The 70,711-nt window shown below is 35.7% G+C and overlaps 7 protein-coding genes across 9 annotated transcripts; 3 read left to right on the forward strand and 4 right to left on the reverse strand.

Moving 5' to 3' along the window:
• Positions 1-4,593: 4,593 nt before the first annotated feature.
• Positions 4,594-12,571, reverse strand: LOC115971061 (carbon catabolite repressor protein 4 homolog 1-like). Of its 2 annotated transcripts, XM_031090738.1 has the most exons (11): positions 12,095-12,571; positions 10,365-11,046; positions 10,152-10,241; positions 8,050-8,139; positions 7,877-7,963; positions 7,694-7,774; positions 7,560-7,613; positions 6,781-6,872; positions 6,115-6,223; positions 5,731-5,869; positions 4,594-5,063 (listed from the first exon to the last, which is right to left on the reverse strand). In XM_031090738.1, the coding sequence occupies exons 1-11, from the start codon at positions 12,268-12,270 to the stop codon at positions 4,849-4,851; spliced, it is 1,815 nt and encodes a 604-aa protein (XP_030946598.1). In that variant the 5' UTR covers positions 12,271-12,571; the 3' UTR covers positions 4,594-4,848. The 2 variants fall into 2 exon arrangements, with proteins under 2 accessions (XP_030946598.1, XP_030946599.1); XM_031090739.1 differs by lacking the exon at positions 8,050-8,139.
• A 1,334-nt stretch (positions 12,572-13,905) lies between these two features.
• LOC115972552 lies at positions 13,906-14,761 on the forward strand. Its single transcript, XM_031092877.1, has 2 exons — positions 13,906-14,220; positions 14,305-14,761. Exons 1-2 carry the CDS (start codon positions 14,065-14,067, stop codon positions 14,464-14,466), a joined length of 318 nt encoding a protein of 105 aa, XP_030948737.1. The 5' UTR covers positions 13,906-14,064; the 3' UTR covers positions 14,467-14,761.
• A 3,235-nt stretch (positions 14,762-17,996) lies between these two features.
• Positions 17,997-27,454, reverse strand: LOC115971882 (synaptonemal complex protein 1-like). 2 transcript variants are annotated; one of them, XM_031091984.1, is made up of 19 exons: positions 27,190-27,454; positions 27,049-27,098; positions 26,664-26,871; positions 26,456-26,581; positions 26,187-26,285; positions 24,201-24,877; positions 23,869-24,117; positions 23,661-23,789; positions 23,509-23,577; positions 23,328-23,438; positions 22,301-22,408; positions 22,114-22,224; positions 21,943-22,029; positions 21,121-21,210; positions 20,907-21,014; positions 20,680-20,766; positions 20,469-20,531; positions 19,942-20,042; positions 17,997-18,271 (listed from the first exon to the last, which is right to left on the reverse strand). In XM_031091984.1, the coding sequence occupies exons 1-18, from the start codon at positions 27,344-27,346 to the stop codon at positions 19,944-19,946; spliced, it is 2,628 nt and encodes an 875-aa protein (XP_030947844.1). In that variant the 5' UTR covers positions 27,347-27,454; the 3' UTR covers positions 17,997-18,271; positions 19,942-19,943. The 2 variants fall into 2 exon arrangements, with proteins under 2 accessions (XP_030947844.1, XP_030947843.1); XM_031091983.1 differs by having other exon boundaries at positions 17,997-18,342.
• A 10,106-nt stretch (positions 27,455-37,560) lies between these two features.
• LOC115972158 (probable mitochondrial adenine nucleotide transporter BTL3) lies at positions 37,561-40,726 on the forward strand. The gene is made up of 4 exons (XM_031092338.1): positions 37,561-38,286; positions 38,838-39,141; positions 39,328-39,795; positions 40,368-40,726. Exons 1-4 carry the CDS (start codon positions 37,802-37,804, stop codon positions 40,434-40,436), a joined length of 1,326 nt encoding a protein of 441 aa, XP_030948198.1. The 5' UTR covers positions 37,561-37,801; the 3' UTR covers positions 40,437-40,726.
• A 7,760-nt stretch (positions 40,727-48,486) lies between these two features.
• LOC115972347 lies at positions 48,487-53,527 on the forward strand. The gene is made up of 8 exons (XM_031092611.1): positions 48,487-48,931; positions 49,037-49,177; positions 49,354-49,581; positions 50,227-50,434; positions 51,060-51,196; positions 52,257-52,337; positions 52,781-52,847; positions 52,924-53,527. Exons 1-8 carry the CDS (start codon positions 48,630-48,632, stop codon positions 53,233-53,235), a joined length of 1,476 nt encoding a protein of 491 aa, XP_030948471.1. The 5' UTR covers positions 48,487-48,629; the 3' UTR covers positions 53,236-53,527.
• A 1,089-nt stretch (positions 53,528-54,616) lies between these two features.
• LOC115971957 (multifunctional methyltransferase subunit TRM112 homolog A-like) lies at positions 54,617-55,223 on the reverse strand. The gene has a single exon (XM_031092082.1). The coding sequence runs from the start codon at positions 55,139-55,141 to the stop codon at positions 54,773-54,775; it is 369 nt and encodes a 122-aa protein (XP_030947942.1). The 5' UTR covers positions 55,142-55,223; the 3' UTR covers positions 54,617-54,772.
• Positions 55,224-58,162: 2,939 nt separating this feature from the next.
• LOC115970888 (signal peptidase complex-like protein DTM1) lies at positions 58,163-60,408 on the reverse strand. Its single transcript, XM_031090508.1, has 2 exons — positions 59,971-60,408; positions 58,163-58,462 (listed from the first exon to the last, which is right to left on the reverse strand). Exons 1-2 carry the CDS (start codon positions 60,213-60,215, stop codon positions 58,375-58,377), a joined length of 333 nt encoding a protein of 110 aa, XP_030946368.1. The 5' UTR covers positions 60,216-60,408; the 3' UTR covers positions 58,163-58,374.
• Between the last annotated feature and the right edge of the window lie 10,303 nt (positions 60,409-70,711).

Here is a 70,711-nt window from a genome sequence, read left to right on the forward strand (position 1 = left end):
ATATTTTTAAACTCTTGTTTTAATATAGCGCCAAAATTAATATGATGTTAATTTTTATTTCTAATACATGTTGTAAGGACTCAATTTGTGTCGATCCCAAACTCATATTGGGTTCTAACGCTAACGGTCCAAACAATAAATTTGTAGAGCGTAGATATAAAAGAACTAGATTAACTTCAAAAGAAAAACGATTAAACTTAACGTTTTTAGATGGATTAATACAGATATTACGATCAATTTATCCTTGAAACAAGCTAAGTTCTTATTTCGTAAGATTTTCTTCTAAGCATCAATTGTTTAGAAGTTCCGATCCTTTCTCTCAATACATTCTTCCATGTTATATACTGCCCTCTTAGTGTCATCTTCACCACACACGTGTAGGTTGGATTCGGGGGATCACTTCCTGTCCCATCTAACACTTCTTGGAACCTTTAACTAGCAGTTGTAAGGCTGCTTCATCACTATTCAGGCATCACCTCCACATTAATGCGGTCAGAGAGTTGGTTGAGAGGCAATTAATGCGGAGGCAGTAATTGTTAAAGATATTTGTTTATCTTTTCTTTCTTACCCTTGACCCCATGTCCCACCTTTAGTGGTAATGCAACTTCGAAGTGTGTTTGTGAAAATACGTCGTTCAGGTCGTCCTCGGACATATATTGTCGAGAAAGATTTTGTCCTCGGACGAATATTGGACCCATCTCATGTGATATCTACTCCTCTTTTCATTTGGTTCCCTTTATAACCTTATGTGGGCCTCCTCGGATAGTTTAACGTCCTCGGATGGGTCACAAGCCCAGTTAACACGGTTTTAATAATTATTGATTAACTGGCCCCCACACATGTATTATAGCACCAATGGATGAGAATGTAGTTGTAAGTGAGATTCACTACTTTACTCAAAAATTTGTTTTAACTTAAATGAACCCTTCAAGAAGGTATTATTATTTTATTTTATTTTATTTGTAAATTTACTTATCATTTATCATAGAATAAGATGTTTATATTTTAAACTCTTGTTTTAATATAACACCAATGGATGACAAAGTAGATGCAAGTGAGACTCGTCAATTTATTCCAATTAATTGTTTTGATTTAAATGAATTGTCTCAAGAAGGTATTATTATTTTCATTTTATTTGTAATATATAATTCATATATCATATAATATGATGTTGATTTTTTTTTTTTTTAATATAGCAGAAGTTGATGATGATTTGATTGCAAGTGAGGTTCATGGAAGTGTTTCAAAGAATTGTGTTGAATTAAATGAGCTTCTAAATGCTGGAAAAAATAATAATACTTGTGGAGATGAAATAATTGTTTGAAATGATTGTCCAATAGATGAAATGAGAGTTATTGAAGAACATGAAGGTATAAATTCAATAGAAAATGAGTTTGAACCTTTTGTTGGTCAATATTTTCCTAGTGAAGAAGAAGCTTTTATTTTCTATAGAAATTATGCAAATCAATATGGTTTTACAATTCAAAAAGGTTGTACTGAGAAAAAGAAAAGGAGAAATAGTAAGATGTGATTTCTTTTGTCATCGACGAGATAAACAACTACTAAAAATAGTGGATCCATCTAAGGAGAAACGATATAGGAAGTCTTTAAAATGTGAATGTAAAGTTCATCTAAGTATCATTTTGCAAAAGTCATTTGATATTTTTCCTCGAGAATGGCATGTCACTAAGTTTGTTGTTGACCACGATCATGATTTATTCTCCCCTTCAAAAGTGCGATTTATTCCAACTAATTGAGTTACCACTATAGATGATGAAAAGCACATTTTCTTATTGAAAGCTAGACTTTCAATTAGAGAGGTAATGCATGTTATGGAACTTGAGAGGTATTTGAAACACGGACAACTTCCATTTTTTCAAAGGGACATTTGTAATCTTTATGTGAAAATGAGGAAGAATGCAAAGTTGCTAAAGAAGAGAACTCTAGATTCCAATATGCATTTTATAACCGATGAAGAAAATAGATTGGAACATATTTTTTGGTCACCTACTCATTGTTTTGATTGGTACCAAAAATATAGAGATGTGGTTGTTTTTTATACTACTTATAAGGTGAATGCTTATTATGTACGCACCCCTAATTTCTTCCCATCCTCCTCTTAGAAGATGGTGGGTCCTTAGGTTTCGTCGCTCATTAGGTCCTTGGCAACATGACTCATGTGTGCTTATGTATCTAAGGTGGGGTATGTATATGTGAGTCTCTTTTTCTTATTTTTATTTTAGGAGTTGCCACCAACCATTAGTTTTATTAAAGGTTGTCAATGGGCCAAGTCGGGCTGACCCTGCCCATTTTTACTTGGCCCATGGGTACAATAGGCTGGGTATAATGGTCTATTAACTACTTAATGGGCTAGGCCGAGTTGGGCGAAAAGAAAAAACCTCAGCCCATGACTCTGCCCATGGGTAATGCCCATTTTGTCTTTAGTGAGTTGGGCTACCCATGGGTTTGTGTTAACATATTATTTTATTATTTTTATAAGGAAAGAATCAATTTTTTATAAGGGAATAATCAATCTATTTTTTTAAAAGAAAGAATTAAAGAATTTAATACTTAATTACAAATTTTTTTTACAGTCAAATCTATTTAATTTTTTGTTTGTTGATGGAAACCTATTTAAATTTTTTTATTTATTAAGGCTTTAAAGAGTTTTTTTTTTTTTAATAAAAAAAAATGTCAAATGGTTAATTCAAATTTGCTAGACTACTAGAAAAATATATATTTAGTAAACTAAGTTTAGCACAATTACTTTAAGTACCTTAGTGGTTAAGGGAGTTCTTTAAAGAATTTTTTCTATAATATTTCAAGATCAATCCTTCATACACCTCCTATATATTTTTGTTATAAATTATGAGTTATTGGGTTGGGCCAACGGGTTGGGCTACTGGGCTAGCCCACCAAGTACCCATGGGCATAAAAACCAAATTTTAAGGGGTTTATTAATTAAGGTAAACCAAAAGTCTTTGAACCAAAAATCTTGGACTCGGAAGTTTGGCTACATGTGGGGAAGGTGTTAAGTTCCCTACAACGCCTATCCAAAGATAGTACCTCATTTTAATTTATTCCAAACACTAACTTTTTATGAAGAAATAGAATACTTGGCATTTTGATTTTTTTTTTTTTTTTGAAAAGTTTTTTTGTAAACAATATACATATATATACATGTGAATAAATATTTATGTGTGAATAGTAACTCCAACTATATATACAATCAAAACATGTAATATACATATATAAGTAACATATGACAGGAAGAGCATATGAATACACTATACAATAGTATGTGAGTATCTATTTATTACATAATTAGCATGTGAATACTAAAACTATACAAAATGAATACAAAGAGGGGGGTTGGAAGAATAGAACCTTGTTGTCATCTACCATTTTCTCGTTTTTTATTCATACAAAAAGATGACAAAAAAAAACTTACTAGTGCAAAGAATTTTTAGGGACAATATAAGCCTATAGGATGTTCAAAGACTCAAGAAAATGAGCCCTGAACACAAATCCACAAATAACATCTATTCTAAGAAAAGCTTGAAGAGAAAAGTTACCAAATTCATGCACCCACCAGATCATAGCCCTCCGACCCTATTCAAGAGAAACTGCACCCTCTTGTTCGAGTTGGAAAACAAAGCCTAGTTTAGCTTAGGATTTGGCATCCGCTCCAAACTTATGTTACAACTACATATTTGTCTTTAAAAGCAAATTGAAGTATCTTGCTAGGCTTTAGTTTTTCCACCTCTAGGAAAACGAAATGACTGCTCCAAATGAGGAGAGACTAAGAGGGTATAACTAATATAAATAGTGCAAATATACCAAGTTTTTTTATCCTCCTAAATTTGTCTAGTGCACATATTAGCTAGGCACCTTGAGACTGTGCTTATGATGATATATGTATGTTAGTTGAATTAGTTCTGAAGAATAAGAATATACCCTCAACCTGCCTCAGACTCACATAAATGTTACAAAGACCACATGAAGTGTCATATCACATTTCTTATATAGATACCACATTGTATTCATATGATATGAAAAGTAGATGACTGAAATTTATACAGTCGCAGTAATAAATTATAGTGGATATCGGTATATGGTTACAGTTGTAGGTTGGTGAACAGTGTAGCTTGGATGCTTTCATTTAGGGATAGATGAAATTTTAATGGCAAGTCCATGAGTTATAATTATTAACGAGCAAGACTTAAGTATAGTATTTAAGTATTGTTTCTTAGGTTTTAAGATTCTACCATGTGGATTTTTCTCATGAATGGATGTGTTGCTCGAAAATTCTGCACCTACTTGAAAAATATAGTTGTGTAAATATTCCATCAAATGGGCATGCAATTTATGGATTAGAATAAATATTGTTATACATACCTTAATGCACACACTTTTACACAAATGAAAAATGTGTGCATTAAGATGTGTGTAATAAACACTACTCGATTAGTGTTATACTGTATTGTAAGGGTATGCTAGAGCTGAGGATATGCACCATTTGGTGTCCTAGGCAGAAATCACTAGTAATTGCATTAGTAAAAATGCCCATTATTTTATGTGCCCTATGTGACTAATACAAATATACAACAAAAAAATGTAAGGTATGCTAGAGTTGAGGATGTGTAATACAATTCACACGGAAGAAGGTACAAATTCAGCTCCTATAACAACCATCATGTGAACAACAAAGAGTGACAATATTACATCTAGGAACAGAGTTGCTAGGCATCACTATAACCACTATCATGACACCTATGATTTGAGGCAAAAATGCATGTATTGTATACAAACTACCAGACTCTAACTTTCCATCCTAATGTAAATTTCTTACAGAAGTAACCAGTGCTGCCTAAGTGCTGCCAAGTGCCATGGGTTTAGAGGAAAAGGTGGTGGGCTCGGTCTCCAGTGGGAAGGTGGCCGTAGTCTGAAGCTTGCCATCAGGGCAATATGGTCTGATGGCCAAGTAGGCGATGGAATACCAATATTACCAATGCTTTTAAGGTCAACAAGCTCCAACAAACTTTCAACAATCAAACTGTTATCTGATGGGAAGCATCATATGGTTAGTACGTAGCAAAATAAGCATGGAACAAAATTAAACATACTTACAAATAGTTCAAATTACAGTAATTAAGAGGCCCTTTTCAGTTTAGACACCTAAAGAAAGAAGGTACATGAACTGAAGGTCGAGGATATCTCCCACAAAGTAAAAGAAAAAATCATTGCAACCGTAAAAAAGAAAGAGAATTTAAGCTGGAATAAATTAAGTCTGTCTAGATGCCAAAATATATGATTTCAAGGTCAAGGCCCCTTGGGGTGCAGAGTAATCCGTCTGAGAATTTGCAGTGAACAGGATCAAACTAAAACAAATTTGAGAATATTTATGGGGTTTGGCTTTTGTGAGCTTTTTGGTTTCGTCCTATGTCATTCTCTAAGCCATCTTTTAGAAACCTTGCTTCTTGTAATTAGAGAGCACAAATTGCAAATGTTCTTTCATCAGTACAGTATGAGGCTTCCTAAATCCTAATTACTAGAGAAATATAAATGTTCAACGAGAAAGCAGTTGTCATCAATGCAAACCAGATTATATAAAAATATTGACATTCCAATGAGACGGAAATTGTCTTAAATGCAAACCAAATTATTAATAGGCTGGACTCTTAGTAGATACTAAATTTGATGTAAGGTAACAAATCACATCAAGAATACCTGTGTAGAATATGTAATCTAAGGTGTCGAAGAATTTATCGGTGAAGTTGGTAAATGCAGGCTCACTGGTTTGGCTATTCATCTTCCTCCGTTGTTCCTCAACCCCATCTGAATGTAAGAAAGATGAATATGCACTATCCTGGAATAGAAATTTTCATGGATTAATACTTAATCCAGTAATAACAATATACTGACAATAGTATGTAGTATTCACAGCATGCAGATAACAGCAATAAATAACATTGAAATGGCCAGACTACAAAAATACCAACAACCACACCATCCACCAGCATATAAATTGTCAAGAAACAATGAATATCATCCAAAAATAGCAAGGGCATTTATAATATCCCAAAAAAATCAAAAGTAAAACAATTGCCATACCAGGGACAGTGAATGATGGAGCTTGAGATACTGAAATATACCCAACGGATCATTTGCCTTCTCAGAAATACAATTAGCTCTGCCCTTGACTACAAAGTTATGAGGATCACTGCAATGTTGAATAAATTAATCAATTTCATCTTCTGCCCATGTCATTGATGTCAATCTTAGTGTATCTGTCTGTGATCTTGACACAACGTATTAGCTTAAGCTTTTGGGACTCTGAGTTTATATATTTTAGGGCTGGCTATGCCTACACCACCCCCCCCCCCCCCCCAAAAAAAAAAAAAAAAAAAAAAAAAATGTAGAATGTTATTATTAAAAAAAAAAAAAAGGATTCATTTGTTAGGCTGAAAAACTCCAAAGCAATCAAAGTAAATATGATTTCTTTTCATATATTTCCTTCATTGTTGTCATTTTTACCATTTATTAGAGTCATCAAATGAAGGAAAATCAATGTCCAAGGATACTAAATCATGATGGGCAAATCAAAGCAGATAATAATCTCTTGATCATTTAAAACAAAGACCAACAAAGTCTAAAAATAGAATAAGGTGAACACAAATTTTCTTCCATATTTAAAAATAATAATAAAAATAATGTTGCTCACAAGCAATTTCAAAGTATTTTCAGTGTGAGTCACTTTGCCAGTAACAAAAGACTTACCTTCTTGGACGAGAGTTGAAATCCCCACAAATTATTAGAGGAATTTGTTGTGACTGGACAATTTTCTCAAGTCCATTCACAAGGTGCACAACCTTATGTCATAAAAGAAGAAACAGTCAAATCAATATAGTTTTTCAAATCGAAATATATACAAGGAAGAGATTTACATATTTGTAGTGATTTGAGGTTAACGGAAGCATTTTCAAACAAAACAAAAACAAAACTCCCACGCAAGGTAACAATGTTTAAAATGGTTTGGTTAAGCCAATTGAAATTCACTTTCAAGTTTATGGATTACAACCACACTTAACCAAATCTCACAAACCAAACTCACACACCCACAAAAACATCACTCACAAACCTCAAAAACAAAAATAAAACCTCTCACAAATACAAACTAATTCACAAACCTCACACACAAACTCAATCCTGAAACTCCAATAACTCTCTCACACTAATAAAACAAACAAAATCTGAACACACATACATGGATATCATTCAACCCCAAAAATCTACCAAACTACTATTTAAAGAAACCCACTCATGTTCTTTAAAAATTCTTCTCCTCTCTCCATGTGGGATGACCCTGGGCAAAAGCCACCAAACTATCAAGACAATGCCTATTTATAAGGCGCCAATTCTAATTCTTGATCGAAATGGAAAACCCAATTAATTACTTCTTCAATAATAATTTTTTTTTCCTTTTTTTCCAGACCAATGAAGCCTATACCAATTTAAATTAGGAATTGGAGGCATAATCTAACAATATTAAATGGTACCTGAAACAATGTTACATCTTCATGACCTTTACTCCAATGTGTGTGGATGTTTGCCTGGTGATAAAAGGCTTGAGTGCGTCAGCATTCCCAGAATTAGCAAATCAAAGCTGTTGGAAATGAAAAACATACAGTACCACGCATATTCTAGATTGAAAGGCATCCCTGTTACTGCCATTTTGTAGAGACTCTAATACAACAACTAGTGCAACATTGTCCTGCAAAACCCAAAAAAAAAAGGTGACAAAAGGAACAGATTATGCAGAAACAAGAGATTTAGGAAGATAGAGCACAGTGAAGACTACATAAGAAATTAACACCTTTGATGTAAGGCGATGGCTGCCTTTGAATTTGATTTTAGGCTCCAAAGCGTCAACCACTGATGATGCCTCTTTATCAAACTCAAGCTACAATAAACAGTACAGAGTCATTAAGACCTTTCATAAATAGTTAAATACCATATTTTAATTCACACAGATTACAGTTTCTTCACCTCATATTTCATAATTTCTTTGAACAGCTTACTATGATAAAATGTTGCACACCCATGATTTGTTGATTTTTCAGACTCGCCTAAAAAAAGCTGCAAGATAAATCTAATAATTTGATTTTCCTGATACACTTGGAGAGATGTGAGGCTAAATGTAATGAAAAATAAGGAATTTTATCATCATTCAATTTGAGTGACGATATAAAAAAAACATTAATGAATTTTATATTCTGTGACTTGATCTACGAAACATTTATTATAGATATAGAGGAGATAATGCAAGCATGGATCGGTGTCAAAAATATTGAAACATATAAAAAGCCCAGGATGAGTTCCATCTCCAAATATTGCAACCATATAAGTAAATTTTATTTTTCAAATGATAAAAAAAAATGGTATACTGACATTTAAATATATGTAAACATAAAATCTTTATGTGGTTTTTTTTTTTGGGAGAGAGAGGGGGGGGGGGGGTAGCTAATTAGGCTGTTCAAAAATTATATTTAAAGAAAACAAACCAGAAATTTACATAAAATGCAACTATGCTACAATGTGCATCACCATACTTATTCTTTAGAAAACATACTGTTTGGGAAGTCAAATGTCCATCAAAGTGAAGCGTTCAGAATCTTTTTAGAGTTCAGCCTTGGAATTGATTAAGGATAGAATTTCTTGCCATTTCTCAGCAAGGGCTGAATTTCATTAAATTTCTTTCACCCATGATCATTTACTACTCACTCCATTCCAACCTCATGTGGTGCCTAAGGCAAGAGACAAATGCCCACACTTTTGAATCTTTGAGGATCAAGTTTTTTCACTGTAAAATTTCAAGCTATTGCTTTTGGACTAGATGGCTGCAACTGATTGCCTTGCTTTTACTTTGCTGCTTGATTTCTTAGATTTTCTATAAAAAAATTTCTAGTGTCTGTCTTGTATATATAGCTGGGTTTCCCCGCTTTCCGCACTTTTCAATGAATTTTTTTTTTTAATAAAAAAATCTCATGCTTCTATAATTCTAAATCCAAGAATTAATTGTCATACATGTACAGTTAAGCCACAGTTTGGATAAATGAAAGCAAGATCATAATTAACTGAAAGTAGCTAAACTTATGACTGGGTTAGGTCAAGATAGGGTAGATAGGGGTTTAACATTTCTTGTTAAATATGTTAAACTGTTGTTTAGTTAGGTTTGTCAAATAGCAATTTCCATGTGTTAAATATACCTAAGATCAGATCCTTACAAAGAACAAGTTACTAATGAAAATATCTGTAATAATATAAATTAAATATATCTGATATCAATTAGGGGTAAGACTTCTTATGGTGAGTTCTATTGATAAGAAAAAAGAAATGTCACCTTGAAAATTTTTCATGTAATTAACAATTTTATCAACAGGAAGAAAACACGATCTATAAGCATCAGTAACTATCAATCTACGAATCATGACAAGAAAATCATGCTGCTTCAACACTGGATATTGTTCAACAAAATTACAATGTGAAGCAAAGAAATCAATAGGGGTCAAGAAGCACTTCTCCTGGCAACTGTCCTCCAATCTTGCCCTAACAAGTTAAATTTTGTCAAACTTTCCAAATTTCAAAGCTTTACTTATAGCTCTTCTACAAATAATATATGTGTAAATATATATATAGATAGATAGATAGATACACACACATTTTTGTTGATGTTATGAATGTAATTGATGAGAATTGTATCTGCAAATTGTCTAACTTATGGTTACAGTTCTTCAATTTGTATCAGTGCATAAACAAGCTCCCTCATCAAGTAAAAAGAAACAGAGCTAGCCTTTGTTCTTTGTCTCTGACATATAGCTAATATATGGATGTTAAGAAAAAACCGGTTTTATGTGAAATGAACTAATGTTCTAGAAACGTGTATGGCACATATACAAGTACGTATGCTCCCAAATTTAGACAGTTAATTGGGTTGCTATTTCAAAGTTGCCACAAATAAATCATTTTAACAACACCCAAATAGACCCTTACTTCAGATTATAAATCATCCAACCTTCCAACAGATTTATGTTTAGTACATGTGTCCTACACAAATGAATGAATGTAATCGAGTCAGATTTCAACTATACCCCGTATCCAGTTCTTTGCTTGTACATAACTGAGTATCCAAGTTTTTTCAGCTCAGGCTCAAAGAAATTTTCAAAATGGTCACACTGTACCTGCACATAAACAAGGAACAATATATAAGGAAAAAAAGGCAGTATGCAACCAGCCTACCAGGCACACTAGATTCGTTTTTCATATTAAATATTCCAGAAAACATATGCATATCTAAACATTACCTCCTGAAGACAAAGTATATCTGCATCATATTTAATGATCTCATCGAGCAAATTCTCTTGACGGTATTCCCATGCAAGAGCCCAATTTGGGCAGTAACCAAGAGCATTAGTTGACAACGAATCAGCAAGAATATTATAGGTCAGCACACTAAAAACTACATCATTAGACGATTGAGCTTTAAGATTCCAGTTCAAAGTGTTCCGCAGACGGATCATTTTTCGAGGAGGATGAGAAGGTTTAATCACAGGATCAGTCACTACAATATTATCTTGTGACAAACGAGTACCCAGTGAAGGGTCTACAGCTGCAGAATGGAGCCTCAATCTAAAATCACAATCAGACAGTGTGGGTATATAAAAATTCGAGGAGCCCACCTTAATCCATATGTTATCTTCTTCCACCATTATTGCATTCTCATCAAGTACTGAGCCCTCAATTAAGTTTGGCCAAGAGCCAGAACTCCTGAGTTTCTTGACATCTTGCTGATTGTCGGTTGAATTCCTACTAACATCTTGAGCTGCCCGACGATGATATCTCTTATGTTTTTTCCATGCATCTGAGAAGCACTTTGAAGAGCAATGGTAGCTTTTCTCAATTGATGCATTCAATTTTACACAAGAGGTGCACTGAACAGTAGCCAATTTATTGCGGTGTACAGAACAAGGAATGTTTTGTCGATACCTATACATATGTAAGATTTTAAAAAGTTAAGTTTTGACACTCAGTAGTCACTGTAATTCAAAGACCACCATGTATCATTCAACTAATGAAATTAAAACCAATGCTACTGTACCATCTACCGTACAGCCTCTTTAACACAAAAACTTCAGTGTCAACACAAGCGTTTGAACACACACACAAAAAGCACTGCCTTCAATAGAACCTTTTGGTGCGAGGAAAAGTATGTTATTTAACACTGAAAAATGAAGCAATGATTAGTTGCAGTCTATGAAACTCATCACTGAATTTGTTACTCTTTTTTTTTTTTTTTTGGTCCATCCATACTAAAATCCAATTGATCCTGGCATTAACAAACACTATACCTCAATTCCAGAAATTAAAGATAGAAATGAGAGAGTGATGATAAAGAAAGTCCCTCTTTTCATACTTGATTTGAGGACCATATCCGTACAACAAAGCCCTTATATGGCTATGCTACCATGTTGTTTTGTTCTTCAAAACAAATGTCCATTTTTCTTGTACATTATGCTTCTTATAGCTTAATTTCAACATTAGATCATGAATTGGAATGAAAAAGAAAAGGAAAAAAGAAAAAGAAAAAAGAAACATGAAAGAAATCAAGTCTACCCACGTCAGCCCAAATTATTTTCCTAAAACCAGAAATCGGGACAGCCCAAATTTTCATTTTGGTTGTTTTCTCGATTACCAAACAAAACTCAATGTCTAAGAGATTGAACCATCTTACAGGCAATGGAACTAAACAAAACAAAACAAAAACTGACAAACAAACAAACAAGAAAACCAAAACAAACAAAAAGTGTTGATGGCCCATTTGGTTTCAAGAATCCACTCAAGTCTGTCTAATACCGCTTACTAGTCTTTCAATATATCACTTCCTTTTTCTTTTTCTTGTTTTTGTCTCCGCAACCAAACAGAGAGTTACGCATACAGGAACATGTAAATCATATAAGCACATGGTTTTTAATGAAACAAAGGAGTAAAAGATTGAAAGAAGAAGATAAAAGTGGAAAAAGAGAAGAGGAGGAACCAGGTGTAAACGAAAGAATGTGGTGGTGGTGGTGGACAGCCAATTGTATGATATGAATTGACGAGTTTGGTCTCGGTGATAAAGATTTTGGAGCCAATGACGGGTTGGTTGGTCGACAATGTCACTGACACTTCCCATTGCATAGTGTTGGAGTCTTGGTCCTTTTCGAGAGCCATTTTTATTTTGACTTTGAGCGCCAAAGAATTCAAGCTAACTAACAAGCTTTGTTAGTTATTACTACTACTTTGGCAAAAGAATGAGTGGGAGAGGGAGGATTGGATGGTTTCTTGGGAAGGAAGAAAGGCAGAGGAGTTTTTGGGTTTGGTGGGTTTGTGTTAAAAGGCGTTTTGTTTTGAGAGAGTTTGGAAGAGGGAAAGGCTTTTTGTTTTTGTGTAGTGTTAAGTGTATGAACAAACTATGAAGCAGAATTCAGTAGTTTCTATAATTATATACCCTTGGGGATTGATTGTTTTGTTATCTCGGACTCGTTTTTATTCTGCAAAGTGGTGGTGGTGGCAAAAATATCAAATTCACCAGGCACCCGCATTATTTTGCGTTGGCGGGCCTTTTCGGTCCAAATAGGACTTTGACCATAGATATAATGAATTTTTTTTTTTTTTTTTTTTGAGGAAGTAGATATAATGAAATTTAATAAATATTTCTAACTTTTTATCAATACATATAAAATAAAATATATTAGTTAAATATACATTTCTATTTTTTTTAAACATTAAATTTTAAAAGAATTGGAAACACTACTATGAGGACATAATTTGTAATGACCCGTAATAACGTTGGGTTCGCACGTAAAAATGTCCAAATAATATCATTTATAGAGAGTGGGTTTGAAATGCTAGGCCTTGGTCACAAGACAGTGGGTTTTTCGTGGTGTTCGTACATAGTTAAATCGTGTTCACCCAAGGAGTCCTTCTCCTGGAGGCGGGTTGGGAAAAATGGCTAAAAACCAGAGCCTTCCAGCCTGCCTCCAGGAGAAGGACTCCTTGGGCGAACACAATTTAACTATATACGAACACCACGAAAAACCCACTGTCTTGTGACCGAAGCCTAGCCTTTCAAACCCACGCTCTATAAATGATATTGTTTGGATCTTTTTACGTGCGAACCCAACGTTATTACGGGTCGTTACAAATCGTGTCCTCACAACTACCAATTCAATAAATTTACATGAAAATATTTTGACTAAATCACACTTAACCTTTTTTTTTTTCATTTTAATTCTTTAAGTTTAAGAATTTTCATTTTGATCTATTAAATTTTATTTTGTTTTAAAAAATTGTCATTCCATCTTCTCTATAATTGATTTGACCGCTAAATGCCTACAAAATATTTTGTTTGCTTTGGTTCTTTTCTCTCTCTTAACAATTGAAAACATGAACAAAATGATCTTTAAAAAAAAAAAACTCAGGAATCATGTTACAAAATTATATCTCATATTATTATTATTATTTTAATAATATTTAATAACATCAATCATGTAAACCAACTAAGTGTATGTATATATATTAATGTATGTACATCAGTACATAAAATTCAATTAGTTTAATTAGTAAAATTTATTATCATTAAATAAGAGATTTAAAGTTTGAATCCTGTATATACCATAAAAATCATAAAAATCAATTAGTATATTAGCTAATAAACAAAAAAAAAAAAAAACAATCGTAGTAGGGAGGACACTAATATATTAAAAATCTATCTTGTCTTAAAAAAAATTAAAATTGACCATATTATCGATCAACGAAGAAGATGGTCCAAACTCCAAAGATCCTATCTCATAAACCCGCCTTTTTGGGCCTTACCAATATTAATCAGTCTCTTCCTCTAGAACTGTAACTATAACCGCCTATAAAAAAAAGTTCAAAAGCCACACTTTTCCCTCGCTCGCTGTACCGAATCCGAGATCATAAAATTCAAAAACAAAACAGAGAGAGAGAGAGAGAGAGAGAGAGATGAGAATGGAGGAGGGATCACCAGAGAAGGCAGAGATGGAAAAGAAGGAGGAAGCTCTGAAATCGAGAGTCGCAGTTCGCTGTGCCAAAGCCGCGTTCCTACTTTCTTCGCTCAAACCGCTCCCAAATTCCACCGCCGACCACCACCACCACCAGGTCAACAATCTCTCCCTCTCTCTCTCTCTCTCTCTCTCTCTCTCTCAATTCGAGAGTGTTCTAAACTTCAATTGTGACTGACAGGAAAAGAAGATGCTGGAGATGAAGATGGAACTGGCGAGGGAGCGGCTCAAGAACAAGAGGATCAAGCAATGTGCTCTAATCGAGCTGGTTCTTGAGCTCGCTTTGGTTCTCTCTCTTTCCACTTTCTTCTTCATGCTCTTTCTCAATCTGATCGAGCTGTGATCGCCATCTGTGCGGTTCCTTGAGCTCAGGTTTGAAAATCTAAGTCGTCCTTCCGCTGTAAACAATCACCTACTACTATTCCATCTACTACTACTACATTTAGGTCAATTCACAATCCTAGAAATTTGATTTTCCAAGAGAGGGAGAAACTGTGTCTCATTGAGTCAATTTCAATGGAAGGAATATGAAAATGTGAATCGTGCTTTGTTTCGCTTTCTCATTGTGCTTATACTATAGAATTGTTCAGACATATATTCATATATTCTATCAATTTGATTGGCTAGACCTAGATCTAGATTAGCCATAATGTCTGTTTCTTATCTTGATCTACTTTCTAAAGATTGTTAGAGATGCTTTACGGTATATATTAATTTTCTTGCTTGTGATTGGAAGTGTTCATTGGCCTTTTAGAATCACAAGTCATCAGAGCTCATATCAAATTTTAGTATCTATATTATAATATATTAAGGGAGGTTTTGGACTTTTTTCACAGACTTGGAGTGTTCAAACTTCAAACTCTTTGTCTTACATTAATATATTTTTCCTTAATTACTCTTACTTCTAAGATTTTCTTATTTTTCTCCATAAATCTCTCAATTTCTCCTTTATTTTCCACTCATGACCAATTTGACCCTCTTTTTTTTTTTTTTTTTTTTTTTTTTTTTAAGTTTTTATATTTTCTTTACAAATCCATCAAACTGTTCTTTATTTTTTACTCAACAATTTTGAACTTTGGTTTATATTTTTTTTTCCTCCCTTATTTAGCCACTTCAACATATTTTTTTTTCCCTGAACAAAAAATCCATTAATTGCTTCTTTATTTTCTTTCCACACATGGTTGTGACTTGCGAGTTCTTTTTGGATTCTCCTGCTTAGTTTGGTTGTTAGAAATGGGACATATGGATCCAATCATTTCTTTATACTAACTGAAAAGGGAATAAAAATGTGATAGCAAAATATTTCCAATATATATATAAACACATCTAAAGAAGTAATTGAAACTTCTTCGTGCATCAAACAAGTCAATGACTAGATTTACTAATAACTAAAAGAGGTCAAAAGCTGTGAAGAAGTCCAGCTTCTCTAAGCCTCTAACCATGCTGTGGCAAGGTGATTCACCTTATCTATTCAATTCCTTTTTTGAAATCATTACTTACTTCCCAAACGTGCTTATGTAGACCTTTTATAGTGATCTTGTTTCTTCTTACTAGTACGTAAGGGGCATCTAAATGCGGCAATTGAGTTGTTTGTACTTTCCATCCCTAAGCTATTCATATGACATATATGGCTTGCCTTTACATTCATTTACCTCTAATTCAGTAATATCTAACTCTTCTTAACAGGTCACAATCATCATCTGTCTTACTTGCACGTGCATAATCCTGATCAGAGTAAATAAACTGTCCCTTTGGAGGGGGCCATTTTCTTTGTCAGGGTTTAATATTATAAAGGAATGCATTGATTTGCATGATAACACTTTTTTTTTACTTGTTTTCCAAGCTGAAGATTAATTTATCTTCTCTAGGTCTTAAGGATTAGTTGGGAACTTGGGAAGAGTAAGGTAGGTCATATTAAGATTGATAAGAGGAAATTGTTCATCAATAGTGCCATATATACTGACATAGAAAAAACCTAGAACACAAAGTTTAAGGTATTTTTGGCCCATTAGTCTGGTGGTTAGTTTCATGGGGGAGTGGATAATGCAAAATACTTGGCTTAATTTCAATGTTGTAAGGTGGGATCTTTCCTTATGGTTTACTTAGGGGTGATGTTAGGGACACTATATAAACCAACTACAATTTGGAATGTTGTATTGGGAAAACTAGAGAAATAGTTGGTTGGGTGGAAGAAGTTGTATATGTGCAAAGGTGGTCATCTTACCTACTTATTTCTTGTCTCTTTTTACCATTCCTTCTCATCATGACTAACATGATTGAGAGAATTGTACATAATTTCCTTTCAAAGGGGAGTGGGGGGGAAGATGGTGAGTTTAATTTAGTGAGCAGGGATAAGGTGTGCTATCCTATAAAGTATACGGGGTTAGGGGTTCGGAAAGTCACAGCTTTTAACCACAATATGTAGGGTTAGTGGTTATGGAGATCAGGAGCAAATTTGATGCAGAGTTATTATGGAAAAATATGGGGAAAATTGGGAAAACAAAACTACATTTGCAGTAAGTAGACCTCATGGATGTAGCTTGTGGAAAGAAATTCAAGCCAGTTGGGACAGATTCTATGTTTACTTGTCTTTTTTGGGTAGGGAATGGTAAGAGAATCAGGTTTTGGCATGAAGTTTGTTGTGGTGATCATTCATTAAAGGATTTGTTCCTGGAGTCATGTTTTATTGCTGTGGAGAAGGATGCTTATGTACACTTTCTTGTTACTTTTGGAAGGAATAACAGAAACTTGTGCTAGAACCTAAGATCCATCAAGGACTTTCATGATTGGTAAGCTAAAAGGGGCAAATGAATTAATGGATCTGATTCAACTTATTTTGGACTCTAGTTGGGAAAGGACAATTTAGCATATGATCCTATTACGAGTATCCGTGAAATGTGCTTACATGTACGTTCCCCTGGAAAGGTGTGTGGGCGTTGCAAGGTACCTCATAAGTATAACGTGGCTTTCTTTTGTTGATAGCAGCCTTGGATTCCATACTAACCTTGGATAATCTTATTAAGAGGAAGATGGTAATAGATGTATAATGTGCAAGTATAGTTGTGAAAATACAGCATTTGCGTCTTCATTGTCCTACATCTCAAGGGCTGTTCCTTTGCATTTACAGTTTTTGGAGTAATATGGGTTATCCCAAGGCGCGTGATAAACTTGTTTACAAGAGAGGAGCATTTGGTCGTCATCAAAACCATGTTGTCTGGCAGGCAACTCCTCATTATATAATCTGGACTATTTGGAAAGAGAGAGAGAAACCGTAGGACTTTTGAAACTGTGAACTTTGTTTGAATATTGCACTAGAATTTGGGGGGGGGGGGGGGGGTTCCTGTAGTTCTACAGTTGTTTTTTTGGATCATGTGGATGTTCGTTTGAAATTCTAAGGAATCTCGTTGTGTCCATTTGACATTCTTTAAGGAAGCTCACCATTTTAAACTCTCCTTTCTTATAACAAGATATCTTTTGAACAAATGGATCTTCAGCGCAATGAGCATATCCTAGCTTGTTTTTTCTACTTGTAGTGAATTGGTAATTTATAAAATGCTATGTTGCTACATTGCCCTACAGATGAACTATTTCACCCCGCATGGCCACTAGGTTTTTTTTTTTTGTTTTTTTTTTTTAATAAAAAAAAATCCTTTTTACTCCTTAATCACACGTATGTAATGAAATCTCAAGCCGCTAGACCGCATCCTACCATACAAACCCTTCACTATTATGTTATCCTGGCTTTGGCTACCAAACTTCTAGCCAAAATTTGGGGTTTGGGTGAAAAAGTGTAAAGCTCCCAGCAACCAAGAACAAAAACGTGAAGCAGTATTAATTAGTGTATAGATTGAAGATAGTTTGATGAGCCTTTTATGAAAATATCATCGGGGGAAGATACGCCCATATATTGATGGCTAACCAAATCATACAAATATGGAATACTAATTGCAGCCTTAAGTACATTCCACTTTTTTTACGAAATTTTGTAATGTCATTCTTCAAAAATCAAAGCATTCATTTACAAAGGATGAAGCGTTTAACGTCCATCAGTGACAAAGTGATCAAATCAGAACCAGCAAAGTGAAACAGCAGGCGTCCTTCGTATTTACAGTGTTAAGAGAAGAACCAGCATCTACCACAAATCCCTTCTGCAGGCCAACACAATGCCATTCTGCTATCAATGAAGCAGTTCAAAAGAATCCCAAAAAGAATTTCTGACCTGGAAGAGAAAATGAACAGTTCTAATGCTTCAATCTTATCCACATGGCAATCCTTAAGTATTCTATAATTATTTGCAGCAAGATAAAAATTCAATCAAAGAGATATAACCAAAGTGAGAATTATCTGGGTATGGCCAAACCAAGATCATATCAAACAAAACAATTATAAGCAATCCAGACTATCCAAGAAAGAGAGGCAATATGTTCTAGATATGATTTATCAGTTTCATGCAGGTTATCCCATAACCTTCTTAAAAGTAATGTAATTTTTCATCATAATTATAAAAAAAAAGCCGTTTGAGCTATATGTGTTGAAACATTTGAAAGGAAAAAACTAATATAACAAAGTCCAAACATGATTCTCTTCATTGGAGTGATCATTGTCGTATGCCTAAATGCAATGCTGAAACCTTTGAAAGAAAGAGGGTTCAATAACAAAATCCAAACAGGATTATCTTCATTGGAGTGTCATCATCATCAAAGGAGTGAAAAGGACACTAGGATTTGTTAAATAATCTTATTTATGAGAATGAAGAGATTCCACACTCATATTGGCTTAAGTGGTGACATTCGTTTCTCAAAAAAAAAAAAAAAAAAAAAAAGTGGTGACATTCCACCAAATTGTCCAAATTCTGAAATCCTGAAGCTGATAATGTACAATTTATTCTTATTTCTAGAAAATTTTCTCACCTACCAATTCTACCCAAAATGATATTTGAGAAATATATAATCCATCAAAAACATCAGTAGTGCAAAAGGATGACAGGGCCTGTGACTTAAAGCAAGAGATCTTTCGTTTGAGAGAAAAAAAGGGACACCTATGTGCAGTGTCAGAGCATTGACTAACCAAGCCATGCCAGATCTAATTGAGTAAAACATGATACATGCAGCGTCAGGGCCCTCATTAAGCCTGCCTTAAAAATTTAATTAGGGGACTGGATTTGCTCTTTCTCTATTCACTAGCTGCTCCCAAGGCACTAAACTCTAGCTAATAGGATAGGCTCCCAGCCATCACCTTCAGCTGCTAACAGTTTCAAAAAAATGCTTCATCTTCCCTTGGTGGAAAGTAATTTCAACTGAGCCATAATGCAAGTGATGGCAGAATCATGGAGATCTATCTTATTATGTCTTCTCATAGGAACAGGCAATGGAACACAAATACATAAGCACTTAATAAAACACTGCCAATATATATCAGGCTATTGACTAAGGTAAAAGAGTTTTAAGGAGTTGATTGTATAACCACATTAACTAGTGCCTGCAGAACTCTTTGGTGGAATTCGAATAGATTATGAATCTCAAGAATTTAGTTGCCTTAGCATGGCTTGGATGCAGAAAAATTAAATGTTATGATAAGAAAACATCTGGTTTGTTATAAAGATCAATGGCTAAAGGAAGTTCAAAGGCTAATTGTTTTCATTATGATTAAGAATGAGGAAGTAGCACTGAAAAGTGTTCACCATCATATTACTTTCTTTTTTTTTATATATAAGTAATGGAAAATAAATTGTATTACTTATTGAAAAAGAACGAGGGAGTCACAGCATTTTTTAAAAACAAAAATAAAAATTACCATTAGAATGAATAATTGCAAATACCTCTAATCAAATGCATAGGGATCATCTGCATAGGGATTTAGAGACCCTTCTGAAAACAAATCACCTATGTTCGAAGGACGTGGATGACCTCCTTTGACTCCCTGCATAAGCAATTGATATGTAAGAACTTCAAACATGCAGAACTGAAGTACATACAATCGCACAGTATTTAAACAATAAAGCATATTCTTGAAATGGTTTACTACCATCACATTTACTATATAGAAAGTGCTTGGAATACTCTCAAAAGCCATTCAAAAGAAATAAACAACTCAAGAATGAAAAATTGCAAACCTAATAGGGTGACCTAAGGTTCCCTTTCCAATGTCATTGGTAAGAAACTTCGGTAATGAAAAATGACTATGAGGAAGAAAATCTGGAAAAAAGTATATTATTTTCTTTATGGTCTACTGGTCTTGCTCTACCAAAAAATCAGTTTTCAAGCAGAAATGGTAAAATAAAATAAGTGCAAAACATATTTTGAAAGATGAGAAAGTTCAGAAATAATTAATTTAGATTCTAGCTACCTTGACAAAACTTCTGGGGGTATTCGCTTTTGGTGTATTCATCTTTTTATGTTTTTTTGGGTCCTGGCATAACAGAACAAGGAAATTCAGCATGAGGAAACTTATTTAAAAGGAATATGCAAGGCTAGAAGCCAATCTGTTTACAAACAAATGCATTCTGTTAAAAAATATTCTTAGGCTTGATGGTGCTGCCAGATGGGCCAGTACCTACCTCAAACATGACAGTACTTCTTGTTTTCCTTCGTTTTGTAATTGTTCTGCCATTAGAAGTTTCAACTTCATACTCATGGTGAGTTACCTGCCATCCATGAAGTATATATTTAGAGGTTAGAATAGGCACGAGTCCAACTAAAATATATTATAAATCTATATTAACATCTTGAACCATCAAATATTTATTATCTGTTTTCAGCCAACACAAATTTCTCTGTAACTAACCTTCTTATGATGCTTAGGAATACTCATTACACTTCCTGTGTTTACGGTCTCTACTTTCTTCAGCAACTTTGACACCGGTGTTTGTGTTGCTCCCAAGAGAGGAGATTCCTTATACACAAAATAAAAGACAGACAAAAAAGTGACTGTCATATCTCCTCTAAAGCATAAATTATTGTGAAAGCAGGCACAATGATCTGCCATTTCTTTGTGTCACCTTCTCTTCGCCCTCTGGTCTTTCCAGAGCATGCTGACTTCTTTTGCTGCCTGCAGAATTTCTCATCTTTATTGATGAAATGGAGTGCTCCTATCAAATTGATCATGTTGAAAATGGTTTGTTACCACACATTGCATATTCATTGTGATAAATTGTGACTTTAAAAATTTTACACTCCAAACCTACACAAAGCAAACTCTTTACAATATGTTCTGCCACCAGCTATACAGAATATTAGAGTTATGTTAACTAGATATTCCACTATTTGCAATTAGTTATAATACAAATCACTCTCTGTACACTCTACCTCCCTTAAAAAAAGAATATCTAAGAACTGAAATAAACTCATGGTAACATATTTGCAAAGATGATATTGCCATTTGCATAAAATTTTTGGCTCAAATGTTGCAGTAATTGCAGGACTTTCCAGCTTCTCTTGGTGCAACATAAGAAAATCCTTGGAAGTTGTAATAAGAAAAATAATTTCAAGAAACTGTTGTAAAAGTATTTATTACAAAATTTTGTATCACATAAAATGAAAATAAAAAAAACAATTTTGTTTTTTAAATGAAGCTTTTCTGAGTGCAGAATGTAAAGGCAGAAATTGAAATTTTTAATAAACTTTTAAGCATGTATAACTTTATTATTTCCCTCCAATGTGTTTTTACTTTAAATGATAAACTAGTGATTGTAACTATCTAAAAGCCACTAACAGATGTGACAGAGATAGTCAAATTAACTTACCTTACAAAAGATTAGTATTTTTTAATCAAAATAAATCTGCAAACATGAGTGTGGAATCTATTGATCATAGAAGCTAACCTTTTTTGAGTTCACTTCTTGGTCCTCTTTTGGCTTGTCACTCATCACTTTCCACTGCAATTGCAACAAAGCCCTCTGCCTGTCTTCCTGTAATATAATATATGCAAAACTTAAAATAAGGTGAACTGGTGGAGGTAATGCAATCAGATTAGCACTTCTGGTAATATATACTTTGGACTTCTGAAGATCCAACTCCTCTTGCAGCTTTCTGCACTCATCTTCATGCTCACATCTCAAAGCTCTCAACTGAGCTTCATGTTCATTCCTGAGCGACACTGTTTTCTGCACAAAACTCACATAGTATTAGCCATTGAAGCAAATTTGGGTGCTAAAGGTCAATAACTTGAAGCTAATGTACCTCTCTCAATTCATTTTCAGCTTCAAGTTCAGCACGTTTTAGCTCTTCAGTGTGGTGAGCTTTAAGTGCCAGTTCCTTTCTGTCATGTTCCTGTTGAATACGACTCACCTACAATGAACACAACCCAGGTCAATGTATTAATGAAGATTTTAAATTATATGTGTAGGCTTCTTCTGTAAAACTTGGAATAAACATTCATTAAAAAAAAAAAAAAACTCAGAATAAACATCAATGCATATAGCAGGATTTTTTTTTTTTTTTTGGCATAAGTCATATAGCAGATGTAGTAAGAAGATTGCAACACTTGTCCCTCAGAAGTTAGTACTTCCCCACCCCCCCCCCCCCCACACACACAAAAAAAGAAAAAGAAAAAGAAAACTACAATTCAAAGATAAGGATGCATTTTTAACTGAGAAAAATATATCAAAAGTTGCTCCTGCTATTCAACCTAGAGCCTTGAGCATTGTCCAAGGATATGCAGTAGGAGTAGCTCATTACCTTCTGGGTGGAATTGCCACAACATGGGTGTACTTCTTATCAAGAAGTATTGCAGCAGGATAATGACTAAGAGGATTTGAAAGGCATTATGGCACCATGATTTCCAAGGTTTGGCCAAGGCTTAGCTCAGGAAATTTTTATTAATTGAATTTTATGTTCACTGGTAAATTCCATATAAACTTATCTAATAGGTTGGCTGACAATCCATAAAGAATACAACTTATAAACTCAATTAAAATTTGATATAAAATATATTAATTAACTCAATTAAAAGGTTAGATGATACCAACTAGAAATCCTGTATCTTACAGGTAGGCTGTGAAGTTTTTTAGCACATAAGGAAGAATTACTCCCCAACATACAAAAATATTAATAATATCAGGGATTGCATAGGAAAATATAAGATATTTGAGATGAACAAATTCAAGTAATAAATTACAACAATAATCACATAAGATAGCAAATCCAATGTTATTGATGCAGCATATGCAGAAGCAGAATGATCAAAGACAATTTTTCTGATGCATACCAGAGCAGCATGTTCCTCCTGAACATGCATCAAGTATTGCCTTGATTCTTCTTTGCTCTCTGTGATTTTTTGGTCACATTTTCTTTCCATTTCTGAAACAATTTTGTCGGCCTGAAGGTTCAAATGGATGAGAATCATGATTCACAAAGCATATTGCAACAAATGATGCTAAGGAGCAAACCTTCTCTTTTTCCATATTAACAATTTCCAGCTTCTCCACGTCATACTTCCTCCTTATGTCATTGATTGCCTAATCAATTTCAGCTGAGTATCAGTGTAAAGGTACTTGCATAAACTTAGTATTTGCATGTGCTAAAGGGCTTAAAACAAAACCTGATCATTTCTCTGAGAAATCTCTTTCAAATGCCTTGACAACTCCAATTGTTTACTCTCTAGCATCTGATCATATTGCTTCTTAGCCTCTGCAAGTTTACTTTCAGCAGCAATCAACAATCCCTGATTCTGCAATAACAAACAGGATCTTAGTATTCAGAATTTCTCATAACTCTATTTATTTTAAAAATATAACTGCTTTTAAAACCTCTTTCACTTGATCTTCCAGCTTCTTCTCTTGCTCCTCACATTGCAAAATAAATTGTTCCTTTTCCTTTAAGAGATCATGCAGCTGACTGATTTGTTTCTCTTGCAAATCTACATGCTGCTTATGTTTCTCACTATCCTTTTGCAAAATATCTATTTCTTCTGCTTTTTTCTGTATCTCTGACTGTAATTTCTCTGAATTATCTTTATTCTCACTTACTAATGCTGAAATTTTCAGCAATAAATCTTGCTGCAATATATCATGAAACAAGCTCAGTAAAGCACTAAAGCATTCTAAAATGTGGCATAAATGAGTAAACAAAACTTACAGACCATTTTATTCTCAGATGTTCTTGAACTTTCTGACAGAGTATCAATTCTCTCCTCTAATTTGGACACCAACATTTCTGTTTCAATCTTCTTTGAGACCAGAGTTTCTGCTTCAGATTCCAATTTTTGAATTCTCTCCCCTGCTAAACGGCACTCCTCTGAAAGATGTTTCATAACAGACTCTTGGACTTTCTGAAGTTCGATGAGCTTATTGTTTAATTCCTGATTTACTAGTTGCAATGCATCTTTTTCTGATGTCATGCATAAGAACTTATCATGAAGTTGATCATATTGTTTTTTGGCATGCGTTGCAGCAAGGTCTTTCTCCTGCTGGACCAGCTTAAGGCAAGAGTCATAAAGAGAGTTCAGATGATCAAACTTGTCTGAAAAAGTTAAGCTTTGTTTGTCCAATTCAACCAACTGTGCAGCAAACTCATGGACCAAACCTTTGAGGCTTCTTATCTCCTTGAATGAAATATCTAATTTTTTAGCTAAGTCTTCACTGCACAATTGGAAATCACTCTTTTCTTTCTCCAAGTTTTGCTGAGTGATTATTAATTGTTTAATTTCATCTTCTTTCAGTTTCAACTCAAGGTGCACCTCTTCCAATTTAGAGTTCAAACTCTCTGTCGCCAATCTATTGGCAGCTACAGTTGCCTCAAACTTCTCAATCATCGCGTCTGTATGAAAAAAATCATGAAAGAACTTATTTATAAAGCAATCCATTGACTACAAATAGAAGTTGAAATTTCGTCAAAATCCAATCAAAATGAACAAAGGTGCAATCATGATTTGGTTGGCTCAACATGAGACAAAAACCTCACAGGTATGCCTTTAATGACAAGGTATTTCATTGTTCAGCTGGAAGCAAAGATATGAAGAACCTCTCAAGGAGACAATATCTCAGCTCCATTAAGAAAGAACCTACTGAGGTTACATATGAATGATAGAAATTGTCAAAGATTCAAGCAAATTAGCATTTCATTTCGCATGATTGGGAAGTTTTGGACAAAGCTAAGCATCTTAGAGTAAATGGTAGAAAATGATTGAGCAACTATGCTCCTTGCTATAAGTCAGAGGATATTGATGAGAAGAATCTTAAAGAAACTTGAACCACGGTCAAACATTGATAATAACACGGGTTTGATCCCCTTATGGCCTCAAGCATTGCTAAAGGTTTGCCTTATATTCAGGCGTAGTAATATCACAAATTTATATATTTGCAAACATAATCAATTAGGGAGGAAATTGATTAGTTCTCCGTCCATTAAAATAAGAAGCTTTAGGAGGACTCCTGAAAAAAGTTATATATAGGGGGAAACAATTCTGTAGAACAAAGCCTATCTTTATCTTTCTGCTAATGAACATATAAGAATAGCTTATGTACCAATCAGTTTGGTCAATTTTCTTATTTCTATTCTTCTTTTAATTAAACATTAAAACATGTTGTAGGGGAGCTACCAATGGTAAATTAATTTTTATGTTTAACTTTTAAACTAGTAATAGTACTTGGTACTAACAATAAAGTTGAAAATCCCTTCAATTTAACTCCAAAATAATGAATTAAGGAGACATGCTAATAGTGATAACAACCATAATAATAATGACTATGACAATATGAAAATATGATAGTATTACACCAATTCACATCATTTTAAAAATTTAATGATAAAATTGGATAATTCCTCAAACAGGAAAGAGTGAAATGCAGTGACTAGACTCTTTGAGCTGTGAAAGTGAACCTAGTATATGCAAATCTTAAGCTGTTTTGACACTAAAACTTCAAATATCTTCCAAAGTAATAAACAGATAATGGAATCAAAGCCTACTGAACTTCCTCTAGAATTGCTGTGAACTAAATTTGCTCAGTTATAATATTAATCTCATAATTTCAGTATGAACCAGCAGTCCAAAGAAGGAACAAGCTCTGAGTCTTTAGCAACATAAATGACAAATACCACCTAAAATCTCCGCCAAGAAAATAGTTACCTTTTTCCACTATGAGATTGGCAGTCCTACACATTTCATCTGTGTAAAGTTTATCTTTTTCCTCTTTCTCCATTTTGAGTTCCTCGAGTTCCTTTCCACCTGTAAGCAATATTCAATCACAATACCGAATGCCAGATCAACATGGTGCAAACAACCAAACACACTATCTTCAAAACAAATCTATATCTATAATTAACTAACTCGAATGATTATCATTTTAGAAACTGAATATATTTTACAGGAAATATATTTTGGATGAGAACACTCACGAATTCCAAGAGTTTCTTCTGTAGACTCTAACTTTAGGGACAGATCATGCATTTGTTGGTTCAAGTCATCAAGAGCGATTGAACTTGTGGATAGTTTTTCTTCAAAGAACTCCTTATCTTTCTCAGCTGTTAACAAAGGTAGACAACCATTACAACTGTGATCATTAAGCACAATGTTAAAGGTTCAAGAGCTTAAAGTAAAACCTACCATCGTGAACCTGACCAGCCAAGTGCTGTAAGGTCTCGGTGAGTTGATCACACAGAGTCTTAGTTGAAGAGAATTTAGACTCCAATCCTTTCCAGAGTTTCTCATCTTCTTTCTGCTTCACCTTGAGCTTAGCATTTTCATTGAAAGCATTCTGCAATTTTTCCTCTAATGCACGGATATGATCCATCGATTTCTTCAGCTTGTTGTTCTGAAATTATTAAATTTTTGAACCAAATTACTATTTGATTCAAAGTAATTACAAATATATAATAGAAAACTGTAATTATTGAACAATGATTTAGAAATTGAGGCACATGCAAAAACAAAAGTGCGCACACACAGACACAAAAACAAACTCGCGCGCTCAGAGAGAGAGAGATCATACCGCCATTTCCAGATCAGTCTTCACGGAAGCTTGCTCCTTCACCAACTTCTCTGCAAACAAACAAATCAACCACACAAGTCACAAAATGTGCTCAATTTTCCGAGAAAATAAACCAAACAACCAAAATTTTCTGATCAAAACCTGCTGTGAGCTTCAAATTCGTGAAACTTCCTGATGAGATTGAATCCGAAGCAGGACGCGAAGAGAATGAGAAGCTCTTCGCGGTTCCTGTGGCAGATCCTGCGAAGGATTTGAACTGATCCAAGCTCTTCATGCTTGAAAACCCTAGCTTCTGCATTTTCGAAATAGTAGATTAATTACAGCTATGAAACCCTAAAAATTCTCTATCTCTCTCTCTCTCTCTCTCGCTCTCGCTCGCTCTCTCTTGAACTCTTTTGAGTTCTGGTTTTTCAGAGTGTAGTTGAAATAATTTGGGCGCCAAGGCGATGCGTTTATATAGTAACCGGGTTGTACACGTGTACTATCACGTGAGGCATATTGACGGTTGATGGGTTTTAAATGTTTTATGGTGTGGATGACTCTACTTGATCAGCGTGGCAATCAATGCCGAAGTTTTAATTTTTTTTTAATTTTTTTATTTTAGATTAAATTTCATTACATAAATTCTACGCATTAATGCCTTATATATTATATTTATGTTATTGAGCTAATACCAATTCAATCATTGTTATTTTAGTTTACAAACCTTTTATAGTTAGTAAATTGGGCAGTAATTTTGTATTTTCTATCATAAAATAATTAATTTTGATATTTATTTATTATATTGTTGAAGAATCACATATATAATCACATTAATATGTAAATTTTTTAAAAATAAAATTGGTAATAATTTTAGCACTTTTCTTAAAGTAAAATATAGCAACCATGAACAAAATCCTATGGTACACACTTTTTTATGTACCATACTTATTTAATCTGAACTGTTAATATAAGATATTAATTTATTTAATATTATTTTAATAAATGATAGGTTATAATCCATTTTATAGAACGGTTACATCTGTCATGTGATGGAAGATGAACGGTGGGGAAATTTTAATTTTTTTATAATGATTGTGGGGAAATATTGAGCAAACAAGAAAAAATATTTTGAGGATATTAAGTTGATTTTTTTATTGTGGGCCTTTTTTAGTTGATTTTTGGGTCATAATTGCTTTGAGAATCTCTTTTATATACATATATAGCTACTATAGAATTTAAATTTATAGTTCTATTCCATAATAATTACTTCTTATCATTAGATAAAAAAAACCAATTTTTTTTTTTTTTTTTTTTGAGAAAGAAGACTACTAATATCATAAAAAACAGCCAGGTTCGGCAAAAAGTACATCAACTAAGTGTGGTGGAACATCCTCCACCCACACCGACAAACCTCTGACATTTCTTGCATGTCTAGCTAGGTTGTGGGCTATTCTATTACCACATCTACGTACATGGGAGAAGCTGATACCAGTCATTGGGCCGAGTAAAGATTTTGCTGACTCCAACAGGTGGCCAAAAGAAGAAAAAGAGATTTCGTTGCTACGTAGAGAGTTGATCACTACCTCAGAATCTCCTTCCAGAACAAATTCAGTTATCCCCAGTTCTTGTGCAAAGACCAACGCCCTTGCTGCTGCCATGGCTTCCACGATGTCCGATGAGAATGGCAGAGGAGCTTGTTCAGACAGTGAGGCAATCATACTTCCTTGACTATCATGCACGACCACACCCAGTCCAGCCTTATCCAGCTCCGGAAAAGAGGCTCCATCAAAATTCAATTTAAAGCAGTTCGGTGGAGGCGGGCACCACAGTGTGCGAGGCTGGGTTCGCTGAGTTGCTGAAGGTTGACTGAGGGACTGTTGGCTGTGTTGGAAAGTAGACAACGCCTGAGTAGCTTGTTGGATGACCTGTGATCGTGGAAAATCAATGGAGCTGACACGTAGCTGGTTGCGTCGATGCCAAATCGTCCACATGACCATGGTCATTAGTTCCACGTTTTTCCTTTTCTCATGAAACACGCTAATCAGGTCTTTGGTGCTTGAGATTGCATGTTGTCGCCGGCTTTCAAAACCTGGAACGGCCTCCCATATTACATCAAGCATAGCACATTCCCAAACAGCATGAAGTGCTGTCTCAGACTCCACACCACAGTGCTCGCATTTGTCTTCCATTAAGATCTTCCTCCTCATTAGATTGTGTTTTGCAGGTACAGCTTCCTTGCATACTCTCCACATGAAATGCCGCACCTTATTAGGAACATTAAGACCCCAAATCTGCTTCCAAAGACCACTTTGCCGCTGCTGGTTGGTTGTAGGAACCTGCACAGAATTGAGTTTAGTTAGAAATTTAGAACCCGAGTTTACAGTATACTTACCTGAGGAGGTAAAGGGCCAAATGATCTTATCCTCCACCGGAGTACGACTTAAAGGAATGCTAAGGACTAGAGCAGCTTCTTCTGGTGATAGTAGTCCATGGACTAAGTGTGAGTCCCATGTTCTTGTGAGTGGGTTGATGAGGTCAGAGACCCTCCCCTCTTCAAAGCCTGGAGTGATATCAGATAGGACTCTTGGATGCTCCACAGATGGTAACCATGCATCGTTCCATATGCTAACTGCCTCTCCACAACCAATCCTCCATCGTGCACCCTTAAGAAGCACATCTCTACCCTTTAAGATGCTATTCCAAGCATGTGAACCGGTATTAGATTCTTGTGCCTCCCAAATGCTGCAATTTGGAAAAAACTTCATTTTAAAGACTTTATAGAAGAGGGAGTCCTTATTATGAAGTAATCTCCAAGCTTGCTTAGCCAAGAGGGCATCGTTGAAATTAGCTAGATCCTTGAAGCCCATACCTCCTTCCATTTTTGGGAGGCAAAGAGTTTCCCATTTCACCCAGTGAATTTTCCTCCTATCACCTTTCTGGCCCCACCAAAATCTTCGTATCAGGCTCTCAATTTCTGAGCAAAGACCCAAAGGAAGTTTGAAGCAACTCATAGTGTAGGTAGGGATAGCTTGGACAACTGCTTTGATTAAGATTTCCCTTCCAGCCTGTGAGAGGAGTTTCTCCTTCCATCCTTGTAATTTTTTCCAGACACGCTCCTTTATATAGTTGAAGCTTGCTTTTTTGTTTCTGCCCACCAATGATGGTAATCCCAAGTATCTCTCATATTGAACAATTTCTGGAACCCCCAATGCCAACTTTATCTGGTTTCTGATGTCATCCCTCGTAGATTTACTGAAGAAGATTGTCGTCTTGCTTCGGTTAATCTGCTGGCCAGAACATCTCCCATAAACTTCCAATATGTCCAGAACTCTTTGGCACTCCTCTATGGTGGCCCTGCAAAATAACAAGCTATCATCTGTAAACAAAAGGTGAGTTAACCGAGGGCTATTTCTACAGAGAGAATAGCCTTTGATGTGACCCTGATGAGCGGCTTGGTTGATCAACCCATTTAATCCTTCGGTGCAAAGCAGGAAAAGGAAAGGTGAGAGTGGGTCTCCTTGTCTAATGCCCCTTGTTGGAATGATCATGCCTTTAGGTTCCCCATTAACCAATATGGAATATGTCACAGATTTAACACACAGCATCATAAGACGGATCCAATGTTCATTGAAACCCATCTTAACCATAACTGAAGACAGATAATCCCACTCCACTCTGTCATATGCTTTGCTCATGTCAAGCTTGATGGCCATATACCCTTCCTTTCCTGTGTGCTTCTGCATACTATGTAAAGATTCAAAAGCTACAAGAATATTGTCAGAAATAAGACGACTTTTGGTGAATGCACTCTGATTATCAGTTATAATATTTGGCAAAATTTTCTTAAGTCTATTTGCTAGCACTTTAGAGAAAATTTTATACAATACATTGCACAAACTGATCGGTCTAAATTCAGAGGCAAATTCAGGGTTTTTCTTTTTAGGAATAAGAGTGATAAAAGTGTGATTAAGGTGATCAGGTAAAGTAGCAGAATTAAGGTAATGTAACACAGAATTAGAGATATCATGACCAATTAAGTTCCAATAATGCTGATAAAAGAGAGGAGGCATACCATCCGGTCCGGGAGCCTTAAGTGGGGCCATTTGATTGATGGCTTGCTTTACCTCCAAGAGAGTGAATTCGGATGAGAGCATAGAATTCATGTCCTCAGTAATTACTTTTTGGATGGAATTCGTAGCTGCAGAGCAGAATTGCTGGTTGTGTGATTGAAGAAGATCTTGGTAGTAGTGCACCAGGCAATCAGCTATATCTTCATTGGTGTCCATCACTCGGCCATTTGGATCTTTCAGCTTTCTAATCAAATTTTTCCTCTTCCTCTGAGACGCATGGCTGTGAAAAAATTTAGAGTTTCTGTCCCCAAATTTAGCCCACGTGACCTTTGCTCTTTGGAACCACAGTCTATTTTCTTTATCAATCAACTCAGCTATCTCCTTTTGCAACACACGGACATGCATATTATTCCCAGTTCTCATGGCTATTGTTTCGGCCTCCTTTAGGTCCTTTCTCTTCCGACTCAGTATCAATTTGACATTCCCAAAGCAATCTCGCTCCCATTTGCGGAGTTCTCTACCACATCTTTCTATTTTGTGCATAACATGGTCATGGTTTTCCTCCTCTCTACCACATCTTTCTATTTTGTGCTTTAGGTTCAAATCAATCGCTTTAGGTTCAAATCAATCTTTTTTTCTCGCCCTAGCCGCTCTCTGAGTTGCCCTAGCCGCTCTTTGAGTTGTTAGATCGTAGAACCTTGTTATCTTCCTCGGAATGATAGCCTCTCCCCTCTGTTAACCATCCATAACAGTAGGGTCCTTCTTGACCTCCGTTTTCTCTTACGTGTGGTCTAACTCTTTCTATACTCTTTCACTCTAGCGTTACCCCATGGATGATATTCTCTTCGACTGGAAAAAACTCTCACTGACAGAGGAAGAAGATACTAAACTCAGTCTGTCTAAATCAAAAAATACATGCAGCAAGGAGTTTGTTTTGGCTGCAAAATTTCTCACTAAGAGAGCCCTTAATGTGGAAGCAGTAGGGCGTACTTTTAAGCCCTTATGGAGAGCCAAAAAGGAGTTTAAGGTGCGCGAAGTAGGAGATCACATCCTCCTTTTTGTTTTTGAACTTGAATCTGATGCAGAACGGGTCCTTGTCAATGAACCTTGGACCTTCGATAAGCATGTTGTCCTATTACAGAGATTTGATGGATCTATTCCAGCGAGGTTTTTGAGATTCACAAAGCTGAAAATTTGGGTGCAAATACACGGTTTGCCGATGCGAATGCTTGATCCAGAGATTGCAATTGAATTGGGCGAGACTCTCGGACAGGTAACTCCATGTGAGAACTCTAACGAACTAGTGGGGGGTGATTTCTTACGTGTTCACGTGGAGATAGATGTTTCAAAGCCTCTGTGTCGAGGTCGACGGATAGCGTTGGAAGATAATGAGGAGGTATGGGCTTCTTTCAAATATGAAAAACTTCCTAACTTTTGCTATTGGTGTGGTTTAATCTCACATGATGGGAAAGACTGTGAAATCTGGTTAGCAAAAAAGAATTCTGAAAAAACAGAGCCTCATGAATATGGACCGTGGCTGCGAGCTCTGCCATACAATCCTGGAAAAACTCCTTTCATTGTGGTTCCTGGTATAGGCGACGGCTTGGGGGGAGTTCAAAGTCATGCTCAACGGATGAAGAAGGCCGAGACAGCTGAGATGGCGGCCAAATCTACCAAGGAAAGGGCTGCCCGGTCTGTTTCTGATGAGAAGAATGACGCTGAACAGAGGACGGAGACAAATATGGAGTCACGTAATTTAGGGGAGCAGATCATGCAGACTGGCCGAGAGTTTTGCAACCAATTTTCTGAGGTAATAATTTCGAATTACAATTTAACTTCATTCCATACTAATGCTGCTGACTTTGAGACGCAGATACAGGACATTGACTCTGAAATTAGTAAGTTTGATAAATGTGAAACACACGTGGACAAAACTTCAGTTGGTGCATCACAGGCCCCACCAACCAGGGAAAAGTATCTAACTCCTTCCATGCAAACTCAAGTGTCTCTAGAGCAACATCATCAAGTAAAAGAAAATTCCCCACCATCCAATCAAGGGAGTAAAACTTTGCGCACATGGAAGAGATTGGCTAGGGAAAATCCTATGGAGACTGATTCACCATTGAGCCCTACGGCTAAAAAAAGAAACAGAGAACAAGAAGTGGAATATTTTCCTGAGTTACCTACCAAAAAATCACAGGTTTCAAAGGGAGAAAGTCAGAAAAATCCAATGGCGGAGGCTGCTCAGCAGTCCCGCCAAGCGCAATGAGTCTCATAGTTTGGAACTGTCGCGGGCTTGGGAACCTGCGTACAGGAAAGGAGCTCGAAGTAGTGGTTCGGGCAAAAGATCCCTCCGTTTTGTTTTTAGCCGAAACATGGGCGGATGAAGCTAGGCTAAAAGAAGTTCAAAGAAATATCAAGTTTGACAATATGTTCTATGTGGAAAGAAATCCTAGAGGTGGTGGGGGTTTGGCTCTATATTGGAAAAATTCCATTGATGTTAGTGTGGATTCTTTCTCCAAATACCACATTGATTCTATAATTAATAAAGGTAGTGATGAAGTTTGGAGATTTACAGGCTTCTATGGAGAACCGGCAACACATAAGAGAGTTGAAGCATGGAATAAGCTGAGGTCGCTCAACACCAGACATCATCTTCCTTGGCTTTGTGCCGGGGATTTCAATGAAATCACAAGAAGCTCAGAGAAATTGGGAGGAAATAATAGAAGTCAGGCTCAGATGCAACTTTTTCGGGATGTTATAGATGAATGCGGATTTCTTGATCTTGGCTATGTGGGAGACCAATTTACTTGGAGGAAACATTTTGCGGATGGACATTCACTGTGGGAAAGATTAGATCGGGGGTTAGCTAACCACGAGTGGTTCATGAAATTTACAGGCACAAAAATCCACCATCTGCACTCAGATTCTTCCGATCATTCCCCACTGTGGATCTCACTAGATGGTTTAGACATTCCACCTTTTGCTAAACCATTTAGGTTCGAAGAAATGTGGCTCTCTGATCGTGGGTGTTCAGATATTGTAAAAAAAACCAATTGATATTTAGTGTATGCAAGATTCAAACTCAAATCTCTTATTCAAGGACAAAAAAATTATATCAATTAAGTTAATCCAAAACTTGGAACCCACTCATGCATTTTTTTTTTTTTTGTAACATTTGTGTGCGTGTGTGTTTTTTTTTTTTTTTTTTTGAATTGTGCCATTTGATACATTAAGTGGTCTATTCTTTGAATTTGTTGGTTAATTGCTAAAAAATACTCTTTAATCTATCAAAATTTGCATTGTCATGATAGATTCCAATGTATTTCTGCATAATGGACTTATCTTATATTGTATCTCAGTTTATGATTAATGAAATTACAAGTTTGGCTAGGGCGGAAGAATCCATTGTAACAGAAAGGAACTCAAAGTGCATCTCTTTTGATATCTATCCTGAGTTTGATTCAAGCCATCAAGGCCATTCCTCTTCGTAATGCCTCCTCCAAGGAAGATATTATTTTCTAGGCTTCCTCCCCTTGTGGAGAATTTGATTCCAAAATGCTTACAATATTGCTAAAAATCTGGGTTCCCACCCCAACCAGTTTAATGGTAGCCGGATTTGGGAACATTCTTTCTAGTATTAAATTCTTTCTTTGGAAATGCTGGCTGAATTGCCTCCCTGTTAGCATGAACCTTGCTCATAGAGGCCTTAACATTGGTACTAGCTGCCATTTTTGTTCTTCCTTTGACGAATCTATCTTGCATGTCATCAGAGATTGCACGGTGGCTAGAAACTTTTGGCTGAAAAGTGGTCTCCCCGGAAGTTTACCAAATTTCTTTAGTGCTGATTTGCACTGCTAGCTTTTGGAAAACTGCCAGTCTAGATCTCTCGATCCTGGTGCCTCCTTCCAGTGGAAGGTGTTCTTTATGCATGGTATCTAGTTCTTTTGGCTTCAGAGAAACAAGGGGATTTTCAAGAACTCTAGACCCAATCCCTCCTTAATTTCTGAAGTTTACAACAGAACCATGGAGTTTTGCCTTATTATTTCTCCCAAGTTATCTCGGGGAGCAAATAGCATCAAGTGGATCAAATGGGAGAAACCTGATTTGAAATGGAACAATCTTAATATCGATGGTTCATCCATTGTTAATCCTAGCAAATCTGGAGGAGGTGGAATCATTAGAAACCGTCTTGGAGACTGGATTGGGGGTTTTGCCAGATCTATAGGAACAACCTCTAGTATTATTGCTGAACTTTGGGCTCTCAGAGACAGTCTTAATCTTTGCATCCAACTTCAGATTTCTCACCTTCTTATTGAAATTGATGCATCCTTCATTGTTGATATGTTAAACTGTGATAACAGATCTTCTAAGTACTTGTCTCCCCTGATTGATGACTGTAGGGTGCTTCTCGGTAAAATTCCACACCACAAGATCCAGCACTGTTTTAGAGAGGCTAATAGATGTGCTGATAATTCGGCCAAGAAGGGTGCTGATATGGAGCAAGATTTTATTTCTTTTGTTAATCCCCCGGATTGTATTATTGAACAGATTAGGCTTGATGCTTTGGGTACCGTTTATTGTAGGCACTGCCGTGGCAATGCCATAACTTTGTAGTTTTTCTTTCTGTGTTTATCTATCCGGTTAACCTAAAAAAAAGAAAGGAACTCAAAGTCAAAACCTCATTCCTTGTAAAGGGATTATACACTATTTTGATAATAACAGACAATGAGAACATGTCACAGAGTTCATTAATCATTATATATCTAATAACCTGATAGATGATTTCTATGCATAGCTTAATACTTTAACCAACGAAAAATATTCGGTTTCTTTTTAATTAAATAAAAAATTAAAATTTACAACATGTTTATACTTTATAGTAAGTTGAATCCATGTCTATCGATAATATATAGAGTTGGACTCAAATTACATTTAATGTAACTTTTGCTAATCAGTATCTTTTTATTTAATACGTATTTTGATAAATCTAATATTGGATTATGTATTCTATTGATACTTTCCATGCTTGCTTAAAGGATGCCATATGCAATAGCCTCTCTCCCTCTCACAGAGACACACACATTTTCTCTCTCCTTCATTATGTCATATTATTTTCATCAATGATTCACATAAACACTTATCCTCTCTCTCCTCATCTTGTTTGATTCATCATCGTTTTCATCACATCCCACTCCCTCATTAATTCAACCAGCCCTCAACTCAAAGATGTTCTTGTTGATTGGCCTGCATCATTTAAGTGTACATTGCACCAAGCATAAGAAATAGTCCTCAATGTGGCCAATTGACCACCCTTCCATGATGCTACTCAATGGTGTGTGTATGTTTATTTTTTTAATCCGCACAAAGCTCTTTTGAGGTACAAAACTCTTGACACTTAGACTCTATTTGTTTCGACAATAATCTTCTATTTAAAGACAATTTTATAAATTTTACAATATTTGATAACATAAAAAAATGTGAGTCAAAAGAAAACAAAAGTTGGTCAATAGTAAATCCTAATAAATTTTTGGTTTATTTCTGCATTTATTTTCCATAAAGCAATCTCCTTGTTATAGTTGCCCTAATATGTTTTTAATTATACAAAGAAGTTACTTTTTTTTTTTTTTGCACACCAAAAACTTTTTTCTAGCTCACATGAATAGTGGGTCACACAATGAATTTAATTAGTAGGACCCACCATCCATGTGAGAGGAGGGAGTAAGTATTTATGGTACTCCGGGAGTACACAATAATTTCCCCATTTAGAATGTCGCTGCAAAGCACAAAAATAGAAAAAGATAACTTTCCATGATATGTATATTTTTTAAATGACTCATTTTCTATAATAATAAAAAAAATGTTAATTTCCATACAAGCAGAACGGTAGGTACAATTCTTTAATATGGTATATTAGGTTTCCTATTTAATCAGAAAACATAACTTACATTTAATTTAACTTTTTTAAAATAAAGATAACACTATTTATATTAGTAATGCAACCATGTATTTAACAACTTTATTATATCTAGTATATGAATTCAAATTGGCTTAACTAGTAAATTTATTATCGTTAAATAAGAGATATGAGATTCAAATCATATCTATTTTAAAATTCATTAGTTTTTATGTGAAAAAAAAATCATTAGTTTTTTAAAAATTAGAGTGAATTATATAAGCTGAAATTATATCACATTTCCTTTTTTATTAAAAAAAAAATTACATTTTTTAAAAAGTACTAAGTATGCATTTGATATTAGTTTAAAAAATCAACTTTTTTAATGGGTCCCATTACACACTATTTATAGGTCCCATTACATTATTTAAGCTAACTTTTAGATTTATTTACCGATTTTTTAAATAAACCGTTATAAAGGAACACTGAAATTGCTAAAATGTGGGTGATTAGATAAAGAGATTTGAAAATTAACGATAATACTATAATCTATAAATAGAAAGAAATGAAGAAGTGAACGAGTTTTGAGTGAGTTGTGAGGAGGGAATTCCGAATGCTACAAAGCGCGGCGATGAAAGCGAAGCAGCCGAATCCACCATTTTCTATCTTCTCCAATGCTCCCCACTCCCAGTTTTATCCTCTTCTCTCGAATCTTCCAATAATATCACAACTCTCATAGTAGCACTAACAGAGCTTAAAAACCTCATGTCTCCCACGTTCAAACCCTAGATTTCCCACTCCCAAAATGGTAGGACTGGACCTCCGCTTCACCAACTCTCATCCACAAGAACAATCTCATATTTCTCATACTCCAAATCCCAATTTCAGTGCATTTGTTAGCGGCGGCTTGTTTCTCGAGCCCACAGTTCCTTCTTCGTTCGTTAACTTAGTTTCTTCATCCACAACTTCTTCAATTAGTTTATCAGTATCGGGTTCGGCCTCTTCTTGTACCTGTGGTAAAACACCGGTTTTTTTAGGGAGAGAGAAGAGGGCTCGAGTTGGGTTTTTGACAGTGAGCTTGAAGAGTGATGAATTTGTTCGGGAATCGAAGGTGTATTTGGTGCAAAACGGAGAGGAGGGGTCTGATAAGGCGGCTTCGGCGACGGCGACGGCGACGGCGACGACATGTGCTGAGCAAGGAAATAAACACAAGGTTAGGTTGCGGAGTGGCTATGCCATGAACACTACTAAGCATCTGTGGTCTGGTGCTATAGCCGCTATGGTCTCCAGGTCTGTGTTGGGTTTTACAAATTTTATTTTTTTTCCAATTTTAACGTATATGAATTTACTTTAATTGAGAAATGGAACAATGTGTCAGGCATGTAAACATGGTGTTATAAATTGCATAAACACTTGTCTTCATTAGAGCAGGGGAATTTTTGATTCGTAGATAATTTGGTTTGCAAATTGCTTGCGCGTGTGTATATATAATGTATGATACTAGTGCTGTATTTAGTTTAGTTGAAGATGCACACATTTTTATATAACATGGGCTATTGATTATGCAAAACACCAAATAGTGAGGTTGGAGATTTGAGCTTCTTCCACTTTTGGCTGTCTAGAGAGCCTTTATAATAGTAACTCATATAATTTGATGCTTGTTGATTTGGTAATTTGAATGAGACCTCTGCTTTGCATTCAAAGAAAATTTTATATTAAGGAACAGATCATTAGTTTTGGGGTCATTTTTAGTTGGTCTTGCTACCATTTACTAAGTGTGTTTTTTTTTTTAGTAGCTAATTTATCTGTAAATTAATTGGTGTTAATGCTGTTGATACCAGAACCTTTGTTGCCCCACTTGAGAGACTGAAGCTGGAATATATAGTTCGCGGTGAACAAAAGAATCTGTTTGAACTTGTCAAGACTATTGCAGTTTCTCAGGGTTTGAGAGGATTTTGGAGGGGGAACCTTGTCAACATTCTTCGTACAGCTCCATTTAAGGCAGTTAATTTTTGTGCTTATGATACATACAGAAAACAGTTGCTCAAACTGTCTGGAAATGAGGAAACTACAAATTCTGAGAGATTTATTGCTGGTGCTGCTGCTGGAATAACTGCTACTGTCCTCTGTTTACCACTTGATACTGTATGTAACATTTTGCAATAAACTCTTCTCTTGTAAATCTGATCAAATTATTGGCTGCCATTGGGCGTAGTTTTTTCTTTTAGAAGCTTTCATATGCAGTATACATTAGAATAAATTCTCCACTTGATTTCAGCCTATATATTCCTTTTAAATTCTAAATGCTACTATAAATGCCATACCTTTCAGATCCGGACCACAATGGTGGCAACTGGTGGGGAAGCCTTGGGTGGTGTTATTAATACTTTCAATCAGATGATCCGAACTGAAGGATTCTTTGCTCTTTACAAGGGTTTAGTACCCTCCATTATAAGTATGGCACCCTCAGGTGCAGTTTTCTATGGTGTGTATGATATACTGAAATCAGCATATCTGCATTCACCAGAGGGAAGGAAGAGAATACAGAATATGAATCAGCAGGGGCAGGAACTGAATGCTTTAGACCAGCTTGAGTTGGGACCATTTAGGACATTATTATATGGGGCTGTTGCTGGTGCTTGTGCAGAAGCAGCAACGTATCCATTTGAAGTTGTGAGAAGACAGCTTCAAATGCAAGTCCGGGCAACTAAATTGGGTGCATTGGCAACTTGTGTCAAGATAGTTGAGCAAGGAGGAATACCAGCTCTGTATGCAGGACTTATTCCGAGTTTGCTACAGGCACGTTATGCAAAAATCTTGATCTACTCTTGTTCCTCAATTGGTATTGCATGCTAGGTTTTTAAATTCATTAGGTACTCCTTGACATGCATACATGATCTTTGTTTACTGTTTTCAAAATTGCAAAACTATGATCAGTATATACCTTTGAAATCTTTTGGGGATAATGGCTCTGGAAGTTTTTGGTTTCAATCTTAGGTCTGTCAACTACATTATACCATTTCAACTTAGGTAACTATAAAACCATGGCTTTGCTCCTTTAGTTGGGTTCTCTTTCATGGGAGCATGTACCGTATTATATTTGAGGTTTTCTCTATGAAGATCTGTGGTTCTACAGTAGGCATTTTTTCTAATCTAGTTTTAATTATCTGCATGCAAAGCAACCAGCTTATGATGTATCATAGAGTTGACTATCACTAAGACTTCATGTGATATTTTGGCACCATTTTTGCTTTAATAATGATTTGTTGTCGCGAATTATTTTTTCTTTTCCCTTTTCAGTGATACATTTTCTTTCAACTTTAAAGTAACAATGTTCTGCTGTTTTTTCTTATAATGTTATGCACATTCAGGTACTTCCTTCGGCTTCAATAAGTTACTTTGTGTATGAATTCATGAAGATTGTCCTCAAAGTGGAATGAACAGAAACGACAGATCCCCTGGTAGAATTAGTTGGGAGTTTATACAATGTCTTGAAGATGAACACCAAATATAATTTTAGATTGGCAAGAATTATTGCTGCCATTGATGTTCACTTCAGTGAAGGCTATAGATTTTTTTGCTGTGTCCACACCACTCATCTACCGATGTTGTCTATATTTTTGAATTGCAAAATGAAAAATAAAGAACTCCCTCAACACCTCAGCCTTTCTCCCTATTTAAGACCTATGCTCATTAACTAATTGAATGCTTACATCACTATCCATTTTCGGTTCCTACCCTAAGAATTTTAATTTGATCGGCAATGTTCATTTTAGATTTGGACATGTTAGCAGATTTTCATGTTGGGGGCCACAGTTTGTGTGGGTGTGGTGTGTTTCAAAATGACTACAATTAAGATCTGATTTGCTTTGGTGGGTGGGTGATATGTGTCATTTAATAGGAACCAGGACCACCGAATCCATAAATGTACACCATTGAACGCATGTCAAATTGTTTTTGTTAACAATATGCATCCAGATTATTTCATTAAATGCAATTGTATTTGAATAAAATCAAACAAATATTTATGATTCTATACAAGCACATGTAAAAAAAAAAAAAGTGGCTATCTTGCTTGGTGAGATCTTCACCTGAGCATCAACTGCAGACGAGACTGGAGGTAACTCGATGCCCTATGGACTCTTGTAAGTTGTTTCTGCCACCGCAATCTGTTAGTTCATTTAGCAGTTCAGCGCATGAAGTAAATATGAAATATCATATAGCTAATGATTCTGTTGGAGTTGACAATGTCACCGAAATTTTCAATAGAAAGTTTGGCTAGAGGATATGGATTCATGGAAAACGTGATCTCAGGGACGGAGCCATTCTTTGGCTTTGGGGGCAGTGGCCCCCCCTAAGAAAACCAACGATAAGGAAGTTACAAAATTTAGCCTAATTTACAAATTTTACCAAAATAAAAAAATCCCAGCCCTTAAAAATTTCTGAAACAAAACTATTCTATGAATTTAAATTTTTGATCCTGCCATCAAATTCCAAAAAAAAAAAAAAAAAAAAAAAAAAAAAAAAAAAAACCTTAAATGAGAGAGACGCTGAACTGCAACACAATTTGGCTGCAGATTAAGCACACTTCTAGCACAACACATATGACAAAGCTACACTTCAGCCTCTAAATTTGGTATTTCTATCTCTCTCTCATTTGAGCAGGAGATCTTTATCTTTTTACTTTCTCAATTCCTTTATACTATCTGAAATAGAGAAGAGAGGGGCAGAGAGCTTAATGCCTCTTTCTCTCTTTATCTGTTTCAATAATGACTCGTGTGTTGTGTAGTGAGTCAGTACATTGAAAGATATTATCTCTACAATAAAAATAAAAAACTAGTGGATCAAATGGGTCCAAAATTACAGTTTGGATAAAAAATTTCACCTACATTCCTACAACTATTTAAGTATAGCAATAAATATATGAGGTGGGACTCAATTATGTTAGCGGGTGATTATTATTATTATTATTATAAATTGAATTTGTTTTAGCCACAAACGATACAAAATAGATAAATGGTATAGTTAATAGTTGTGTTTTTATCTTTGTTGACAGTTTGTTAATACTAATTGAATTTCACCTACGTTCCTGCAACTATTTAAGTATAGCAATAAATACATGAGGTGGGAGTCAATTATGTTACCGGGTGATTATTATTATTATTATTATTATAAATTGAATTTTTTTTAGCCACAAACGATACAAAATAGATAAATGGTATAGTTAATAGTTGTGTTTTTGTCTTTGTTGACAGTTTGTTAATACTAATTGAAATTTCATAACTTTTTCAATTTTTTTTTTCTCGAAATTTCATAATAATCTTCTTTTTATACTACAGCCCCCCAACTCGGGATCCTAACTCCGTCCTTGGTGATCTGGTTTTAACTTGGTTTAGTTAAATGTATTGTGTGGTAAATGATTTAAAGCTCATATGCCCAGTAATGATTCAGACTAATCATCTGGAGTTTGTTGTTTTACATTAGTATAAAGAGGTACGCTAACTAATTGAACTACGAAACTCTTGACACATGTTGGAATTGATGTAAAAAAAAAGTTTTAGTGGCTGCCTGAAAAAGTAACATTATTTCATCACAATTTAACGTGCCAGTATAAAAACTATTGTGAATTTATTTTTTAATCTGCATTCCTTCTAGCTAGCCGGTAACGTCCTCTTTCATATTTGTAGCACACAATAATTGCCTCTCCTCTTCAAATCATTTCAAGAGGAATTAATGAACCACCTCAACCTACATTTGTCTATAGCAGTGATAATAAATTTGCGTTGTCAACATAGCCGGTACCCTAGTTACTCCTCTGTAGTCCACAAACTTGACCACGCAATTTCCAACTACCAACAACTAACAACAAGCCAACTACCAGGAAGGCAGCTTTGGTGAACAGCTCTCGTAACTTCAATTCCCATTTATTAATATTGCCATGCTTGTTTTAAATATTTTCGAGCTTACCATTGAGATTGAACAGACTGAACATCGAGGTCTGTCTTGGCATTCCAAATAGAATAGAATGTGTCGTGACTTTCATCATTTTTTTTTTTTTTTTAAGAGTTTCAATTTATGGCGTATGCTTTATCATTAGATTAAGACATCAATCGGTTTTTAGTGTAAGTGGAGATTGAAATCCAGATCTCTTATTCAACAGTCAGAGACTTTACCAGTTGATTTAACTAGAACATACTTTTCATCATTTGATGCATTTAATTTGATGCTCCCTAACTTGTAGATTTTGTCTAAACAGAAATCTAGAATCACACAGAATCCCAAGGGATTGGCCTAATTTTCCTAGAGTCTCATTAGATCCACAATGTCAGCACCATTGGTTAGTATCTTGCGACCAACTCTAAAAGATTTGTCAAAGATCTTGTAGCTGAATTGACACCTCCCCATGTACAAAGTGCTTGGGGGCCTAAGAGGGAAATGGTTCGAACTGCGGGGTTAGCAGCATGTTGTAATTATTTCTAAAAAAAAAAAAAAAATTCTAAAAGATTCATCTCTGATATGTGTGAGATGATAAATTATATATACACCTAGTGAATAATCATACTTTAAAATAGATGACTACACACACTTAGGGAAATAATCGACTCTTAAAAAGTTATAGGGACGGAACCAGAACTTTGAGTTAAGGGGGCGGCTTTACTATTGGCTGTGTGCAGCAGTTTCAACCTCTGGCTTTGCTACTTAACTGTTGAGATTTTTTTTTTTTCTGTGTGGGTAAGAATAAAATTTTTTTGTTTAGAATTTTTTAAAGGGTAGAGTTATTTATTTTGGATACAATTAGTTAATTGAGCTTTTTTTTTTTTTTTACTAGTAATTTTGTTGTTGAGCTTTTTTGGGGGGGGGGGGGCTTGTATATTTTGTTTTAAATTTTAGATCTATAATTTTTTTTATGGTCACTAAAATGAGGAAAATGCTAGAGCTACAAGGTTTTTATAAATTACTAATGTGATAAGTGGTTATTGGTAAGTAAAAAATGATGTGAGTGGTGCCTATAAGCGAAACAATAAGAATTTGCTACCAAAACAGTTTGTAAAAATATTATAAAAAAATTTGTAAGTATAACATTACTCTTAAAAGAATCAATAATATTGTTAAAGGGAAACAAAATGTAATTTTATAGAATAAAATTGCTAAAATTAGTACACATATATATAATAATAATTTTTTTTTTTAAATTAGGGGGGGTCCAATGGTGGTTCTATTCACTTCTGGACACTCTCATTAGCAATTTATATATATACTCGCACTCTTACATTCCTCGTATACGTGTATAAATGAGGTAGGGTTGTGGTTGTATATTTCATTTGTGTTGTGATGGGACTTTAGCATTAGTTGTACAAACTCTCATGAACAATGCTCCAAGTTTTTCTACATTGGAAACCATGGTTTTCAAACCCGAACCATTCATTGAACTGTAAAAGAAAGAGGTTTAAGGTTTTTGAGGTCGAACCGAAGTTGGACCGAAGTCGAACCGAAGTCGAACCATGATAACGTCATAATTAATTTAATAATTATTTTAAATATAAATAAAAACATTAAATTAATAAAAATAGAACAATTAACTAAAATAGTCTAATTTAATGTAGAAATCTATCTTTCAAATATTTTTTATATCATAACTTTCACAAGATAAATAAGAAATGTCAAATCCTAAGCAAATATAAATAGATTATATCTTTATTTATTTACATGTTAATTAGTAAAACTTGTGATAATATTAATAATAATATAATTATTATTATACTATAAGAATGGGAAGGACACTTACCTCAAATAAAATAAAATATTTAAATTATCTAGTAATTTAAAAATTAAAATAATTATTTAATAATTTATAATTATAATTATAAGTATAAGTATATCTGTAAGGACCCGATTTGAGTTCCTAGCCCAACGTGTGGATGAACTTAGGCCCAAAAAGCCCAAAAACAATGAATTTGTAGAGAATGGGTTAGAAAACTGGATTTTAGTTAACCGAACAACGAGTTAGATAGGGTATTGATGACAAAAGAATGAAAATACACAAGTGTAAACTGAAGAAAAAGACGTCCTCGGCGGAATCCGAGGACACTGGTTCTTATATAAAGTTCTAAGGTAATGTTACAAATTTGATTGTAGACTGCTACGGTGTTTCTTTCCTGAATTTTCCGATCCCCTTATCTTACACTCTCCTCCATCTTTTATACTGTCTCTCCTTTTCATATTCACCCTCCACGTGCTTGCCAAACGGTTGGTGTGGATACTTGTCCCATCAACACTCCCTATAAGTCCTTATGTAGTAGCTGTAAAACTGAAATACAATGTTCAGGTATCACTTCTACATTAATGCGGCCAAGAAGTTAGTTGCAGTGCATTTAATGCAGAGGTAGCAGCTTTCTCTTTAGATATTTAAGACATCTCCCTATCCTGAGTTCTCGTAATGCTCATCCATATCATCCGGGTTTTTCTGTGACATTTTTCCAAACAACAAGCCACCTCTACTGACCTCGGCCTTGGTTAGCCGAGGAGGCTCTCATCCTCGGCACAACTCTCAAGGTAGTTATGATTTCCACTAACTTCTCCTTGTGCCAACATGGGCCCTTTTGACAGCGATTACCCCTTCTTGGACGCTATTAGTCCTCGGCTTGGGCTTTAGGCCCATCATATACCCAAATAACGGGCCCCAGAGCCCAAGGCCCCTACAATATCTATTTCCAAAAAAAAAAACTTTAAATATTATAGCAATACTAGTATTATAATATTTCACACAATTTTTGCTACAATTTGTTATATGATAAATTGTGAGTAGTGAAAAAAATTGTAGATGTATGTTGGTTCACATTTTCATTGCTCATAACTTATGACAAATATTGTTAAAAATATTGTAATATTAGTATTATTCTAAATATAAATTTATTGCAATACAGTGGCAATCTGGCAATACACGTACATTATGTCACATCACATTGGGCTCAAAGGCCAAAGCTAAAAAGAAGTAATGGATTCAACTCATCTTTTATTCAAAAATTAAAAGTTTTCAATATTTCCAATGCTAGTGTCAGTGTAGTCACGTGGAGAGCTTAGAAAACTTCAAAAACAAATACAAAACAAAGAAAGAGAAAGTGAGAAACCATATACATAACAAAGTTTAGCAAAAAAGAAAAAGAAGAAGAGAGAATTAAGGGCTCGTTTGGTAGAGTAGTTTGAGTAATATTTGTAGTTTTTTAAAATACGTGTAAGTGAAAAAGTATGTGAAAATATGTGTAATGTTGTTTAAAAACTGAAAATGAGTTGTTAAACAACTCTACCAAATGGGGCCTAAGTCATTACAGAGTAGTGGAGACAGATAGAGAAGAAGAAGAAAAAAAAGAAAGAAGAAGAAGCAGCTTCTTCATGGCGCCACCCTTGCTTCGTCGTCATCTTCTTCCTTTTCTCCTTCTTCCCTATTTTCTTTCCTTACAAATGAGTTCCAGGTCTGAAAAAATGAAACTGTGCAAACCGAAAAAGTCGGTTACGGTTCATAGAACCGTATAGTCCAGCTGCAGTTCGAGCGGTTTCATGCTTTTTTCACATTGAGAGGTTCTTAGTTCTAATAGAATCACAATAGTGAGAGGTTCACGGTTAATGGGGTCGGACTGTACGGTCCAGTATGGGTCTAAGAACCATGTTGGAAACATCATGTGCAAGTTTCCTCATGCAAAACGTTAAGCAAATGCAATAGCGCATGTTTTGGCTAGACAAGTGTTAGACACTCATGATCTAAATGTTTGAATAGGGACATCTCATCTAATCTTGTTCTTGTATGACTCCATAATTTGACTCCACTTACATTCTTCTCAAAAAAAAAGGAAAAAAAAAAGAAAAGAAAAGAGTGGCCAAAACTTAAGTATAGGTTTTTTAGGTGTTATACTTTATATTTTTAATCAAATCAAGTATGCGATGTTCTCTTCCCCAAAGATTAAGAAATTCAACAAATTGGATTATTGCCAATGCAACCACATGCTTAAGAATTTTTTTTTTTTTTTTTTAAAAAAAAACCCTACATATATGCTTCAAGAATTGTACTTAAAGTTGACTCAATAATTATATAAATGTTTATCTATGTTTGTTATTAATTTAATAAGTGAAAATTGATGTGATTGAAGGTATTTTGGTGCATTTAATTTAATTAGATCAATGTCTCTCTAAATGATGGGAGAGCAAAATGGCTTAAGAGGGAGAAAATTTGTTGTGTGAGTGGGGGGTGATACATCCCCTAGATACGTAATACCATCTTCTTTTAAGGATGCATTTCATTTCATCCCTTTTTATTCACTTTAAATATCTTCTAAATGAGAATTTATTATTTTATATCTTATTTTCATCATATCAAATTATCAATTAAAGATCTTATAAATTTTTTTAAAAATATTTGTGACATTGAAGAGGTACGACTAATATTCCATGATATCAACCAATCTCTTCTTGTTAGTATAATTTTATAATTTTTTTTTTCAATATATCATCAGTAAAATTATATATTTTTTATATTGTTAGGGTGTAGTAAAAATAATGTTTTATTTTTTCAAAATAAAAGTTCATGAAAATACTACTAATTTCACATAATATACTAATTAAGGAGACAAGAGACAACTTAAATTAATGGGACCACATAAATGATTTATAAGCTTAAAAACCAAAGGAAAAAAAAAAAAAAACTAATCTTCTTAGCGGCTTCTTTTGGGAGTCTATAAAGAAATGAAGTAGAACGAAATACATATATTTTGTAGAAAAAAGAAAAAGAAAAAAAAAAAAAAAAAACGGTGCGTAGTAGTGGTACACTCATGGTTGCTCCAAGGGCTTATAAGTCATGAGTGGAGCGCATCTCTAACCGATGTGAGACTAGGGTGTCAAGCCAATATCGGCCAAAGTGCCTGAGGTGAAAATCTCAAATACCACACTCGGGGACGAGAAACAAAACCTTGCGGGTTTGGTTCCCCAAATAGGACAATAAGCTTGCAGGGGAAAAATCCCCTACAAGTATAAATAATGAAAACATGTTAAATAAACTCTATTTAATTCTTTCCATTTCCTCATAGAAATTGAGTTTTTAAGAAAAGTCCGAGAAATAGAAAAATAATCATTTTTAGTAGTATTTGTTTTGTTCCTAATTAACTTCACAATCCCAAATAAAGAAGGGTCTAGTTAATCGATATCTAAATAAAAAATAAATTAGTTTTTTTCTATTTTTATAAAAATATTTTCTAAATCAACAACCTAATTACCTAAGTATCCATTAACAAAATTAATATAGAAATAAAAAGAATATCCTTGGAAAATTCTTCTAATCCAACTAATTTACCTCAATTCAATCCAACCAGCTGTATAAATTGTCGTGAAAAATGTTGGGTTAAGTGTTTCCAGCTTGACTCGTTAGTACTTTAGTACAACGTGGGCCTTAAAAGCCGCAAAAACTGCCCCGCACACGTGTCGAGTCCACTCAATTTTATATAAACGCGAACTTTCTTTCTCCTTCGTCCTTTTCTCTGTTCACTCTCTCGCTTTCGAAAATTCCCACCAGGTTTTTTCTTCTTACCGTATCAACTTTCGCCGAGCCCCCCATCCTCTATTTCCTGGAAAAACCCTAAGCCGCCACCATGTCTCATTCCGACGACGGAGCCGCCGGAGGCTGCGCATGCTCCGCGGGAGTTAATGATGGTTCTCACGACGGATCCGGTGAGCCGAGCTGCACGCATTGCAGAAAGTCAGATACATCTTCCTCATATGCTTACACTTCCCTTTCGTTCGATTCGATTCCATTGACGGACTCGGAGAAGCTTCGAAGAATTGTCATTGCTTCGATTAAGGGGTTCGCGATTGGAGCTGGTCTCAAAGGTGGCCTTGCTCTCTTCTCGATCCTTGCTCGTTTGGGACGAAAAAAGGCCCTAACCTCTCTCAGGTGAAATTCATCGAATACAAATTTTCTGTAATTCTTCGTTTTGTTATTGTTTTTGTGAGTTCTTCTATATAATTGTTGTTTATTTTGGTCGGTTTGGGTGTTCAGGAAGGAGGGGGTGCTTACAAATAGCGAAGCAATTGTAAGGTCTTTGAAGGAAACATTGAGATATGGTCTATTTCTTGGCACTTTTGCTGGTACATTTGTCTCCGTGGATGAGATTATTGGTGCTTTGGGTGGTCATCGTAGGCATGTTCTTTTACCTTCCATTTGTTAATTGCTATGTTGCTCTTTATTTGAATTTGAATCAATTGTGTTTTAACTAATTTATCAGTTATAGTGCATTTCGCGGAGAGTATATGGTTTTGGTTCTGTTGGTGCTGTGATTTGATGGGTAATTGGGTAGTGTTGTTACTCTAGTTCAGGACTGCAGGGTGGAGGGCTCTGGTGGCGGGGGCGGTGGCGGGGCCTTCGATGCTGATGACTGGAATAGAGACACAGCATACGGCCCTTTCCATATACATACTTATGCGTGCTGCAGTCTTGGCATCGCGATGTGGGATAAAGAGCAAGCGTTTTGGCCGAATTTGTAAACCTTTGACATGGTCTCATGGTGATATATTCCTTATGTGTCTCTCCTCTTCACAAATTTTGTAAGTATCCTCAATGTGTTGCATAATTGCAGTTTAATTTGCTTTCAGACTGAGGTTCTTTTTTTATCTGATTCTGGCAATGCAGTGTGAGGTTAAATGCAAAATGTATGAGCTTCTCATTACCTTTTGATCTCTTTAGAAAATTCACCACCTGATTGATTTTTTCATAGTAGGTTGATTCTTTTCTATATAATTCTGGCAATGCCTGGTGTATTTTCTATGCATACTGTTTATACATGGTCCCTCAAATTAGACCGGCATACTTACAGTTCCCTGTACTATGTTACCAGATTATCATTATTATAAATAGACTTTTAAAAAATTATTGTTTTTCCTCCAAGCTGGTTTGAAGGAATTTCACCCGATCCATTATGTGATGATTTATAAAATCATCCATGTGTATTAAATCACATGACTCTTTAATTAATTCAAGTGACTAAAAGCATAAGTGAATTGCCACGTAGTGGTTGAAGGAATTTTCCTTCTATCCTATGGTGGAATCCTTTGGCTGCCAGCTTCAATCGTCCAGATTTGAGGAAATTTGGCCCTCTTATACTTTTATAAGTTACAGTACTCACTAGTTACAACAATTGGTCTTAAAATCTGTTTTGATGACCATATTTATATTTATATATTGTTTTTCAGGTCTGCTTACATATTGAACCAAGAGAGTCTGCCTATATCATACAAGTCCTTTCTCAATAAACATGGTGGAAAGGATCAGGTTATCCTGCAAGGTGTGAAACAGATTGCATGTGGCATGCCTTTTACTAATTTGGAAGAAATTGAGAAATATTACAAGGCCTTGGGCACGAGCATAAAACTAGATCCAGAAATGAAGGTTCCTTGCTCGGTATGCATTCCTGTGTATATTGTACTTTTGTTCTACCAAGTGATTATATTACATTTAGTACATAGATATGCAATTCAATTCATTAATCAATCAAATAAAGTTATAAAATTGGGTGCTCAAATATAGGCACATGCAGCAACTGTTTGACATTAAACCACCTGAATATATTGAATAGCCAGGATTTCTATGGGGAGAAATATTACTCCCCTGAATTATTAATTTCTTGTATCGTGCAAATTTCCTAATTCTAGCCTTTGCATGTCTTTCATATTAAGTTCATTTTAGCTGGTCATTGATGAGGAAATTTGATCCTCTACCCACAACCCCCCCCAAACAAAAAGAAAAAAGAAAGAATCAAAGATACATATACAGCAAAAGCCTTCCATAGTTTTTATATTATCATATACTGTAGAATTGTTGCATATGTTGCTTTGTCAGATTTGTTAAAGTACTTCTGTCATCCATTTACTCTGCAATTTCTGTTTGAAGAACATATCCTAGAACAATGTATTGTCAAGTTTTTTGTTTTTTTTTTTCAGCTCATGCTATGAAGCATGTGTAATTGTACTTTGCTCATATGCTTATTCTGTGTTTTTATACTTAAAATGATCTATTTCTTTTGCAGATCATACATGGAAATCAGTCATGCAGTGGACATTTTCTTTCATTTCTTCTTCAAGCCTATAAAAGAGCGTTACCTGTGTATCTTCCTGTATATTTGATGCCTGCACTGATAGTTCATCGTAAGGGCGTCCTGAAAAGGTGACAAAAGTAGTTATATTTCCTGATTCATATAATATTCTTTTGGTTATATTGCTTATTTGGTGAGACCTTTGCCCTTTGTTCAAAATCGTCTTTATACTTTAAATTGTTTTACTTTGATCCCTATACTTTCAAAATTGTTTCAAAAAGGTCCTTATTGTCATATGATGGATGAAAAATGCTAACATGGCATAATTATTTTTATTTTATTTTATATTAGTGGCAAACATAATTCATGCCACATCATAGACTCCATGTCATCAAAGTGGCCTCAGTATTATGATTCCATTTGCCACTTCTTCATTTCCCATCTATTGGATGCTGGTAAGGACATTTTTGAAACATTTTAAAGTATAAGGGGAATTTTGAAACAAAGGTCAAAGGTTGAGGACCAAATGTGCAATTTAATATTTTTGGTCTTTGTTGCTATTAGAAAAAGTGTCAAATTCTAGTCTGGCCATAGTTGCTAGAGAATACTAATTGAAGTGCGGTGGTGTTGATAGTTTCTTTTAAGGTGACAGATTAGATAATGCTATCTTGAATACATCCTATTCCCATATTATTATCATAGCTCCTAGATGCAATTTTATGGATAACTTATCATAAGTGACATATATGATTCTTGGCATGCTTCCAAACAAAGTTTGTTTTAGCTTCCATTGATGGGAACTAACTAGCCAATGTCAAGCACATTTCTTTAATCAGTTGTTTCTGTTCATCCTTTTGTTCCTATATAAAATCGATATCTTTTTTCCCCTACAGCCTAAATTGAACCAAGGACTTTACCACTTTTAAACATGCCTTTAGTCTTCTACCATTGTGTAATAACACATTTGTGTTCATACTTCAACAATTTATAGAAATATAAATTGGATGTTTGTAGGTGAACTAGGGGTTCAACAGATACCCCAGTGGTTCCAGCACCTCTTGTGGTGCTTGGGCATTGAGGTTCAAACCCCCACCAGCCACCCTCCCTTAATATTAAAGAATTTTTTTGTCAATAAACTAAAGTTTTGATGGTCATTACTCATGGATGATGTATCTGTTTGATTGCATACAGGCCTTACACAATACTAGGCAAGGGTGTTCTTGGCACTGCAAGATCAAGCTTGTTTCTATCCGTATATTGCTCATCTGCATGGTTAGCACTTTTTTCTTCTTCTTTTTTTCTTTTTTTATATAATTATATATATATATATTATAAAAAATTTAAAAAAAAAACCTCATGCACTGTCCTGATATTACTGATTTATTCTGTTGTTTTCTATAAATTCTCATTTGTAACCTGATTTAAATTTTATTTTTATGTTGTTTCTTGCTAGCTCAAGAAGTTATCTGGTGCCAAGGGGTTTTTAACCTTATATGGCTATATTATAGGGATCCATACCCTATTTGAATAGCAAAAAGTAAACGTGAATGAAAGTAGTTCTAAATGTGTAATATTTTATTTAATTCAATATGTTACATGATTGATAATTATGCAGGTGTATTCTTATTTTTAGTAATTTTTAATGGAAAAGACAAGTTTAACCATTGAGAAAATGATCTGTTATATTCAGAAATCCCATTTGTATTGTTCATCAGGATGTGGACATGCATGCTCTTCAGGATTTTCAAGAGATGTAACATTCCAATGGTGGCAATGGGAACGGTATAGGACTGACTCCATAACTACTACACAAAAGCATGCTTTTGCATTAAAAGTAACCCTTTATGTTCTTGTGCAGTTCCCAACTGGCCTGGCATTGGCCATTGAGAAGAAAAGTAGGCGAATGGAGATATCACTCTACTGCTTTGCACGGGCTATTGAGAGCTTCTTCTCATGTATGTCTGGAGCTGGATATCTACCACAATCAAAGAATTTCAAGAGAGCTGATGTGATGATTTTCAGCTTATCAACAGCCATCATAATGCACTGCTATGCCCAGGAAAGGGAAGTGTTTCGATCCAAGTACTTGAATGTTCTTGATTGGGTATTTGGCGTGCCTCCTCCTTCTCCATGTGAAACCCCACGCTGCAAAGATATAGTTAGAAGCTAGTTTTGGTTTTGATTATTGAGGAGAGGTTTAGATGTTGTTGTTTAAACTTCTCCCAAATTGATTGCTGGGAAGTTGTATGTACCATGATTCTTGCAGCATCTAGTTGCTACAAGTGATTTAGGGTTAATATATTCCTTGTTCGTTAACTTTTCGTGCCTAAAAGAAATCAGAATCACATTTTTTCCTTACCAATATTCTTTTTTGGTGTCATCTGTATAGTTGTCAGAGATTGGTTCAAGTTGTGCTTTCAGAAGATATTCAAATGAGAAAAGGCTTTCATGGATGTTTTTTATGCTTGGCCATTGTGTGCAGTGTTTGCTGCTCTTGTATGGGGGCTGAGATGATTAACCTTCCAGTTAGAAAATGCAGAGGAATAACAATCATTACCTCTCTCCAGTGATTAAGGGACATTGATAAAGATTGCATTTTCTGAGAGCATTGTGATATTAAACAAAATGGGACTGTATTTTGAGGGGAGGCAAGACCAATGGAAATCCAATGTAAAATGTAAAGCCTAAGTCCCAAGGTCTGTGCTAGCTTGGTTGAAAAAATACTCAATTAATGAAGCGTGCCTCAAGCATGCTTAGGTGCGCTTTTTTTTTTTTGGGTGCTAAAAAGATATATGAATTTTTAAAATGAACTCCTTGATCTTGATGGCAATAACATGGACATTGATTTTTTAAACAGACATTGTTCTTAAAGCATTGTATTACACAAACACAATTTTTTTTTTTAAACATATAGAAAGACATGAAGAAGGATAATTTATTATTCTTATCGTTCGATTTATTTTCATTGAACCATATATTTCATTTGATTATAGCTATTCCAGTTTTGTATTTTTATAAATTTCTATGCATAGATTATTATCATATTGATGTCCATTAACAATTATTTTCAATTTTACCATATAAAATTTTAATGAAATTGAAATAACTTCTTCAAAATTTGAACTTCACAAACTCTGCAATTGCACTATCCATTTTAACTAAGCAAAATACATTACTTTTTTGAGTTTATTTATTTTTTATAATTATATGTTATTTATCATTTTATTAGAAATTATTATATAATATATTAAAAAAATGTGCACGCTGTGCTTTGCAATTAGCCTCCAAGAGGCTTTTGTGCACCCAATGCTTTTACCTACTCTATGTCAAATGTTCAAAGATTGTTTTATTTGATATTAGTAAACCTGAATTAATATTACATGCTTCTCAGGGTTTAGGGTTTACCAGAAGTCAGAACCATATTAGTTTAGCCCTAATTTTTGAATTTCAACTCAAATATAAATAAGCGTCACCCACATTTTTTTAAAGAATTTTTGCACATAATTATAAAAAAAAAAAAAAATTATACTTCAAAAACAACCACAAAAACAAAATAAATAAAAAAGAGGTAATACTCCAATTCATAATTAACAAAAACCCAAGAAACAAAACCCGGTTTTCCAATTCAAATCAGTGATCGCTTCACTTGATCCTATTAGCAAAGCCAAGAACCCTAATTATAAACTGGAAAAAAACCAACATAAAATTCAGACCTCGTCCTCATGGAGGAGCATGTTGGGGATTCCCTTACTGACAGGGAAGCGGCGACCGGTCTCAGGGCAAACAAGGGCGCCTTCCTCGAGGTGGAGCTCGAGAAGGGCATGGTGGAACTTGTTTAAGAACTCTTCCGATTCGAGCGCAGACGATTCGACCTCCTCAGGGAGCTCCGCGTAGCCTACGGTCTTAGCAGCGTCAACGAAGGCCTTCCACTCGATCTTGGGAAACATGTTGCGGAGGAAGTCGGCGTTGAAGTCGACTTGCTTCTCCACCACTTTCTCTACCTCGATTCGAAGAGGAAACCCGTTGCTTACGCCCTTGATGTTCGATGAAAGCATGTTGTGTGTTAACAGCCTCATCTCTGTCTCACGATTTCGAAGTCGAGGAAGGTGAGGGTGGCTGGGTCGGGTGCTGTTTTTGCCTAAAAGATGCTGAAGTTACTCAATGGACGGAAATGCCCCTTTTGCTTTAGAGTATACAGGGGTAGAATAGGTAAATTCGTAGGGCCCTAAACCCACTCAGCCCAAACCCTGCATAAACCTAACCCCAAGTTCTAGCTCAGTCCATTTCCTCACTTAATCCATATGGCCCAACCCAATAGCCTGGAGCTAGAAATATTTGTTTGGGGCTGAATTATGATGGAGATTCTAGCCTTTTGCCCTTAATTTTGAAAAAAATTAGCAATATGCCCCTTTTTCGAAACTATATAAGGATATGCCCCTGTTTCGATACTCGATTACTTTAAAATCGAGTTTCATTAAAATACTCGATTCGTAGAAAGTCAAGTTATTTCAAATAAAACTAAAAAAAAAAAAAAAAAAAAAAAGAACTCGATTTTAGGAGAGTCGAGTTCCAAAACGCCGCCATAGGGCTTTAAAACGTCACTATAGGGCTTAAAAACGCCACTATAGGGCCTCTTGAACTTGGTATGGAGACTTATAAAATTTTTTTGCAGGAAAACGCCGCTATAGGGCTCTAAAACGTCACTATAGGGCTTAAAAACGTCACTATAGGGCATAAAAACATCACTATAGGGCACCCAGAACAAAGCGATTACGCTTATAAAAATTTTTGCAGAAAAACGCCGCTATAGGGCCTTAAAACGTCACTATAGGGCTTAAAAACGCCACTATAGGGCATCGTGAATATGGGCCAATCACACTTCTAAAAATATTTGCAGGAAAACGCCGCTATAGGGTTTTAAAACGTCACTATAGGGCTTAAAAACGCCACTATAGGGCTCCTTGAATATAGAGCAATCACACTTATAAAATTTTTTTTTGCATGGAACTCGATTTCCTGAAACTCGAGTTCCATGGAAAATTTTTTTTTTAATATTTTTTTTAAGTTTGATCGGGCATAACTCGATTTTCTACAAATCGAGTATTTAATTGAACTCGATTTTAGGATAATCGAGTATCAAAACAGGGACACACTCCTATATAGTTTACAAACAGGGGCATGTTGCTAATTTTTTTCAAAATTAGGGGTAAAATGCCAGAATCCTCGAATTATGATAGTAGAAATGTAATTGAATTAAAATATATACCTTTATAAATAAAAATGTATTTTTTTATTTTTATTTTTTTAATTTAATACATAAGAGAGAGAAGGGGATTTAAACTCTATACATCCCGTTAGAAATGCAAGAAGATGCCAGTTGAACAATTAATGCTCTTTTTTTTCTTTTTCTTTTTTTCTTTTTTTTGATGGGAACAATTAATGCTCTTGGCAAGCATATAGATATGGTTGTAAATGTAGCATACATCTATATACATCTATATGCATATATTTACTTGAAACATAGAACGGAAGGTTCTTGATTGAATTTCTCTTTTATTTATTTTTTTTCAGAATCCTCTTGAAAAATGTTTAATATTTTAAGTTTAAATAAATATCTTTCTTACGATTATATTCACTTAATAAAATATGTTATGCAATATACTCCCTCCTTCTTACTTTTTTTGTCCTGTTTGAAAAGTCAATCTTTTTAAGGGAATATCATTTATTGTCTTATCTACCTTTTAAAAATGTATAAGTTTCCAAAACTACCCTTAAAAAAATTTATTAAAAAATTGAATTAGTAAATTAATAGGGGTATAATAGGAACATTGGTAATTAATGACTTTTATTTTTAGAAATAGAACAATATTTTGGGACATCTCAAAATGGAATAGAGGACAAAAAAAAGTAGGATGGAGGGAGTATTATATTTTAAATAATTACCAATTACTCTTAAATGCTAATTGGAAATTTTTTTTTTTTTTTTTTTTTTTGCTATTATGGATTAAGGTATTATTGCTATTATGTTGAATGTTTCTAATTATGATTTTTGTTAGATTTTATATTCTATTATACCTTTTAGAATACTATTTTTGTTATTGAGGTATTATTGCCTCTCCCATGTTTGATTAGAATAGCAGAAGCAATCATAGACTAAAGAGAATAAGTTCAACAAGGAATTGATGTAAGCCCTCCCCGTTTACACCCTTTCATAACACTTTTTCACATCATTACTCTTCATATGTCACAATACTCTCACTCACATAAAAATTCATATTACTGTGATAAAAAGTTAAACAAAAAAAAAAAAAAAAAAAAAAAAACAAAAGTGATACCTCAAACCATTAAAGGGCAACCTAGCCCAAGTTTGAAGAGATCTCGATTCGAGTGGGCAACGTTTGGTTGTCAATTCCTTGGCAGTCTGGTGTGGCTGCCTCTTCGATCCTCTCTTCAAAATCAGATTAGGTCACCAACACTATCTCTAGTTTATGCACCCTTTCTCTAGCTTGTGTTTTTGATCTGTTGAAGAATCTCTTTTATTTTTATTTATTTTTATAGTATATATATAAATTTTAAGAGTGATGTTTCATGTTTATGTAGCTGATTGAGACTGAGAGTATTTTGAAGTGTGAAGAGTGATAACATGATTAGGTGTTATGAATGAGTCTTTTACTGAATACTGACTCAACAATTTTAAACAGATGAGAGTCTTTTATTAGAATAGTAGATCATATCACTTGTCCACCATGAGGACCTTATAATTTCTTGAATGAGAGGGTGTAAAAGGAGGTCTACGTCTAGTCCTTATCAAATTTATTCTCTAGAAGAAAGTATTAGATATGATTACTATTGTAGAGCATTTCATCTTCTTAACTAGAAAACCAGCTGGTTTCGAGAAGACAATGTTTTAAGGCCGCTTAAGATATTTGATGAGAACAACATGTCGGTTGGCCAACACTTTTAATGAAGTTTTTAATTCTAAACCAATACTGTCCAAATTTGAAAACGGTAACTTTAGTTTTGGTTGGAGGACTCCCATCAAAATCCGAGCTACAAAATTGAAGCATCAGTTATATCACCATTGTGAAAGACAAAAATAGGGAATAAAAAACACTAACACTGTTGATTATTTTTTTCATATAGATGTATGGTCATCTGTCAGTGCCATATCCAATCCAAGCATACAAACATATCAAATGGAATCACTCAAACTTCAAAGTTACAATTGAACAAACCAAACGAACATTCTATATTACAAGCAGCAAGCAGGCATACCAGAATGCTCTTGGAACACGGTGCCACTAGTTCACTAGTTTGATACAAAAACCCACCACTTGTACAGAGCAAAACCATATACGGTGGTGTAGACAGTCATTCTGATAGGGTAAATTTTAAACCTGCGAAGAAAAAGAGGAACTTTTAAAACAAATCAGCAAACATTTGATCCTCAATTACTTATAGTCAAGCCTTCGGGGTCCTAAGATCACTGACATTGACCTATAAAGGCTTGGACATTGACCTAATTCTTCAAATACACTATACACCATGTGAATGACAAGCCATTTGTTTCAATGTACGTTAAAATTGATCAGATCAGATCATCTCAAATGTTGTTGATCATCCCTATTAATGTAGATTACTAAAGCAAAACATTAGTTCATATAATCCATTTTCAATCTCACTCGGCATTTGTTAACAACTTTTTCTTTAGTATTTTAGATTATTTGTTTATGTAAAGTTTTTTAAGCCTTACTTTTTCTAGATACAATTATACTTTAACCAACTTTAAGCAAATAATCTTTAGTAAGAAGCTACATCCAAATAATCTTTAATTCTACCATATTTTTGGTCCAAAAATATGGTAGGCCATCTCCATCTACACCATTGGGAGCCACCATATGATACACCAGGCAGACCAACATGTAAGGTGATACTGATTTTGATCTGTGCTGGGTCCCAAAGAGGTGCACTTAAGTTTTAAGGAAATGCATAAATTGCAGAACTGGATTTAAAGGAGATTCGCTTACTGCCACATCTAGCTATTGATACAAATCTCAGAAGTGGAAAATTTTTACAATGAGCATTCAAAATCTCCATCCCTAACCATGCTCCTTATCTTAACCGAGCATGAATTTTTTTATCCATATTGTTGTGTGGTTAGAGATTGGACTTTGATGCGATAACAAGTGCCCTCAGTCCAAGCAATAGGCCACATGCATGAGTTTGAAGCAATCTCTCTAAAACTATGGCAAGGCTGCCTACCTATCACGTTTCTTAATTTTCATAGAATAAAGACTTTTGTGTATGGTGCAACCTTGTGACCTTAATCATTGACAATGCCTATAATCCATATCATTAATAATAGACATTGGTTGGTGTTGATAGAGTACTGTTATAATTAGAAATCAATTTTCACAACTAAATCAACAAGTTGTTATTAACAACACATACCTATTTATTATTCATCATTAATAACTTTTTATCTCGACAGTTGTGAAACATTTATTTTTTATATCATGGTTAGAAATTTATCCTAAATTAATCTACCCCACCACTGCCTCTCTGGGGTCTTAAATCACAAACCCCTCTCCCCTAAGTACGTACCTAGGGAGGTGTCTATAGACTTATTGGTGGACTAATGCATTCTAAATGTTTTTATTTTTGTTTTTAATGTGGTTTCGCTAACCCCAAGTCCAAATTCCATCAAGAACACTAATAATTCCATTTCTAACCATGTCGTTTAGCTTAATTGAGAAGAAATTTATAACATTCATTGAAAACTAGGACAACCCAATACAATACCCCTAGTTTCTTTCTTTTCCTTTTTCCCAATGCTTAAATCCAAAACAAGAAAAAATTAAAGTTGAAAAGTTGAGTTACAAAAAGAAAGGAAGAAACCAATAACCTTTTCGATCCAGATCTTGTAGAAGCAATATGAGAGGCCCTTTCCTCGGCAGTAACCGGTGAGGTCCACCTAGAGCAATCACGGTTGAAGTAGCCCCAATCGGGTAAGAGAACCCCAGCAATTCCAAGCCCACCCACCACGTACGTAGCCATCATTTTCTTGAATGAACGCGTGCTTATCCCAACTACCACTATGATTGCGGCTAGCCATATCAGAGAGGTGCGTAGTGCTGCGTCGTTTGCCATGGATATAGACTCAGATGCTTTGCTCAAGCTTTAGGAGTATTAATATAATGAAGAAGATGACGGTGATGGATGGGGATGGCCATATAGAACTACTTTGCCTTTTTGACACGAAACACTTAACTGGCTAAGGTAGTTGAGCACTGCTTTAAATGCCAGTCCCCAAGTAGCGGGCTTTTAACTGTTAAGCTGTTCTTAACTTCTTAATAAACACTACACTCCATTAGCAATAAATCATTAAATCTACTTTCTTGCAGTGTGTTTGTTTGCACTTGGGATCCGAGCCATCAAAGGAAAACATATGAGGAGAGACAGGGAACTAGGGAAAGAGTTTTCCATACTTGTGGAATTTGGATAACTAAAAATATAGTTGTACAGTCGTACTTGTCCGGTTTATTTATAAATAAAATGATCTTTAAGGCATTTGGGATGGCTAAAAATGCTGGTTAAATGGAAAACAATTTCGATTCATCAAGAAAAATAATGCTTGGGGTCTATTTAGATACTGCTTATTTGCTGAAAACTAAAAATTTATTGTTAAAAACATTGTAACAATATAAATTTTAAATATAAATAGTACCGTGTGGAACCCAACAAAATATATCATCTACATTTAAAGTGAAGTTGGCTGATAAGTGCACAATTACTATGGGACCTGTCTTTTAAATGCCAAATGCAAACATACTGAGAAAAACGCTTTCCGAACGGTCTCTTAATTTATTACGGGGTATATTCGTGTAAATTATTTTATGCTCCCCGAACAAATGTTTGTCTCGTCCTCTAGAAGAGTAGAACCCTGCATGCAACACCCTTGTCTCAACTTGTGATGTAGAAAGTAGAAACCCAACCACCGATCTACTTTTGATTGGACACTCGTAATTACTTTTGTTGAATTTTGATGTGATTTAAAGAACTAATTCTAGTTGATTTGCTTCTTCTTCTTCTTCTTCTTTATTTTTTTTTTTTACGCTTAGGGTTTGTTTGAGATCCACTTATTTTACTGAAATTGAAAACTTTTTGCTAAAAATACTATAGATAATAGTAAAAATTTGCTGAAATAGTATAATGAGATCCATAAATAGTATCAAAAAGTACAGTGGAGCCCATAAATAGTAACAAAAATGAGCTGAATAGTAAAATAAGCTGACTTTTTAATTTGGAGTCAAACGCACACTTAAAGAAAAAATGATGTGAGTTTTCTTAGTTCGCTCCTAAAATTATGTTGTGCTTATTTTTTGTGAAAAGGAATCAAGAAATCTAATTTGCGTAAGGAGTAAAAAAATTGCCTTTGTTTATTTGGGAGCAATTTATTTAACTTTTTATTGAAATTTTTTTGTTAAAAATATACTAAAATAAACTTGTACTTTGAAAAAGTATAAAATAAGAAAAAAAAAGGTTTTAAAAATTAATGCATAAAGTAAAAAGTTATCTAATAATCTTTTAAGTATGCATTTGGCTCCAAAAAAAAATAAGCTTATTTTACTATTCAACTTATCCTTACTACTATTTATGGGTCTCATTGTACTTTTTAGTACTATTTATGGGTCTCACTATACTATTTCAGCTAACTTTTACCTTTATTTACCGTACTTTCAACAAAAAAATTTCAGTTTCAGCAAAATAAGTAGGTCCTATGGTACTATGAACAAATTTTTAAGTACTTTTACCTAAAGTCAAAGTTGGGCTTCAACTAAAACCAGGCCCTGGATGAAAAGTGCAAAATAGGGGTTCAGCTTAGATCAAGGTTTTTAGCCCATATTAGACAACATGACCCATCCCTCATAATTCCGTCTTTGGGCCTGAACCCTGCTAGGGAAAGCAGGCCTTTAGATGGTGTTATTCTACAAAATAAGGTTGCTCAAACTGAGTAGTAACCTGCTTTGGAGTTGGCTGGAAATGTGTGTGTGAATACCTTGTATTTAATTTTGCACCATATTATCTTGTTTTTTCAAAAGTCATATTACAAAATTGTCCAATCATTAATTATTAAATAAATTTCTTCAATAATGACAATTTAATATCTAAGGAACTTAATTATTACAAATTATCATAATCCAATTTCAAGAATATATATATATATATATATAAAATTTGAGTCTTACACTCACAAACTTGTTCACAGATACATTGTTATGTTGAGTTTGACTCGTTTAATAGTCGAGTCTAAACTTGAGCTTGAGCTTAGCTCACTTGTTAAATAAATGAATATAAACAAGTTTTTTTTTCTTTTTTTTTTCCTTTTTCTTTTTCAAATCGAGCCCTGAGTTATTTAGAAACGACTTGTTTCATTTATAGTCCTATATGCATGTTGTAAGGACTTAATTTGTAACAATCCCAAACTGGTATTGGGTTCGTACGTTAAAGGCCCAAACAATAAAATTTGTAGAGCGTGGGTATCCAAGAACTATGTTAACTCTAAAAAAAAAACGATTAAACCTCACGTTTATAGATAGATTAACACAAATATAACGATCAATTTATCTTTGAAACAAATTCAGTTCTTTGGTTCATAAGGTTTTCTTCTGAATATTCTTTGTTTTTGGCCTCCCGATCTCCCTGCCTCAATGCTTTCTTTCATGTTATATACTGCCCTCTTGATATCATCTTCACCACACACGTGTAAGTTGGGTTCAAGGGATCTCTTTCTGTCCCGTCTAACACCTTTTGGAACCTCCAACTAGCAGCTGTAAGGCTGCTTCATCACTGTTCAGGCATCACCTCCACATTAATGCGGCCAAAGAGTTGGTTAGGAGGAAATTAATGCAGAGGCAGTTGTTGTTATAGATATTTGTTTGCCTTTTCTTTCTTACCCTTGGTCCCATATCCCACTTTTAGTGGTAACGTAGCTCTGAAGTACGTTTGTAACAAGGTGGCGTTCTGGTCGTCCTCGGACTCATATTGTCGAGAAGGATTTTGTCCTCGAACGAATACTGAACTCACCTTACGTGATATCTACTCTTCCTTTTGTTTGGTTACCCTTACAACCTGATATGGGCCTCTTCGGACAGATTTACATCCTTGGAAGGGCCACAGGCCCAATTAACTAGACTTTAATAATTTATTGATTAACCGGCCACCACAATAGCCCTTCAAAATCTTGCTTTTCGACTCCTCAGGAGAAAAGATGGATTTTGATGTCATGAGCCCATACCCGTCTATGTCTTGGGGCATGCTTCTAACACTTCAGCATCTCGAGCGTGACAGCATTAAATTTTGGCGACGCCCCTATCTCCCCCGTTCAACGATGAAATGTAAATCGAACGGTAGGGGGTCTATCTCGTTTCGCGAGTGGGAACTTTACCGCTCATAATTTCTACACGACTATAAAGGCGTTCTCAAATCAATTCTCTTTCTTACCTTCAGTGATCACATGGTTCTAGAGTTCATACACTGAACCTGTCTTTCTCCTTTTTCGTCATTTTCCTGGCGTCTACAAATACTCAAATCTTGTCCGAGGTCCCTCTTTCAAACCTGTAAGTTTTCTCAAAACCTTTACCGCTTTTATCTTAAACTTGTTAATTTCTCTATTAAATCCTTTAGAAAAATGGGGAAAAAGAAGAGTACGTTTCGATGTCTAGTTGAGTCCGAGGAAGGTATGAGAAATTTTCGCTCTAAGTATAGGATCCCCTCTACGGTGGGTATGAGGTACGCAGCCCAAGGAGAATGGGCCGACGCTAGACAAACAGGGGAAGTGGTTATTCCCATGATTGCCTTCATAGAAGGCGGGATGACCATCCCCATGGGTAGTATTACTAGGAGTTACCTTAGGTTCTTTAGGTTATCCCCAACTCAGTGTGCCCTAAATATGTTTAGGGTCCTGGGAAGTATAGATGCTTTGAACGAGAGGATGGACCTAAAACTAACCCATCATGACTTGGATTAGGTGTACAATCTCCACCACTTGAAGGGGAAGGGGTATTATCTCAAGTCGAGATATCCCGAGGTGAGGCTGATTCAGTGCCTTCTCACTTCGAACAAGAACCTAAAGGAGGATTTCCTTATCTTCTCTGGGGAATGGCACGATGGTCTGCCATGCCCCGTGGAGGAAGGAGTACCAGGTGGGAGTATAGTCATAGATTCATAACATTTGGTTTACATATACATTTTTTTATTTTGAGTCTTGATATTCCTATCTCTAACAACGCTTCACTTCAATTCAATGGTTTTGCAGATAAACGTTACACAAAGCCCAACCTTAGGTTAGTCAATAAGGCGAGCTTGGATAAGGTATTGAAAGCCGAGATATACGTGAACGAAGCTGACGGCCAACTCCGGGCAGCACATTTAATCCTCGGCTATACCCCCCTATCGTTTGCTTTCCAGGCGCCGAAGTGCGTGTTCAGAGCCCGTGATCCTCGACTTCACCGTATCAGTGTTGCCTTCAAGGGGTTCATTGTTCTAGAAGGTATTCCACTTCCCCAAGATACATCCCGTACCGAGCACCTTTTTGTGGCCGACGTCTCGACAGGAGCCTCTTCATCCCAGCCTACCCTCAGAGAAGAGGAAGTAGAAGAGAAAGAGAAAGAGGAAGAAGAAGAGGAAGAAGTTGTAGAACTCTCAAACTCCTCAGACGATTTTGGGATTTTTGATCAATCCATACGCTCCGAAGAAGATTCTAACGAGATGGGGATACAAAGGAAGCCCCAAAGAAGTTTGATGGAGTTGATGGAAGGTCAGCCCAGGAAGAATGCACTAGCAAAATCAACTCAATCCCAAGTTCCTTCTCTTCCCTCCAGGTCTCCCCCTCCTGCTCCTCACCAGCCAATTCGTCCTGATGCTGCCAAGTTAAAAAGGTGCAGGGAGCAGAAGGGTAAGGAGGTGGTGGACGTTGGCAAGTCTCATCCTACTCGCGAGGAGGATGTCCAGTGAGTTGCAAAGCAGCAAAAAACCAGACACCAAGCTCCGCGAGGCCAGGAGAGGTCTAATACCCAATTTTCTGAGCCACAAGCATGGTTGCCAGCACCTATGCATGACGGGGAGCCCCTACGAGATGATGCATCTATTAGAGACTTCAATGGCGGCATTGGATGCCACATAGCCTCGGCTATAGATGAGGCCCTGTTGCTCCCAAGAGATATGGCCGAAATAAAGAATGTGAGGAAGAATGAGCTCATCCTCAACAATTAAAGATACTTGGGCATGGTAAGAAGTTGACTCTTTTCTTTTTTCTTTTTGTGATCATTACTCACTGATATGTACTTTTTACTGACTATAATGTTAACCTCTTCCTTGCAGATTATCCAAAATACTTTCAAGCTGGATGAGATGTTCAATATCTGCTCCAATCAGCTAGATGATGAGAGGAAGAAATGAGCAACGGCTGTACAGACTTTGTCCCAATCCGAACAGGATTTGGCCAATGCGAGGAAAAAGCTACTTGCAAAGGAGCAAGCTCGCAAGAGCGTCAACTCGGCCTTGGAGGGCTATCAAAAGCAGGCCGAGGACCAGGGGAACCACTTGCGTGAGGCAAATGCAGAATTAAAAAAAGCTCGGGCGCAAGTTGCAACCCTTAAAAAGCACTTGGAGGAAACACAAAAGCTGAGGGAGCAAGTTGAAAAGTCCAGGGAGCAAGCTGAGAAAGCAAAAATCGAGGCTGAACAGGCAACGAATGAAGTTGAGCAGAGAGGCTATGAGGTCGGTATAGTTGAGACTGAGGAGGCTCTGAGAGCCGAGGTGCCAATGGTGTGCCGCATCTACTGTGCCAAAACTTGGGATGAGGCCCTTAACTGTGCTGGGGTTGAGGCTTCATCCGAGTTAAGGAGGCCAGAGAATGTATTCTATCCTGAAGCAATCCGCCCCTCAGCTCCTCCAATCAATCAAGCTGAAGTCACCCCCTCAATCGCTAACCCCAATGAGGAGGTTTTGCCTCCAAGTCTTCCTCCTCCTGGCCAGCCAGAACCAGCTAAAGAGAATATTGCCCCTCCAGAAGCCTCCTCGGCCAAGACTGCAACCGCTTCTGAGGCAGAGGTGGCCTCCCAAAGTTTCCAACAGGATTTGGCCTCCACAGTCTTGCCAGCTGGGGGAGCTACTAAGGATAAAGGGGAAGTCACCACCTCGGAGGCAGACAAACCAGCCAGCCAAGCTCCAAAGATCCAAATTAAATTGAAAAAATAGGACTTGTTTTGTAATCTGATTAGAAATTTTGTAAGGATTCTTATGTTTACTTGCTTACCGCTATTGCTGCTTTATGTTATTTTTGTACTTGTTTACTGTGTTATTGTAATTTGGATGGATTCATTTTGACTATCCTTTGTTTGCATGGTGAAGTATTACTTATAAATATCGCCAGTTGGTGATTAAACATGGGTGATAAGCATTAATACTACGAGGTCTCAGGGAGGCATTTTAGATACATACGTCTTCTTTCTAATCAATTGAAACTTTATGGAAAGTTCAAAAGTTGAATAAAGTTGGGTCTTCAGTACTTCGATTGTACATTAAATGATGTTCATAGATTCCTATTTAACACTTCAGTAGATGTTGTAGGGCATTAATTTCCACTAAGTTTGTGATCCGAGGACCTGACATAACTTAGTTTCTGTTTAACACTTCAATACATATCATAGGGTATTAATTTCCACTAAGTTTGTGATCTGAGGACCTGACATAACTTAGTTTCTGTTTAATACTTCAATACATATCATAGGGTATTAATTTCCACTAAGTTTGTGATCCGAGGACCTGACATAACTTAATTTCTGTTTAATACTTTAATACATATCATAGGGTATTATTTTCTACTAAGTTTGTGATCCGAGGACCTGACATAACTTAGTTTCTGTTTAATACTTCAATACATATCATAGGGTATTAATTTCCACTAAGTTTGTAATCTGAGGACCTGACATAACTTAGTTTCTGTTTAATACTTCACCACACATCATAGGGTATTAATTTCCACTAAGTTTGTGATCCGAGGACCTGACATAACTTAGTTTCTGTTTAACACTTCAATACATATCATAGGGTATTAATTTCTACTAAGTTTGTGATCCGAGAACCTGACATAACTTAATTTCTGTTTAATACTTCAATACATATCATAAGGTATTAATTTCCACTAAGTTTGTGATCCGAGGACCTGACATAACTTAGTTTCTGTTTAATACTTCAATACATATCATAGGGTATTAATTTCCACTAAGTTTGTGATCTGAGGACCTGACATAACTTAATTTCTGTTTAATCCTTCAATACATATCATAGGGTATTAATTTCCACTAAATTTGTGATCCGAGGACCTGACATAACTTAGTTTCTGTTTAATACTTCAATACATATCATAGGATATTAATTTCTACTAAATTTGTGATCTGAGGACCTGATATAACTTAGTTTCTGTTTAATACTTCACCACACATCACAGGGTATTAATTTCCACTAAGTTTGTGATCCGAGGACCTGACATAACTTAGTTTCTGTTTAACACTTCAATACATATCATAGGGTGTAGAAACATAAGATGCATGATTAACATAAATTAAAAGAAAAACCCAAACTAGACTACTTTTATTAATAATAATACCTCTTGAGATTATTTACATTCCAAGGATGAAGTACAGTTTTTTCATCTAGGTTTTCCAGATAATAGGCTCCTATTCCGGCTACTGAAATAATCCGATAAGGCCCTTCCCAATTAGGCCCCAATTTTCCCCAAGCTGGATTCTTGGTGGTCCCTAGAACTTTTCTCAGCACCAGATCTCTTACGGCTAACGGCCTCAGCTTCACATTACTATCATAGCCTTGCTTGAGTTTATGCTGGTAGTAAGGCAATTGGACCATTGCACTCTCCCTTCGTTCTTCAATCAAGTCTAAACTTTTTTCCAACATCCCATCGTTACTGTCTGAGGAAAATGTACTGGTCTTTAACGTTGGGAATCCAGTTTCTAGAGGGATGACGGCCTCGGCTCCATAGGTCATGGAAAAGGGAGTCTCCCCTATTGAACATCGGGGCGTTGTTCGATAGGTCCAGAGAACATATGGCAATTCCTCTACCCATTTTCCTTTTGCATCATCCAGTCTCTTCTTAAATCCATTGACTATTACTTTGTTAACAGTTTCAGTTTGCCCATTCCCTTGAGGATAAGCCGGAGTAGAATATCTGTTTCTTATACCCAAGTCTAAACAGTATTGCCTAAAGGCTTTGCTATCAAATTGAAGTCCGTTATCCGAGACCAGAGTGCGCGGAGTTCTAAACCGCGTGACAATATTCTTCCAAATAAACCTCTTAACATCTACGTCTCTGATGTTAGCCAAGGGTTCAGGTTTGACCCATTTAGTGAAGTAATCTATGCCAACCAACAGATATTTTTTTTTTCCTAAGGCTTTAGAAAAAGGGTCGACAATGTCCAACCCCCATTGAGCAAAAGGCTAAGGGCTGGAGAAAGGGTTAAGAATTCCTTCAGGCTGGTGGATGTTTGGAGCGAATCTTTGGCATTGGTCACATTTTCTAACATACTCCTGTGCTTCCTTCTGCATATTTGGCCACCAATATCCTTGTGTAATGGCCCGGTGTGATAGGGACCTTCCCCCTGTATGACTTCCACAAATGCCTTCATGCAGCTCTTCTAGGATTGACTCTAACGTCTCAGGATGCACACAAAGCAGGTACGGCCTAGAGAAGGACTGTTTGTATAACTTTTTGTCCTCGGATAACCAAAACCGAGTAGCTTTCCTCTGTATTTTCTCGGCTTCTACTTTCTCTTCGGGCAAGATGTCACTTTCAAGGAATTTCAATATGGGATCCATCTAGCTCAGCGCTAGATTGGCTTGATAAACCTGGCAAACGTCGTTTTCTGGTGAGGTGGGGGTATGCAAATCTTCAACGATGATCAGCCGAGGAAAATTCCGTACTGAAGAGGTGGCAAAGGTTGCCAACGAATCGGCGTGAGTATTTTCACCTCGGGGGATATGCGACAAGTCAAAAGACTCAAACTTCGTTTGCATATGCCTAACTTGGCTCAAATATCCCTGCATTCTTGGATCTCGGGCCTCCAGCTCTCCTTTCACTTAACCGACTACCAATCTTGAATCCGAGAATAATTTTGCTATCTTTCCGCCCATTTTCTGGACCATACTCATTCCCATCAACAAAGTTTCGTATTCTGCTTCGTTGTTAGTAGCCGAGAATCCCAACCTCAAGGACTTCTCAATGATGATCTCTTCAGGGGATATCAAAACTAGCCCCAATCCTACCCCCCATTGGTTTGTTGCCCCGTCCACATATACCCTCCAGGAGGATCTGCCTTGTGTGGATATTAGACCAACCGATTTTTCATCCATGTTGTCTTGCTTCATATTAACTTCTTCTGGGCACTCGACGAACTCGGCTACCAGATCGGCAAAGACTTGACCTTTCACAGAGGTGCGAGGCATATACTTGATATCGAAAGCACCTAGAATTGTGCCCCACTTAGCAATTCTTCCAGTGTAGTCTGCACTTCTTAGTATGGACTTGAGAGGTAACTGAGTCAAGATAATCACAGTATGGGCTTGAAAGTAATGCGGAAGTTTGCGTGTTGCATGGACCACCGCCAAGATGGCCTTTTCCAATGACAAGTATCTCACCTCGGCCTCATGAAGGGACTTGCTTACATAGTAACTAGTCTTTAGACGCCACTATCCTCTCGTATTAAGACAAAACTAACTACATGGGGGGCAACTGCCAGATAAGCAAACAATACCTCATCCACCTCAGAACTAGACATGATAGGCGGCCTGGACAGGTATTCCTTCAACTGTTAGAACGCCACAGCACACTCCTCGAACCATTCAAATCCTTGCCACTTATGCAATAGACGGAAAAAGGGACGACACCTCTCGACTGATCTGGAGATAAATCGGTTCAAAGCAGCTATCATTCCAGTCAGTTTCTGTACCTCTTTTGGATTCCGCGGTGCCTGCAAATCATTGATGGCCTTAATCTGATCTGAGTTCACTTCAATTCCTCTATGAGTCACCATATATCCCAAGAACCTCCCGGAGCCTACACCAAAGGAACACTTTGAAACATTTAAGCGCAGCTTATGCTTTTTCAGTATTTCGAAGATATTCGTGAGATCTCCCACATGCTCGGACACCACTTTACTCTTCACTACCATGTCATCGATATAAACTTCAATGCTTCTACCTAGTTGTGGTTCAAACATTTTAGTCATCATCCGTTGGTAGGTAGATCCGGCGTTTTTCAAACCGAAGGGCATCACTTTGTAATGATAGTTTCCAATAGGGGTGACAAAAGTAGTCTTCTCCTGATCATCCGATGCTAGTGGTATTTGGTGATATCCTTGGAAGGCATCCAAGAAACTCATCCTAAGATGACCCACGGTTGCATCAACCAATTAGTCTATCTTCGGCATGAGAAATGGATCCTTGGGACAAGCCTTATTGAGGTTCGTGAAGTCCACGCATACTTGCCACTTTCCTGTCTTCTTCTTTACCACCACCATATTGGCCAACCATTAAGGATAAAAAACTTCTTTGATAGCCCCAGCCTGCTT

This window comes from Quercus lobata, chromosome 12 (assembly GCF_001633185.2).
Source record: "Quercus lobata isolate SW786 chromosome 12, ValleyOak3.0 Primary Assembly, whole genome shotgun sequence".
Lineage (NCBI taxonomy): Eukaryota > Viridiplantae > Streptophyta > Magnoliopsida > Fagales > Fagaceae > Quercus > Quercus lobata.

Excerpts from the sequence above, each read along its gene's own strand:
- LOC115971061 (XM_031090738.1), bottom strand. The coding sequence starts at position 12,270 with ATGGCTCTCGAAAAGGACCAAGACTCCAACACTATGCAATGGGAAGTG. Across the intron at positions 7,964-8,049 it reads AAGAAATTATGAAATATGAG|CTTGAGTTTGATAAAGAGGC; the intron begins GTGAAGAAACTG and ends TGTTTATTGTAG. Across the intron at positions 7,614-7,693 it reads TTCAATCTAGAATATGCGTG|GCAAACATCCACACACATTG; the intron begins GTACTGTATGTT and ends TTTTATCACCAG.
- LOC115972552 (XM_031092877.1), top strand. The coding sequence starts at position 14,065 with ATGAGAATGGAGGAGGGATCACCAGAGAAGGCAGAGATGGAAAAGAAG. Across the intron at positions 14,221-14,304 it reads CCGACCACCACCACCACCAG|GAAAAGAAGATGCTGGAGAT; the intron begins GTCAACAATCTC and ends TGTGACTGACAG.
- LOC115971882 (XM_031091984.1), bottom strand. The coding sequence starts at position 27,346 with ATGCAGAAGCTAGGGTTTTCAAGCATGAAGAGCTTGGATCAGTTCAAA. Across the intron at positions 23,578-23,660 it reads TTTCTCAGAGAAATGATCAG|GCAATCAATGACATAAGGAG; the intron begins GTTTTGTTTTAA and ends GAAATTGATTAG. Across the intron at positions 20,767-20,906 it reads TTCCTAAGCATCATAAGAAG|GTAACTCACCATGAGTATGA; the intron begins GTTAGTTACAGA and ends CATGGATGGCAG.
- LOC115972158 (XM_031092338.1), top strand. The coding sequence starts at position 37,802 with ATGGTAGGACTGGACCTCCGCTTCACCAACTCTCATCCACAAGAACAA. Across the intron at positions 38,287-38,837 it reads ATAGCCGCTATGGTCTCCAG|AACCTTTGTTGCCCCACTTG; the intron begins GTCTGTGTTGGG and ends TGTTGATACCAG. Across the intron at positions 39,796-40,367 it reads TTATTCCGAGTTTGCTACAG|GTACTTCCTTCGGCTTCAAT; the intron begins GCACGTTATGCA and ends ATGCACATTCAG.
- LOC115972347 (XM_031092611.1), top strand. The coding sequence starts at position 48,630 with ATGTCTCATTCCGACGACGGAGCCGCCGGAGGCTGCGCATGCTCCGCG. Across the intron at positions 49,178-49,353 it reads GCTTTGGGTGGTCATCGTAG|GACTGCAGGGTGGAGGGCTC; the intron begins GCATGTTCTTTT and ends ACTCTAGTTCAG. Across the intron at positions 50,435-51,059 it reads AAATGAAGGTTCCTTGCTCG|ATCATACATGGAAATCAGTC; the intron begins GTATGCATTCCT and ends TTTCTTTTGCAG.
- LOC115971957 (XM_031092082.1), bottom strand. The coding sequence starts at position 55,141 with ATGAGGCTGTTAACACACAACATGCTTTCATCGAACATCAAGGGCGTA.
- LOC115970888 (XM_031090508.1), bottom strand. The coding sequence starts at position 60,215 with ATGGCAAACGACGCAGCACTACGCACCTCTCTGATATGGCTAGCCGCA. Across the intron at positions 58,463-59,970 it reads ACAAGATCTGGATCGAAAAG|GTTTAAAATTTACCCTATCA; the intron begins GTTATTGGTTTC and ends TTTTCTTCGCAG.